Here is a 72,089-nt window from a genome sequence, read left to right on the forward strand (position 1 = left end):
AAAGATGCCAGGCTGGCACGAAACCTTAAGATAAGCATGTGAACGATCTCAGTGGAAAAGTACAGCTTCAAGCAGAAATACACGTTTTATTAGCACATTGGAAAAATACGAGCATCCAAATCGTGAGACAAGGCAACTAGGCCGAAGCCTACACTAAAGTTATGCTAAGCTAAAACATTTCAAACAAGCAAATCATAGCACACGTTTACGATTATGTCAGATTCGTACACTTCTAATACATCACGTTATATAAAGCACGCTTATAAATGTTGGCGAACTACTCTAAGGGCACATTTTGTCCCCGTACAATCTTTATTCGTTCGATTAAAGTCACACTTGATTATTGCAGCACTACGTTTAAGCGCTAATAAATGTAAAACCTTCATTTCTGCGTCATCAGAAGCTACAGAGATCCTGGGACCAGGAGGGTGCTGACTCCAGAAGACTTCTTGTTGGTAATTGTGATGAGAAGGACCAGGTCTGAGGAGTTCAAGAAATATTTGCTTCTGGCAGCACTGCCTTTGCCCTTGTGAATCAGCACTGATTGGAAAATCCCACCATTGAGTCATAATTGAATTGTGACCTCAGGAGAGAACCTCCGCCCGTTAGAGATTTCTTGTCATAGTGCCTCGAACATTTTAAGTTGATGTTTCTACTTGTGCAGTGAAGTGTCTCAACCCACACTGAAATTCACTGTCACCTCAAACAGTTGTGTTATGTTATGCTATAGTGTATTTATAGAGTGCACAGTCACCCAACGGCACTATGGCGCTATAATGTAACTGAGACAAGAGATGGGAAAAAACACTGGAATGTGAAGCTTTAGGAGTGCAACTCAAATGCTTTCTTGAAGAGCCAGTTTTCAAACCCCGCATGAAAGCTTTTAGCTCAGTAAGGGATCAATTATACAGTGGGAGGGGTTCCACACAGTGGTAGCTTGAACCAAGACTCTATGTCCTCCAACCCTTTATTTGCAAACCTTGGTACCACCAAAATAATTGTGCACCTTTGCACAGATTTACTGTGGCTTTACACAGTCACAAACTGATGCGAAGTGTTGCAAAGCAACATAACTGGATACATTGATATTTATTTTCCAATGCCCAAGGTATTTGTAGGTACAGATGTAGGTATTGTGCACTAGAATAGTGTCCTTTCCTTAGTGGATGCAAAAGGTGTTTTGTAATGCTTTACAATGATTTGCATCATGAGGGTGCTCCTAGGGAGTTACTTGCATGGATTAGTACAGGCAGCATGGGTGGACGCAAAGACTGATCAACTAAGGTAGCTAGGCCAGGCCTTGCATCAAAAGATAATGCCTCCTTGAAGTGAGTGTTAACATGGAGAAATGTGCTAATTCTAATAAAAAACACACACAAACTGCATTGGTGCTGAAGTGTACAGCACACATTCTCAGATTCTGCTAAGTTTGTGTACACATAGGAATTTGTCCTGAAAGTGTCTGCTTCCAGTACAGATGCTAACTGTACGATGTAAGACACTGTGCACTGATCTCTACAAAGTAATGGTACACACAATGCAATGTTATTAGACCAGCAGGGGATGTGCTGTGTCATTACCCTTGACAATGCAGTAGAGTAACTTTTGTTTCTGCACTTTGTTTAGTGAAAAAATACTATATCTGGTCTACCGATTTAGCCTTAAAACCTTCAGCCACTCTGACTACTTCCCATCAGATCCTTTCATTCCTTTGAACGTGAGATTGGGTTACTTTGAGTGCTTGCTCCCACCTAGAAACCTGGATCACCAAATTGTTGGACCTGGCCCGTTTTGCAGGGTCATGCCCAAACGTTTTGCCTCCTTCCTTCTATTTCTTTTTAGCTCTTGCTGTTGACTCTAGGACTCTGAGCACTTTATCACTGCTGACCTCCCTACTAAAGTTGGTATGATTGGCTTACACCTAATTGGCACATTTAATTTACCTGTAAAGCCCTTGTACAGTGGTTTCCCTATACCCAGGCCGGTAAGTTAAATGCTACTAGTGGGCCGACAGCGCTGCTTGCGCCACCCACAGAAGTAGCCTTTCAAACCTGTCTCAGGCCTGCTAGCACAAGGCCTGCATGCACAGTTTACTGCCACAGGGACCTGGCATCTTGGAATGCCCCTTTTACTACATGTAAATCACCCCTAAGGTAGGCCCTAGCTAGCCCTGTGGGCAGGGTGCTATGTATGTAGAAGGCAGGACATGTGCCTGGTTGTGTGGCCTGTCCTGGTAGTAAAAAACAGCCTATTTGGTTTTTCACTGCTGTGAGTGCTGCCTTGCTCATAGGATTGCATTGGAAATGCCCTGCCTTATGACTAGGGGGTATTGTCTGATTTATGAGGGGTAGCGTAGGCATGTTTGGTATGGTTGTAATGGTAGTGGGAAATGCTGCTTACTGGTGTAGGTGGATTTTTTATTACCATTAAAAAAAACGCCACTTCTAGAAAGTGAGAATTTCTCTGTGCTTCTGACTGGTGTTTTGCAGCTTGACTCCAGTCCACATCTGGGGCAGTGACAGCTGGGCTTTGTGCATACTTTTCAGACAGCCTGTACACAGGGAGGGTGGAGGTGTCACAGAGGTGCATCTGCATATTGAATGGTCTTCCTGGGCTGAGAGAAGGGAGAGGCGGGGCACACCTGCACTTGTAAAGGCTGTGCCCTGACCTCACACAAAGGGCTCGTTTACCCGCAACTGATGTCTAGAGCCTGTGCTGATGGAGAGAGGGGGCATTCTTGGAACCAGTTGTAACTGGTTGGAACCTCTTCTCCCCCTCTTTGAAAGTGTTGTGCAAAACTGAGTATAAGTACTGGGGATTTTCCCCATGAAAAAGAGACACTCTGGAACAACTGACATGGACACAGAAATCCTGCTGGAGGGACTCACCAGGAACCGCCTTGGACTGCTGCTGCTGTGCTGACCTGTGACCTGCTGGGTCACTGGGAGGAACTGCCACTGACTGCATACCCCCCTGTGCTGGCCTGCTTATTGGGCCCTACCACCCTGTGCTCCCCTAGGGTCCTCCAGGGGCCGGGTGCTGTGGCCTCTGCACCTACTTGCTTGTGAGCACAAATGAGTGCTTTGTCCTTCATTTCTTAGTGCCTTGGGATCGCTTTTTGTTTGCCCCCTTAGCGCCTTGAGAGCACTGGTCTCCTAATTTTGTAGCGCCTTGAGAGCACCTTTTATTGCCGAAGGATGAATCACCACAGCAACCCGGGCAACGTGGAACATCAGAGCCCGTCAGAAATGCACTCTTAGAAGTACCCCAGGGGCACAACATCTGTAGCGAGCGCGTTCCTAGCGACGCCCCTAAGGCGAGGCGTGTTAAGAGAAAGCCCCCCGGAGCATCAGCAAGCATCCATTTAGGAGTCTGGGACTGCTGCGGCTGAGCTGTGGAGGAGGAGGAAGCAGGCTCCCCATGCACAGACAGGAGCTGCTGACCGAATAGTCACAGTTGCAGCCCCAGGGGACAACTGTAGGAGAGGCCAGGAGGGACCTCTGGTGAGGGCATGGGCAGAGGGCCCCACCATTATGGATGTGGTTCCCAGGAAGATCCCAGGCTCAACGGCTGCACCGCATGGTCGCGGGCAGGTGCAGTAGAGCTGGGTGTTGGCCCAGGGAGGGAGACGCTGAGAAGTCTCCCTGGTGCAAGCCCAATCGCGCAGGTGTAGTGTGCTGGGAGGCCCCGGAGGGCTGCGGATACGCTGAGATTCCGGACAGAGGCTGCAGAGCATTGCCAGGTGCACGAGGGACCGAAAGGACGCCGCCCCGCAGAACCACACCGTTTGCCCCCTCCCCACCATGTAATTCGGACTACCCTTTTGGGGGACGGGTGCATTCCCCAGCTAATGTCTTGGCACACCGGGTGATGTATATTTCTCCCTTATCTATGACATGTGCCGGGTAAGAGCATTTCTCTGATGTGAACAGCTGTGTGGGTGATCTTCATGGCTTGCCATGTTGTCTGATGTTCCTGACAGGGGTAATGTGTTTACTATGCCCCATACATTTATGGTGATATGTTTTGATAACTTGCCATGTGTTCTCTGATGCCATGATGTTCCTTTTTGGGCAACTATGATGGTATGTTTACTAAGGCAAGTGCATTCTTAGTAACATGTTTACTGTGACCTTATGCCTTTCTGGTAATATGTGCTTTTACCCTGATATGTGCATTTTGGGAATATTTGCCTGACTACTGCTTATGTTGCAGGATAACCAGTAACCTGGTTGTTTGTACTACTGCTGGCTTTTGCAGAGCAATGGTACTGTGTAATTAATGTTCTGACAACTGCTTGGGTAGCAGGGTATTACTGACATGCTGTGTTTGGTCTACTGATGTTGTGTACAATACAGTTTATTTTTATATAACTGGGTGTAGTCTTTCCTTTGCGGTGGGAATAGTGCGTCACGTGTATTGTGTGTGTTGTGCAAACGCTTTACACATTGCCTCTGGTATAGGCCTGACTCCTGGTGTCAAGCTAACAAGGGGGTGAGCAGAGGTTATCTTGGGTGTGTAACTCCCTCGCCCTGACTACAGTAAGTGGGTTCTGCCTGGCTTAGGTGCATACCCAGCCAACCAGAAACCCCATTTCAAGGCGCACACACACCAACATTCAGTGCCACCTGGACAAGCACCACCTTGTGATTGAACCAATCCTTGCAAGACAGAAGAGTCGCAACTGCCTTTCGATGCCCTGGGGGGCTTCGCTGTCCCCTCATAAACTAGGACTTTTTTGCACCATTTGTTTTTACAGCTAGTTCCACATTTTTCTCTTGCGGGTTTTGTAGCCTTAGACAGTCTCCTCCAGACTTCATTTTGTATTATTTAATTATTACCTTTCTTGCTTTCAATTTGATGTCGACTTTACATTTCTACGGATCTGAGCTGTGTGGTTGGCTGCGCTGTTGGTTGTCATTCAGTTTCTCTGGGGATTGGCTTAGTGCTCTGACCTCGATACCAGCGGTGAGCCAAGATGTCCATAACTAACCTGTTTACTCCTCAGGCTTCGGATACAGCCCAGAAGGTTAGCTTCTCACACCCTCTCGATCAAGGCTGCAGGGGGCGGTGTGTAAATCAAGAAGTGACAATTCCTTAACACATCTTTAAAGTTAATACTTAGATTAGCACCTAGTTAACCTAGGGCGTAACACTAGAACCAATAACCTCTCACAACTCGGGTCTCTGCCAGTCCACTGAGCACAGCGGAATGCAGATCTTTTTTTCATTTTCACATTTAATATGCACTGAGTCATGTCAATTAAAAATTCAGTATTAAATTTAGAAACTTGCTGGACGCGTTTCCAGGACATATGCCAATGTGTTCATTTCTGGCACAAGGACCAGGCCTGGCTCCTTCTTTTGGGAGGCTCAGATGTGTCAGAAGCAGTCATTTGGGCATAGGGGCTTTTCCTCTGCCTTTTTATGGCCCTGTCCTCAGTGGAGGACATTAAAGCCTTTTGACACCTACACCCAAGTTTTTATTGTATGCAGTGAGTTCTAATTACGTTGTAATAACAGTTGTGGTAACGCTAACCACACCTGCACAATGTATTGGTTGGTGTCTTCTTCTCTCAAAAACATGCGATCCTTACTTTACAATGTACATTATGGTCTCTTTTCTTTCTGCTTTTTTCACTCTTTAATTTTTACCTCCCGCTCATTTTACTATTTGTTTTTCAAAAGTTTGCTTTTCATTTTTCGCCCTCAATTGAAACTGTCCTTCTATTTTTATGTCTTTGGGTTTTTAGTTTTTGTCGTTTCCTTTCTTCCCTTCTTTTTCTCTTTTTTCTTTCTTCTTTTCATTTCTACATTCCTTCGCTGCTTTCTTCTTTTCTTACTCTATTGTTTCCTTTTTCTTTCCTTTCTTTCTCGCTCCCCGGCTCACTTTCACCCTCCTTGCCTTCCTCCTCTTCCTCGCCTCCTCCTTTCTTGTTCTTTCTTCCCTCATACAGAGTATGCCAACTGTGAAGATTAGATGCAATGGAAATAGCGCCCGGAGCATTAAAGGTCCCGCACACACCCCCAGAGAGAGGTGAGGTTGACTCAGTACCAGCTGGGGTGTTAGTCACCTCTGTGGCCCGCTTCTGCTCCTCACAGGTTTCTGTTTGGGAAATACCGCAGTGTTTGTGGTTTGCTATAGTTACCTCCTGGACTCAGAGCTGGCAAAGTGCAGGATCTGGGAGCAACGGCCCAGGTAGAGGGCAGTTTCAGGGAGCGGGTGGAGTCCAGGTCCTAATTACTCAGGACGGGGCGGATAGTCAGGCCCACTGACCTCCACCCAGAATATTTAGGTGGATCACCGGCACCTCCACGCAGTCCTGCAAAGAGGAAGAGACGCGAGGAGCCCTGGATGAGGGCTTGTGCTGCACACTATGGCGCTCAGGTGGATGTGTCACCTTCTGCTACTTCTGTCAGCATCATGGACCACAGGTAACACTCTGAACTAAGGAGGGGAAATCAGTTGATACATTTGGATTAACAGGATAATGTATGGATTAGATACCTAGACTGGCTCTAGGGGTTCGCTTGTGCACCCACAAGGGGGAGGATAAGGATGGGACTTCCATCCATTCACAGTGTGGCCTTCACTGACCTGAAGCTACCTAAGAGATATGGTGCTCACAACCTACAAACGAGGACATAAAAATGAATGATAATTTAAGAATTTCTCTTCAAAGGGCAGGTATTTCATGATATCACAGCTAATCCATGATGATGTGTTGGTGGATCTTCAATGGCTTACAGACCAGTAGTGACATTCAACATATTCAACATGACCTTGAAGTGGAAAAGAGCTGGGATAACTTGGGAAATTGGTTGTTTTGTGGTGAAGCCACAAAGGCACAAGTGCTTTAGATTCAATCTTAAAAACAGGAGAATTTGCAGATATCGACAGCATGGGCTCTATTTCTTCTATATGTGTTTTGTAAAATGCACAATTTTTTAAAAGAAAATTAAATCAAGGAATTTTGAATTAACTTTGGAAATTGAGATTTCTGATTAAGACTTGGCACCAATAAAGGGTACCGCAAACCAGGGTTAAGTTATTAGGCAATCTTTTTTGCATGGATTCACACTCCCACCTAACCAGCTTGATTCTCCCCCCTTCTAACCTCATCATATCAGACAGCTTCATCGATCCACAGCCAGAAGGACATTTTTGTGACACATGAATATAGAGTGCATTATCACAATGACAACTAGATTCAATATAGAGTAGTGGAAGGCTTTCTTGGGATCAAGGGCTGGTGGGGACTTTTCTACCTAAGTACCTTGCAAGGTATATTTGTTTGCATTGGTATGACAGTAAGACACCAGTGAGATAACTACAAAATTACTTTGTGCTGACTTATGACTTCATGTAAAGTTGTGTGGGATTGTGATACATTTATAGGCTTTAAATTTTCTTTAAAAACTACTGTTACTTTGGTTTCTTGTGGAGTTCCACTTCAGGTGCTTTCTGGTTGCCTTGTGCCAGAAATAGTGACCTTGTGTGGTCGGTGTGTAGAGGTTGCTGATCAATCAGAGTCGTGAAGTTGGTGTGTGGGTTGATTTTTGGCGCAGAGATATTTATCTTGGGTGTATTCTAGAGTTGTGCTGTCCTACACCTTATAGTCATGCAAGATCATGAATTTTATCCAAGCTGTCCCAGTTGTCTTTGATTAGAGGGGGCAGACGGTCCTGTTAGCTTTTCGCAAGAGTGATGTAACTTCTCTTCCTTGGTTAGAGTTTAGGTTGGTGTGGTGGCTTTGCATTGAAAACTTTGGAAGATAGTGACCAGTTTAGATATTTCAGTAGTCAAACTTGATGCTGAACATGCCAAAATCAGTAATGGATAAGTAGGTTAATGACAATAACATCTGGATGGGCCATTGTTGCTAAACGCAGACAGACTACTTTTTATCAAAGCAAACATTTGTTAAAAGATCAGAAGACAGAGTGCTTAAATTGAGCTAGCGACAAAAGATGTTTGGCACATCACTTACCCTTGACTGATGTTACGAATAGACTTTAATTATTCATTGAAATAATGATGGGTGCATGGAACACCACATCTGCAATAGGATTAAGCAGATGAAGAGGAGGTAAGAACAATTGTCAATGTAATGCAGGGTCCAGAACAAATGAAATTGACCAAGCTATCCAGGTCTGTATTTCTTCATTGAAGAAATCTCCTGTAGGCTAATATGGGCCACATAAAGGGGAAACGTGTCTGCTATTGAGTCATCTTACGAACACACACATGAGAATAGTTAAGTAGCTGCAATAGGTAGTCGGCCCTCACAATCATTAAGTCCAAACCTCTGCAGTGGTGCATGATCCAATATTTACACGTCCAATAAGACATCCTGCATCCTACTGCCCCTCCATCCTCCCCGGCTGTGGGCTTTTATTTCTATACTAATGCGCTGTCTACTGTGATACTGCAATGCTCGAAGACTTCTAGTCATTGATAGGCAATTCAGATGTGAGGCAACGCAGGTCCCTCAACTAGTACCATTTCCCAGTACCTTAAAGGGGATTTGCATTTTTCAAGGGTTAAAGGATAAAATGTATTTGTGTCATTAAACCTGCCTTAATTCATACATTAAATCACTCCATGAATATTCTATGAATATTCTCAAGTGAGTCAGGGTTGTTTTACATTGTGGTGACCAGACATGAATACAATCTTCTGAACATGGTGCCACAAATTACCTGCAAAGTGAAATTCGTATCTTCTCATGCCTTCTTACTGACACTGAATCACACTGGCAGCTCTTTTACTTTACTCTCCATTCTCTCTCCCAATCTTTCTCTGCATTCATAAAATCCCCCTGCCTTCCCAACTTCCACTGATATTATAGATTGTTACATGCAGTATACATGCCTTTACATCAGTGTGATTTGTGTCTCCTACAGTTTGTACCAGCCTATGATGCTGGTCTGTTTGTAGTCTTCTCAATCTTCAGTGCTGTGTGTTCTTTACATTTTTCAACCAAAAGGCATAAAAAAAGTTATCCATTCTAGAGAATTTCTGAAAGTGCTAAATATCAGATTTATTGGTCACAATATTGATCCCAGGTGTGCCCCACTTACAAATTCTCATGATCCAAAGCACTTTCCACTTTAAATTAGCAAATGGTAGTTCTGTTCCATATAGGGATGACCATCGATTTGTGGTTGCTGCTGGATCATGTGCGGGATCCCAGTCCCTAGGAAATAGGACCATCCCTACTTAGATTTTCATCAGGAAAAATGTAATTGATCCATCCAGTACTCTGCCCCTTCCTCAGTCAGTCTTGCACTTGCTGATTTTCAGTCCAAAACCCTTGGCTTGCACAATATGGAAACCTTCATCAATAGCCTTCATCAATAGCCTTCATCAAATAGCCTTCGTGCCCACCACTTGCTAAAGTGATTAGATTTGTAACGTGTACCCATTTCCATCTCCTCAGACTATCAAGACTATCTCTCTCCTCCTTTTTCTGACATTGTGTATTAGTTAACTACCAAAATCAGATCCCACTGTAAATTACTAATGCTATTTTTTTCAGGTAACTCATGGTATATCTGCAGATTACAATGCTATGTCTCTCTCAGCCCCTGTGCATTGCAGCAATATTGAAGACCTTCAGCTTCCTGGAACTACCAGGCCATGAAGACCTTTCAGCAGGTCAAACCATCCCTCCCAACGTTCCCCACTGCCTACTTGGTTCATATCGTATGGTTTGAACCCTTGTTGTTAAGTTCACCTTCTGCCGCATCTGCTCAGCAACAACAGAGCTCCCTCAATACATTTTATTGCGAATGGAGGTGTGATACCCGATGATGCTGAAATACATGGAGGCTGATTCTTAAAACCATATAATAAGTATGGGAGTAGCGCTACAGGAAAATTCTTTTACATGCTCTTAAAACATCCAACTCCCTATAAGTAAAATTGCAAAGAGGTCAAAGTTCTTTCTAATTATAATCACTGTTAATTAATATTTTAAGAATAAGTATACTAGTAAGGTGATCTTATTTGCAGTATTCATAGCAAGTGCATTTAGTTGGAGCACAGCTAGCTTTGGAGAGGGGTGGATTTGGATGAGGAGGCACTTGGCTGCAGCATATGGCACTTGTAGGTGCTCCTACAGAGGCACCTACTGGTCGGCGTATGGCAATGGTAGCTACAACAGACAGGTCACGAGACATACCCTGCCGCTGCCTGCAGCAACACCTAGTGACCAGTAAAAGTATGTAATTTGTTTCCATTCTCTAGAGGAAATGCTATTTAATAGTCTGGTACATAGGGACACTGAGATAGTGTGTTCTCAGCAAAAGTCATGGGTTTACCTTACCGTTTGAGAGAACGTACACACCAATCACTACAGTTCAATCATTAAGACTGTTGAAAAACTTACCGCCTGCCATCTTTCTGAGATGATCAAATCCAACACCGTCTTGCAAACTAACAATCTAGATTCAAACGGTAATTGTGTACTGTGACAACCACTATGCAAGTGGCCAGGGACAAACGTTTTAGGGTCGAGCGCAAATCGCTCTGTCCATGGTGTAATCTCTCTATGGACTTGTAACCACGCCCATGTCAGTCCCATCACTTTGGTTGGTTTGTGGACTTGCCTTTTAAATTAGCTTCATTTCATTAGTGAAAGGCATGCATACCTCATGTCTTTTCTGGTGTTTAGCCCTCTTGGAGCCTACGACCAACTACTGAAAACATGCGAAGCTCCGTGTTTTCAGCGTGGTTTCTGGACTACTTTGTTACATGGATGTTTTCACTTTCCCTGGTTACATGGGTAATTGCATGTTTGCCGATATGTTTCGCTGCCAGCGAACGTCTGTTTTGTTTGGTCTATTTGCTTTGCGCTCATGACTGCCCTCGGCTCTCTCATGTGAAACTGTTTTACTTTTCAGTTTATGTGCCAAGAAATGTCCGGCCAGGAGTTTACAAAGCTAATAGCTTTAACTCGACTAAACGACCCCCAATCCTCCCCTATCGCTAAAGATAGGTAAACATAATATTATAATTATAATATTAACAATAATTATATACAGAAATCAACATATTGAAACGCAACGGTTTTATCTGATAATTTGTGTACGTTTTATCTGTTAGAATACATGAGCAGAGTGAAAATTACGTGTTAAGAGTTAACCAGGTTGACGCCGCCTTTTATACGACTTTTTTTTTTTTTTACATAACTATGATAGGTAGCAACTTCTTCCTACACTCGTCGGACAGACCTTACTCGGTAGCTTAAATTTATTTTGGCAACACCTCTGCAAAGCCGTGATTGTCTCTCGTAGTTTTAAAAGTATGGGAGTTTATGCTTCGAGAACCTCTTGGGGGAAGGAGTGTCTCCAGGCTTATGGAACAGACCGGGTCCAGTTGATGAATAACGATTACATTTTTATAGCGCTTGCTGCCGCATTTCGTGGATTTGTAGCGCTGTAATCTGCAGATTTCAGTACGGGGCGTTCAGTGATGACAGATAGCGATTATGGAACATTTGTTTCCCCGATATGGTGTTTTTTTCTTTGTTAAAAAATTGAGATAGCATCTTAAACATTACACAAACTGTATACATTATATTTATTACATTAATTACACAATGTCACATTATGAAAAATATAAAATACTGTAGAGTCCCGCGGGAAGTACATTCAACACACTTTGTCCAAAATAGTTAGTTCCTTGACGAAAATATAAATACAACAATATTCGTGGCGCTTCCTGCTTAAAGGCTGACCCACAGCGTTCACTGCGTAGTGAACAAACATTCCACCCCATATTCTTGAGTTAACCTGATTTTTGCTGTCATTCCCCAAGGATTAGCTGTCAGAGTTCAGCAAGTGGAGTGACACCGAGTGCCAGGACTGAGCTTGTCCCTCTGCATCCCAATTATGTGTTTCACTTTCTAGGAAATAGCAAATGGGGTCATTTTGTAGGGCTGAAATAGGGCACATTACGCTTTCGCTATGCTTCTGCCGTCCTTGTATGTCAGAAAGGGATTAACCCAATTATTATCTATCTACTATTTAGGGTCGAGCGCAAAGCACGCTGTCTCTGTTGTTTTCTCTCTACAGGCTTGTATCCACGCCCATGTCCGGCCCATCACTTTGGTTGGTTTGTGGGCTTGCCTTTTACAATTCATTTAATTTCATTAGTGAAAGGCATGCATAAGTCATGCCTTTTCTGGTGTTTAGCCCTCCTGGAGCGCACCGGCCAACTACTGAAAACATGCGAGGCTCCGTGTTTTCAGCATGGTTTCTGGACTACTTTGTTACATGGTGTTTGCACTTTTGCAGGTTACATGGATAATTGCACTTTTGCCGATACGTTTCACTGCAAGCAAATGTCTGTTTTCTTTTTTGTGTTTGCTTGGCACCCATTGGTGACGTCAGCTCGCTTATGTGAAACTGTTTTACTTTTCAGTTTATGTGGCAAGAAAAGTCCTGTTAGGAGTTTAGAAAGCTAATAGCTTTAACTTGAGTAAATGGGAGACCCATTGCATTGCAAATGCTAGTTATTTCTGGTAACGGGTCACTCCTGGTAGTCCACCACCCTCTCTACACTTCCTTTAGTCCTCTCTCCGCAGTGCAGCTACTTCCACCTGCATGACCACACTCTGCACATCTCGCCTGTGCAGCACTCCCTTGCTTGGTAATTGTAACTGTAAACTATATTTATAGAGCGCTTACTAGCCCCAACGAGGCATATCTAGGTTTGTGTGATGCAAATATCATGCATACACATATTTTGTTGATACTTAGACAGAGTGTGCTAGCTGGTTCAGTTCAGGTCTGTGACCTTAAGTGTGTCCTCTGTCTGGTGACCTCCTTTAGCTTTCCTCTGCTCTGGTCCCTCAATGCACTGATGCATCCACTCCTGTTTAACCCGGTGGTGATAGGGCTTCGAATCCCGGTGGATCCACTCAAAATGTCCTTCTTCTGCTGTTCATAAAATTATCATCTTTCAGTTAGATACAAAACGTGTTATGAATGCCAAAAAACTGCTCCTGTGGTGAAGGTATGATTAACTCACAGTAGAATTTCTTTTTTGAAATCAGTAAATGTAGAAATCTTAGTTTCACTATAGGCGAAGGCGCATATTTACAAGAAAGTGGCGCATCAGTGCTGATGCGCCAATTTTCTTGTGTCACTCTCGCCCACCTAACAACAACATGGGTGCGTCGAATTTACAATACAGTGCACCATGGTGCACATTAGGCCAATAGCATCAAAATGTTTGAGTCTATTGTGGCGCTTTGCTGCACTAGGGTGACAAATGTTAACGCTAGTGCAGCAAAGTGCAAGGAGGCTCATTGTTTAAAATGGGTGCGTCACTTTAACACCTGCTTTGAGCAGGCATTAAAAATGATGCCAAAAGGGGCGCACTGATCACTGCGCCATTTTTGCGGGCATCCTAGCGCCGGAAGGCCCCTTTGAATAAATTATGCATGACGCAGGCATAGTAGGGTGCAAGGGGTCGCAAAGTGGCGCAATGCAAGCATTGCACCACTTAGTAAATATGGTGAGGTGAAAATTGCCTCCGTGAGCCACATTAGCATTGAAAAAAAAATGACGCAAGCGTGGCGCAAGGAGGTGCAAGGGACTTGTAACTCTGGCCTTCAGTCTTTCACCGCCACCACTGCATCTAACTTCTAAATTGCACGAACTCCCTCGCCACAGGTGCGAACCTCAGCACAGCTACTACATCGAGTACCATATTCCGCACATCCGTTTCCTGTTGTTTTGCTTTAGAGAAGGCGGTCACAAAACCCTGCGGTGCACAGCTTCTGTGCTTGTGGTCGGTGGCTGGAGACCCAAGCTGTGATCTTTATTTATTATCACTGTTGTCAGCACACTTTCTCCTGCCCCCCAACCCTTAAATCATCACAACGCTGCACAAAATGAAAGAAACGATGAACAAGGTAACCAAACGTGAAATACCAGACCACTCACTGGTGTAACCTTTGCTAACTGGTGTGTTCCTCAAGCAAGGGACGTTTCCTCTTTTTGAACAGCTTGAGATATGCTCAATGAGCCTGGTTCTGCTTAGTAATATAAGAGTGAAAAAACAATATCCTTAGAAGTATTCCTTAGAAGTATTCTGCTCCTTTCTCTGTGCGAAAAAAAAAAAAGAAAGAATCAGTTGCAACAACACTACTGTTTTACGGACATCTGTAGTTTGTTTAACATGTTTTTCAACCGCCACTACAGAAGATTACCCTCCCCTATCAAACTTTCAGGCATTTTAGGAAGCATCTGGATGACATCACGCAGAAGGACTGACACAGAGAGCTCAAGTGAGGAGGCAGCGCAGAGCACATGTCCCAGCTGTACATACATTTTACAGGGCATTTCACTGTAATGTTGGCTGGAAGCTGTGTCAGACCAGGTAACAGAAGCGTAAAGAACTAGACCGCTAACACCTTCCAGCATTCACTTCCATTGCCATGGGGGATGGCAGGCAAGCAGAGTGCATGTGTGTTTGGCCGGAAGTCTCAGGATGGACAAACACACGTGCACTGAGCTGTCTCCATCCCGAGCTGTGTTGCCGGGTTCTAGCCAGAAGACACAGGCTCTCAGTCTGCCTGGGAGCGCAAAGCCAGGGTGCTCAGGCCAATCCAGATGCTGCTCTCATGCTACCAGCAGCATGAGAGCAGCATCACGATTGGCCGCAGGGGAAGCTGGGAGCCTGTGCCTGCCTGCAGTGCAGCGGAGACCTGAAGAGCGGTGGTGCAGTGATCTCAAGGTAAGTTTGTTTTTATTATCATTTTTTGGTTTTGTTCACCCCCGTGCCCCTGCCACTTTGCCCCGCCACCAGCCGTGACTGAACAGGGTTCTGGTTATCTGTTTGTTGTTCTGTTTATCCATCCACCAGCTGGAAATACTGACTCTCCTTGAATCCTTGGGTTTCATGCCTATATCCTGATTGGTGTAGGGCTGCCACTATGCACCACCCCTACGAGTTTGGTAAGAAATGTCCAATGTTGATTTGATGGTTTTATTACTTCCTTGTATTTACTTACCTATAAATTGTGTGCTTATTTTAAACCAAGCCCTGCATCTCTGCTGAGCCTGCAATTCCTTGTGAATCCAAAAAAGCAAACGAGTGGCAGCACTCTCTTTCTCTTTTTGCCCTCATACTCTCTGATTGATGTGTGTGGGGTGAGTCACCGAACCCTTCACACAGAGAGTGGTGGGACGGACAATCCCAACATAAGAGCAGTTTGCTCCAGCTTGCCGCAAGGTGGTAAAGGAAAATCTGTCAAATATAGAGCTCTCTGCGACGACAGTGGACATTTAACCACCAAAATGGCTTTATCTTTAGTGGGAACACTATGGGGGGGAATTCCACCATTGACTGAATCAGAATTTTGGAATTTACTCCATCACCTGTGGACACCGGATATTTACCCAAACTAGGAATACATTGACATTGGTAACATTTCTAGCCTCCCTATCACTCTGAAGGGATAGTTTAAAAAAAAAATCCAGCATATTAGGGCTGCGATGCTCAACTTTGCCTGAAAATCTGTAATCATTTTCCTGATGGTCTTTCACAAAGACAAATCCACCAGACATGGTAGCGGTCCCACTGTTAAAAACAATACCGTATAGCCTTTTGTGAATGTGATAATACTCTGAAGCAAGTAACTCCCTACTACCTTACTTAGTTCTCTAAATTCAGAGGCGAAGAGGTTCTTTTGAGGAATGTACCAGCAAACTGTGTTATTGTAGCAGGGATTTTATGTCAAAGAAAGTTCTACTAGTGGTAACACAGTTCTGGAGACGGTGCTACATTTGGGGCAGATTCCATTGATGAACTTTTCTAAATGACTAAAAATTGCAGAGAAAGAAATTCTACCTCCAGTGGAGATGGGTGGACCCATCGCCAAACACCAACTTCTTAAAACCACATAATCAGGATTTAAAGACATCCACAACAAGGAAACTGCCCTCATAGCAGCAATCGATGACATTCAGATGATCCTTAAAACAAGTGCCATCTAAACTGTCTCCCATCCCATGTCCTATGTCATCCCAAACTTACATATCCATGAAGCAGGCATCCAGGGACACTCTTGAATAGACCTGTTCCTTCCTCACCAGAGGAATTCAAACCATCACCATGCCCCCCTACTAATCTGCAGAGTCCCGGAGGGCTCCTCTCTTAACCCAACATCTTCATGACTTTTCTGGCCGGTGTCACAGAAGCCCACAACATAAACATCCTCACTTATGTAGACAACACAGAACTGACACAGGACCTATTCGACAAAACACCAACACCGGGAACAAGTTCACCACATCCATGACTGAAGTGGCCACCTGAATCAAAGTTGCCTCAAACTGACATAGGACAAGCCTGAAGAGGTGGCCTTCAGGAAAGAATTCGCTTTAGAACTTCACCTGGTAGCCCACAGACCTTGGACCCAACCCCGTGCCTTGCTTACACGCAAGAACCCTCTAAAACATCATAGACAACAAACCGGAAATGACCGCCCAAGTCAATGTAGTTGTGTCATTCGACTTCAACAGCCCAAGAATGCTGAAGAAAATGTTCAAGTGGCGACTGGACAACACTTAAAGAGTAAAAGAGTGTACATCAAAATATCCTTACGTGTACACAAATGTTGTGTCACACTGACGATCCGCTGGCGTCGTATGTTATACGCCGCTTCTGCCAGCAGAGGGCGTGTTTCCTGCGCCGTGGAATGTTCTGAGGGTGAAATCACTCAGTTTCCCATAAAGCTGTAGATGCCGCCCTGCCCAGGCTGGCTCAGGGAGTTAATACATACCTGCACCCTACCGATCTAGGCGGTGGGCAAAGGCTGTTACTGTAACCCCACCGCCTAAAAATGCAAGCGTCCAATCCCATCACTTCTGCCTCGTGCAGACGAAAACATAAAAAAAAAGATGTCAATGGGGCCTAACAGGGTGCCAGGGGTGCCAGTGGTGTGCCCAGCACATCCGAAGCAACAAGACAGGGGCCGTCCCCAACGCCCTGTGACTGGGAGGGGGGCCTCTCGCTCGTGCACAGAGGGAGACAAGGGGGAGGGCAGGCTGCAGGTGTGATACAGGTGAGAGAGATAGGACACAGAGAGAGAGGAAGATCTCGGGGCTAAATGCAGAAGAGCTAAAATAATGATTTAAAAAGAGCACAGCACATGACGAGGGAAGGCAAAGGGCGACCCAGAGCCTCCAAACATGCAGTCATGAAGTTCTACAATAGCTGCAATGCTGCTCGTGGTTTTATTCCGCAGGTATGGTGCATTCTGGGACATTGAGTTATGTTTTTACCTGCTAAACATGGACTCGAGAGTATTATAATTAAAAAATGTATAGCTTCCAAACTTCCCAGGATCATACGTGAGTACTAAAGTTAGTCACTTGTTTTTTTCTTCGGAATCTAGGGTTGGTAGTCTTAGTTCTCACAGTATACAATGACCAAAAGCCCACTATGTAACCCAATATAAAAACAGAAGCACAGTACTTCTACGGGAGCCCGTGTTGGGCCTAGGAAGGAACCCGGTAGCCCCAGGCGGCCTGTCACAGGTGTTGATGTCCTCACGTCGGCCTTCAGTCTCTTGTGTGCAGTGAAACAGCGGTCAGTCAGTGCCGAGGCGCCCGCGGCAGGCCCACGGGGAGTGCACACATCTCCAGACAGGGGCCGGTGGCCCAGGCAGTGGAGCGAGTGGGACATGTTATGGCGCATCCAGGACAAGGCATCCAGGACAAGGCGCCATCCTACAGGGATCCCCCCCCCCCCCTTGGCAGAGCCGAGCAGAGGGCAGCTGCCCAGCTGCAGCGGCTGCTTCTGCAGTCTCTTTACTGTGCCAAGAGTGGGACCAAACACTGCGTTGCGACTATGCCAATGACATAAAATATTACACCAATCGGTTCATTTTCAAACCTGAAAAATCTTTCCACTAATAGTCAAGGAATTTGGAAAGTAGAGTAGTGCGGCTCCAGCACGTGTTTTTTAAGAAATAAAACGCAAACAGGCCCGGTGGTTATATCCAGAGGAAATCCGTCCGTTTATGTTAGTTATGCTGCGGTAAAGTGAAGATAGTGAGAGAACCGAGCATCCTTGAAGGTGAGCCGCCCTCAAGGCGCCCTGACCTCCAGACATAGCAGCTTGGGCTGTTTGGGAGTGTGTTCCAGGTAGTATCGGAAACAGATGGTTCATCTTGACGGGGGCGCTCTCCGTGCCCCCGTCCCCCCCGGCGGGAGCAGGGATGATGCCTCGGGCTGCGGAGAGGGCGGGATGCTGGTGCTCGCTCGGCTCCACCCGGGTGCGCCCGGGCCGGCGGGACTCCGCCTGCAACCCCCGCTCCAGCGAGGCGCCAGCTTCCACTCTCACCGCAGGTCCCTCCCTCCTTCCCACCCGGCCCTGGGCTCCCCCCTCACGCTCCCTGCCGGGGGACCCGCCTGCAACCCCCGCTCCAGCAAGGCGCCAGCTTCCACTCTCACCGCAGGTCCCTCCCTCCTTCCCACCCGGCCCTGGGGTCCCCCCTCAGGCTCCCTGCCGGGGGACCCGCCTCCGGAGGCGGCTTCCTTCCACGCCGCGCCCGTGCAGTAGTTTCTCACGTTTACTGTGCGGGACCTTCATGTTCCCGTTTATATCAGGTCGGGCACTTTCTGCAATTACTTGGCATTCTGAATCTCAGTTCACCCAAAGCAGAGTGGAAATGACAGCACACGACATTTGACCTTTACGTTCTTTGGACACACATGCTCACACATCATCACGAATCTACACACTCTTGCCCAGAGACACTCACCTCCGAACAACATCATTTAAAACCTCTTTTACCTTACCTCAGCTGCCAGGGAGGGTCATCTTCCAATTAGTTGCACTCGATTTTTTTTTAAATTACACTAATTGTGAATAATGTATCATTCAATATTAGTTTAATAAAAATGACCAATAACAAGGAAATTCGAGCCTCAACCTGTCTATAACGAACCACCCCGTTTTTCTGGCACTGATTTTGCCACCTCTGTGGTGAGGGGTCGTAAATGCAGTGCCAGGGATCGCAAGGGGCGAGCCAGGGGTCGCAGCTGCGACCCCTTAATGACGTCCATGTTGAAATGGGGCTTCATACCATCCTGTATCTCATGGGACACCTGGGTTGTGATGTAAGCACCCTTCTGGGAGGGATATTCTGCAGATCAGTCTCGACTCATTAGTGTATGATTGCAGAGGCAGCGGGTAATTTATCTTAATGCAGTATATATTCATAGAGGAGATTTGGGGCCATATGTACGAACACTTTTTCCCATAGACACAGAATGGGTAAAAACCTTTGCTACATCTGGCCCTTGGTCACACAAAGGGTAATTGGCCAACAATGCCAACGATCAATTGCTCTGCAGAACAAAGGCTTAAAGAACTATTTGAGAAGGAAAAATATCCAGGCATCGGTCACAGATTGGAGATCACACGATCTTTATCAAACCCAGCTGGAGGGCAATCCCTGCCATGACCAACCTATCTAGATGACACCACCCCTCAAGAGTGTGATCTGGTGACCGCTCCATGACAGAGGAATCAAAAACATTTGAATCCATTCACCGGTGAAAACGCATCAGTTTACAAAAAAAAACCATACAAATAGTAAATCCACATGTGTATTTTTTTTTATATTTTCTTTCAACAGTGAGTATGGAACACATACCAGCTGATTTCAATAAACTTCTTATTCCAAGTTGAAATAGTTTAAAAAGCTCCTACATGGCCGCTAGAACACCTTTCATCTGAATATGGAGGAAGCGCTTGTCCTTCCAGTTACCTTCACAAACAACCAGTGCGCAAGGGGGCTTCTTAAGTGTGTCTTGCACACTCCACCACAATGCACCTTTCACGGCGTCCCTGACGGGCCTCGTAACAGCCTGTAACATACATGTGTAATTTCAGTCCTCACTGTGCAGACACTGGTGCCCTTCACACCTCCAGACTATGATATCTTGTCCACACTATGTGATACTGCTCCATTTATAAATCAAAATAAACTGGGGAGACCAGCCTGCATAAGGCACTATCCCATAGCGACTGGTAGTCTTGGCTACATTTCCAATGTAAAAATCTCTATAGATACAACCTGTAGAGGTTGTATTCCTCAAACACTCACACAGACCTATCCTGTGATCTTTTATTAAGAATTCTTTAACTCTAGATTTGAACTCTCTCCCCACACTGTTCAGCATCAGCGTCTACATATATAAAGACCTAGAAGCTTAGAAGTACCACAGCGATATTGAAATTAAGAGATACCATTTGATTTGGATCAACATACGCTGCTTCCCTGTATCAACAGCAGTCTGGGGTATGGTGGGTCCTCACGGATAGCTCTAGTATGAAAAGAGAGTGATGGAGAACATCTACTCTCAATAGCTTATGGTCTACTTCCCTCTGAATCCTCTCCAGTTGCTCCAGATAAACCCACAAACTTTATCCATGGGCACCCCTCCAACAAGGCCAGTGATCCCATTTCTATTCTGTGTTAAAACCCCATACAAGAACAGTGCATTTTTAACCTACTAGACCTCAAGCACGGACCTTCACAAATACCCATCACAGTTATCACCAGAACCTTTAATGGCAGAAGTGTATGGCATTGCGCTAAAACTTGTTTTCTTAAAATTAAGCTGCAACCTTAAATTCTGACTGAAAGTTAACCTCATGTATATAAACACAATAGCTATCTTATAATGATTTGCTCTATGTCTCCGAGGGTCCTTACACAACCAACGCACAAAGCACATGATTTGGATTTTTTAAGGTCAACACTTGTGTTTAAGGGTAAACATTATTGTAGCAGCAGTGTCAGACCCTGCTGTAGACCTCTGGGTGTGAGCTTTTTAATTACAGGACTATTTCTATAAACAAACCATACGTGGAGGAGGCCTGCTAATGTAGGAGGAAATAATCTGCTGTGTCAAATAGCTTCCTATCTCCTCTGGAACAAACTCTGTTTGTTTGGGCACTGTGCACCTTTGTGGTCTAAAACATGGCACACCTGGTCTGACCGGCCCTGTCCACAGTTGGGTGTGGGAGTCCCACCACCCACCATCTTCTTATCCAGGCCATCTATCCATCTGCCCTTCAGTTCAAGAACCCTAGGTGCTAAACCCTTTAAAGAGTGTTGGTGGTTTCTTTCTTTGCAATATTCACACCCACTAAAGCCCCGATTTGCTACATCAGATGCATCATACCTGCAACTGGGATGGACCTCAAACCTGCTATCCTGATGTCCCATTTCTAAGGCCTTTGAGTTCCCAACTCCATTGACTTAAGGTAACAGCATGAGATCTGTTCTCGAAATTGGGGGCTGATTCTCAAAGGTAAACTTCCACCTCATAATAGGTTTACTTATTTTTGGTATTAACAAACTAGGTGCTGCATTTTATGACTCTGTAATCCCTATAATTACGTGGGCAGGGTTCTTCACACCTAGAGACTCCCTAGTGAGGGTGGAGAACTTCACACAGAGAGTGCGGAGTCGTAAAACTCTGCAAATAGTTTGTGAACTGCATTTTGTAGTTCGTTTTGTACACGTGATGTTGGGAAAGGTTAAATTCATGCACGTTCAAATGTCGTGTGCAAGGAACAAAGCTATCTGTAGGAGTCAAAGTGGACGAAACCAGATTCATACTAAATTTATGCCGGGAGGACGTCACCCTAGAAAGGACCAATGCTTGGTCGGCTTGTTGTGGATCCTCTGTAGGTGGAATGTGTGTGGTACCTTTCAGAAGTTTGAAGTGATAGATTGCCAGGTATCTTATGGCGTTCTTGTGGGCATCTCGATTTGGGTTACTGTCTGGTGAAAAGCGGCGTCACTTGGCACTTCTTGGAGGTTCAGCGCCCACTTCTCAGCAGTGATGCTATTGAGGTCATGGATAAATGCCGCAGCTCAGTTTTCTTGAATCTTTGCAAGTATTCTTGTTTGCATCTACATATCACCCACTCGTTGGTAGGAGTATGGTGGTCAATGCATGTTTGAGCATGCCAGGGGTACCAGATCTAAATTAAAAAGAGGAAGGGTTATCACTGAGGCCTACAGGACACCAAGCTGAGTATCCTGGGGATTTGAGAAGTTATTGTTCATCGTGACTCTCTGGTGGGGCTCACCCAGGTTTGAATCACTGTTGCACTGTCCCACTGATACCAGAGGAGGAAGAAGGTGTCCTGAGCACACTCAGGATCTACGGTAACGAAAGCTGATGAGACAAAGATTACCAGAAGGTATGCTTGACCCCTGTTCACCATCTGGTAAGCACCATCAAAGATACTGAGATCAGCCACTTCCCCTCATCTGCAGTTGGGTTGGAAATGCTGGTCCAGCTTTGCTGTGGGAATGAACATGTAGGTAATCATTGCCTTCAGGAAACTACTGTGGCTGTAGTCATATGCCTGCTTGTATGGTTTTTCCATGACTTGCTTCAGGATGCCTTTCTACGGTATAGGCTCAAAGTGCCCTGTGACAGTGGTGATTGGCTGCACTGTGCATATGATTGCATGTCTTGGTGCAGCCATGTACATCCCCTATGGCTTTCTGTGTCCTTGAAGGTTGGTGTGATGTGCTGTGTCAGTATCTTACCATGTTTTTCACTAACGTATTTGACAAATATTTTTGTATTTTTAATATTTGAGTGTGCTTGATAGATGTCATCATGATCTTTGGTCCTTACCTGTCTGTTGGCTGCTAGTTCAAGCTGCATTCTAGTTGTCTTGGTTGTCGTGTGGCATGCCGACACGAGACTGTGTAGGTGTTAGAACAAGGTCCACACCTTTTCTCTGCTGGCTACAAAGTGTGACTGTGTTGCATACTATTCATTATGGCTTCAGGAGAGCACTGGAGTCCTGTGATGGCGCATGCGCCTTCCTGTTATTGCGTTGTAGTTCACCAATTGAATTTCGGTCAGTTTCAGAAGTTGTCATGTCTGTGCGCATATTACCATATATGGGCAAAGTGTGTCAGCTTGCAGTTCAGTAATGTATTCTCAAGGTTGCGTCTACCGGTAGGTCATTGGTCCTTAAACACTGAGACTTTGCAGAGTTATTACACCTGAATTTATTATCTTTGAATTTGTTTGAAAGGATTATTTTATCCTTGTGTTGTAGATTGGAGGAGTTCATCCTCCTTATTTTAAAATGGTCCTTAACTTCCTCCTCTAGCTTTAGTCAAGTAGCCCTATATATGTCACGACAACTTTAATTGGGGTTTCTTTGGAACAAATATATTCTTAGGAACAGGTGTGTCCCTTTAGTTCAGGTGACAGTAAATTCAAATAATTCTATCTACTAGCACACGGTGCTGAGGGGTGGATCGCTCTGTGTGTTTGAAGAAAGTGTCAGTAAAAGGAATCTAAAATTAAAATTGGAGATACATGTGTGTCTCCAATTGAACACCTGAGCATCGATCACTTCCACAACTGTCTACCTTGTCCTGTTGGTTCTCAGTAATGAACTAGTAGTACCTTCATAATGGTGCACTTAACTCATACACTCATCTGCTCTCACTTTATTCTGTTGGGAGTTGGGGTTTTCTTCCAGCTAGGCATGTTGTATTAAAGATGCTTGTAGGGGACTCACTGTATCTTACCATCTAGGCGGTGACCTGCAAACTCCCCAGGGCACTTTTTGTACTTCACAAAAGGAATCAATCAATACAATGTTGTTGGCAATTGACAAAACTAACTAGCTCTCTTAGAAGTACCCCATATACTCTTTTACCTACTTTACGAAAACGACTCTGTGGGGAGGATGGACTTCAGGTCAGGACCATTCACTGTTTACAATCCCAACAAAGATGTCGCGGGTCTCTCTCGGACAGAAAAAAAATAATAATTCTGGGTCAGTCTTCAAATCTCTCAAACTTTATTGCATTCTTGTCCTGCCAACAAAGTGAGGGCTGGAGCCCACTCTTCCTCTTAAGCTAGAGACCCCAGAAGCGACAAAAGCCGATGAAGGAAACGATGTGACACCTACACACACAGACTATCTCCACCTCATAGGAGTTGGCCAAACTTCCCTTCCTTGATCTCCCCAAGGTAAGGATGCTACTGACAGCAGAAGAGAAGGTGGCCACCTTGACTGTGTCTTTTTTGGAGTGACCTGGCATCTTGCTTCTGTCCATTGAACGTGGATATAATGATTAGAGACCTTGTTTACAATTTTAAGGGAACAAATAAAAAGCCTCTAATGTCTGAAAGAAACACTAAATAATATTCCCATGGCGTAGAAAATGTGGTAGGTGGATTGTGCTCAGGCATGGGCAGACTGTTGGGAAAACTAAATAAATTACTATTCATGCTTGCAAGCAGAGCCAAATATGTTTTAATTAAATCATAGTTTCAGTATATTTAACATAAATTAACGATACTGAAATACCTTTCTGAAAAATATAACAACTCCTTGAATAGCTCTGCAGGTACTTCCTAACTTGACTTATGGAAAAATTTACTTTATCAACAAATATATTTTTATCCGAGGAAAAGGATTGCACAGCCTAGGCAAGGAAAATAGTTTTGTTGCATTTCACCACAGGGATACACCAACTTAAATATTAGGCATTTGGCATGGTTCTATTATACATCAAGGCCTTGTGTGCTGGCAATGCAGGTAGCTAACTTCATGGGCGTAGGAAGTGTGGGGGACACGGGGATGTATCCCCCCCAGATTTTGGAGGGTGGGGGACACGGGGGACGAAGGTGGGGGGGGACAAGGGGACAAAATAATTTCCCCTTTTACATATATTATTCAGAGGGCCATTAGCGCACAAAAGCGCTACTTATAATAGCCCTGTACCGACCATCCTCCAATCTGATGGTAACAGTATGAAGGTGAGTCAGGAGGCCCCCTGCGCCCTCTGCCCTTTTGTTTGTCCTGTTTACAGCTGTGGGAATTAAGGGTGCTCATAAGAACAAAGGGCACAAGGAGAAGAGTTTTGGATGATTACTGTCTGCATCACCTGCTGCCGCCTTGAAGAGGAGCACTGCAGGAGGCCTTTAAGAGGAGCTGCAGGACAATGAGGAAGATCTAAAGAGGAAACAGAGTCCCACTCAGCCTGGTGCCTGCAGGCTAGAAAGGAGACTCTGTGAAACACAATATTTGTATTTGACTAAGATCACACCAGTTGGTGAAACAGTGAAGTCGAGATTGGGACCAGATTTTACCTTTTCACACAACAATTTAGCTATTAGAAGGGTATATTTTTCTAAGATTTATGTTTAATGTTTTGTTATCTAGGTAATGAAGGGCATGGCTAACAGGGAGAAGCCATATTTTATTTTGGGCCGTTATGCCTAGCATTATTATTTATGTTGTTGTTATTGTCACATACTTCAGCATATTGAAGTATATTATCTTTTCTCTATCTTTTCTTCACTGTACTCTGAAACAATCTACCCTATTCCACTGCACCCTACACCATATTTCTCCACTCTGTGCTACTCTACGCCACTGCAATCTATGCTGTACCACTCCACTCTACATCACTCTACTCTGCAGCACTCTACACTACGCCACTGCAATCTATACTATTCTACTCTAACCATTGTACACTACACCCCTGCACTCAAAACCAATGCACTCTATGCCACTGCACTCTATGCCAATCTACTCTGCTCCACAACACTCTATTCCACTGCTTTCAATGCCACTGTACTCTGCGCCACAGCACTCTAGGCGACTGCACTCTATGCCACTCTACAATACACCACTGTACTCTGCGACCCTCTAGTCTGCAACATTGCACTCTGCCACTGAACTCCACGCCACTCTACTCTGCACCACTGCATTCAATGCCACTGTACTCTGTCCCACTGCACTTTTTTCTGCACCACGGCACTCTAATCTACTCTACTCTACACCACTCCAATGTAGGCACTTCACTCTACTTTGAAATCATCTCCTCTATGCCACTGCAATCTACGCAACTCCACTCTATGCTATGCCAGCCTAATCTACCCTGCACCACTCCAATCTGCTCTGCACCGCTCTATGCTACTGCACTCTACATCACTATGCTCCACTCTGCAACAATCTACTCTTCACCACTATACTGTACTCTGCAGCAATCTACTCTATGCCACGGCACTCTATGCAGCTCTATTCTACTCTGCACCACTGTACTCTAAGCCACTCTTCTCTACTCTGCATCACTCTACATTACTGCACTCTACACCAATGCATTCTATGCCACTCTACTCTACACCACTGTCCTTTATGACACTCTACTCTGCAACACTGCACTCTGCCACTGAACTATACTCCTCTCTACTCTGCACCACGGCACTCTACTCTGCACCGCTCAACTATATGCCACTCTACTGCACTCTACACCAATGTACTATATGCCACTACACTCTATGCCACTCTACTCTGCATCACTGCACTCTACCACTGCGCTCTACACCAGTCTACTCTACCTTGCACCACTCCACTCTACCATGCACCGCATCACTCTATGACACATCACTCTGAACCACTGCAATCTATGCTGTGCCACTCCACTCTGCTCCCATCTACTCTTCACCACTCTACGCTACTGCACTGTACGCTAAACCAGTGCAGTCTTTGTCAATGCACTCTACACCACTTTACTCAAAACCAACGCAGTCTATACCACCACACTCTACACCATTCTACTTTGCACCACTGTACTCTATGCCACTTCACTCTAGACCACCCAACGCCACTCTATGACACTTCACTCTGCCATTATACTCCACGATACTAGACTCTGACACTCTATTCCATTAAACTCTAACACTGTCTCCACTCTGTAACTCCCTACACAACTCCCTATACGCCACTCCATTCCACTTTACTCCACTCTATGCCACTCCACACCACTCTATGCCACTTCAATCTATGATACTCTACTCAACACCACTGCACAACCCTCTATGCCACTCCACTATACAGCAATGTACTATGCTCAACAACAATCTACCCAACTTTCTCTATGCTAGTTCACATTACTTTACTTCACTCTACTCCAGTTCACTCTTATTTATGCCTTTGCACTCTACGACACTCTGCCACTCCACTCTCTGACACTCTATTACACTGTGACACTACTCCACTCTACTACTACTTTATGGCATTGGCGCTTGATTAGAGATTCAGATCTCCATTGATTGCCTTCTCACTCATATGAGACGTGAGTCAGATTTATCTTTGCCGTTTTGGTTACAAGCACTCTGTAACCCCCTTTAACTCAAGCTTAGCGAAGGCTTAGGATGATCCTGATATTTGTCTAGGGGATTGAAATATCGTCGGCCAAAGTACCTTGACTTGAATTTGTGATATTGTACATAAGTTGGCATAAGCATAGGTACTATGAGCTAATGACTTTTTGATTCACTATTTGAGTCATTCATGTAAAAGTGGGTGTATAAAAGCTTGTAAATCATTACTGTGGATGCTAACCTTGTAGGAAAGTAGCCTCTTTCTAGCTTGGTTACCCCCCACATTTGGTCTGTTTTCCAGTGTGTTTGAGTGGGTCTACTGGGATCCTGCTAATCAAGACCCCAGTAGTTATGCTCTCTCCCTTAAATTATGGTTGTTGCATACTGGTAACCCCGTATTTCACCCAAGATTGGCATACTGTTGCCCCCTTATAAGTCCCAATTTTATGGTACTTGGGTATCCAGAGCATTGGGGTTCCAGGAGATCCCTATAGGCTGCAGCATTTCTTTTGCCACCCATAGGGAGCCAATGCAAAGGCTTCTGCAGGACTGCCATTGCAGCCTGCGTGAAAAGGTGCATGCACCCTTTCACTGCCAGTTAAACTGCACCAGGTCACTTATAAGTCACCCCTATAGCAGGCCCTCCAGCCCTGAGGGCAGGGTGCAGAGTACCTGTGTGTGAGGGCACCCCTTCACTAGCAGAGGTGCCCCCACAACCTTCAGGACCATTTTCCCAGACTTCAGGAGTGCGGGATGCCATTTTACACGTGTACTGGAAATAGGTCACTCCCTATTTCCAGCTACATAATGGTAACTCCGAACATAGGTATGTTTGGTATCAAACATGTTGGAATCATACCCCAAGGCTTTTGCAAGCATTGGTTGTATGATTTCATGCACTCTGGGGGCTCCTTAGAGGACCCCCAGTATTGCCGTTCCAGCCTTCTGAGGTTTTCCAGGCAGCCCCAGCTGCTGCCACCTCTCAGACAGGTTTCTGCCCTCCTGTTGCTTGAGAAGCTCAAGCCCAGGAAGGCAGAAAAAAGGATTTCCTTTGTGGGAGGGGTGTTACACCCTCTCCCTTTGGAAATAGGTTTGGAAGGGTAGCTTCCTTCCCCAGGCCACTGGAAATGCTTTGAAGGGCACATTGGGTGCCCTCCTTACATAATCCAGTCTCCACCGGTTCAGATACCCCCAGTCCCTGCTCTAGCAAGAAACTGGACAAAGGAAAGGGGAGTGACCACTCCCCTGTCCATCACCACCCCAGGTGTGGTGCTCAGAGCCCCTCCAGAGGGTCCCTGGGTTTTGCCATCTTGGATTCCAAGTTGGCAACAAACTCTGGGAGCATCTGAGTGACCAGTACCAGCAGGTGGTGTCAGAGCCGTCCCCTGATAGGTGCTTACCTGTTTAGCTGACCAATCCCCCTTTCAGGGCTATTTAGGGTCTCTCCTTTGGGAGGTTCTTCAGATTCAGATTGCAAGACTCCAGCAGGAATCCTCTGCATCCTTTACTTCACCTTCTCACTGAAGAAACTGCATCTGGACCCTCCAGGAACTCCACAAACTGCAACAACGAAGCAAAGACGACTTCTGCAATATTGTAACTTCAGCTCCTGCCAGCAACTGCAGCTGTTTCCCGGTTGTGCATCCTCAGAGGACAGCCTGTCTTCAGTCTGCACCAGAAGACTGAACGAATCTCCCTTGGAGTGAAGGAGTCACTCTCCTGCTGCAGCAGGCACCTCTCTGCAACGATGACCATCTGCATGGGTCCCCTCTCCTGACGAGTTGCATGGATCCTGCATCACGGGTGGTAGACTGCAGTGGTCCCGATGGTCCTGACGTCCTACTGTCCAACTTTGGTGGAGGTAAGAGCTTGCCTTCTCACGCAAGACAGTACCCCGTGCACCACGTGTTTTTCAGTTGCCAAGGCGTGTGGCATCCTTCTATGAAATTCTTTGTGCACAATGTAGCTCCGGCCCCCAGCACTCCTTCCTGAGATGCACAGCTTCCTGAGTGGTTCTCTGGCGGCGTGGAATCCTTTGTTTTTGTGCTCTGTGGGCCTCCTTTTGCAAATCCTTTGTCCCCGTGCTGGGGGACTCCTGTGTGCGCTGGCTGGTATTCTGTGGGCTCTCTGAATTGCTGAGAGCCCCTTCTGACTCCTCCTCCTGGGTAGAGTCCACCAGGTCCCTCCTGGTCCCGGGCAGTGCCATTTTCCGCTAACCATGAGCTTTGCCTGTGCCAAGGCTTGTTGGTGGAATCCAGCGATGCAAACCAGACTGCAATCATCCATCCGGTGTGGGATATAATCTGCACCAACCACGAACCCGCATCCATCTTCTTGGGTGCAGTACTGACTGTTGTTCTTCACCAGTGGTTCTTCTTTTGCACCTTGATTCGGGTTAGCAGGGGCTCCTGTCCTCCCTGGACTCTTCTGTGCTTCTTGGACTTAGTCCCATTCTTCCACAGGTCTTTAGTTCCAGGAATCCACCCTTTGTGTCTTGAAGTATCATCTGGTTCTTGCATTTTCTTCTTTCTCGTGTTCTTGTGTGTTCTAGGAAAGTTACTGTGATTTACTCCTGCTTTCCTGGGCTCTGAGGTGGGTTTTTGTTACTTACCTTCGGTGTTTTCTAATACTCCCAGCGCCCCTCTACACACCACACTTGCCTAGGTGGGAAACTGACATTCGCATTCCACTTTCTTAGTACATAGTTTGTGTTTCCCCTAGGCCCATTTCTAACCATTGTGATTTTCACTAATTGCACTGTTTTCTAACTGTTTTTATTGCTATTGCTGCATACTAGTGTATATAATTGGTGTATTACTTACCTCCTAAGGGAGTATAGTCTCTATGGTATTTTTGGCATATGTGTCACTAAAATAAAGTACCTTTATTTTTGTAACACTGAGTATTTTCTTTCATGTGTGTGAGTACTGTGTGACTACAATGGTATTGCATGAGCTTTGCATGTCTCCTAGATAAGCCTTGGCTACAGCCACCCCTAGAGAGCCTGGCGTCTAGACACTGCCTACATTTCACTAATAAGGGATAACTGGACGTGGTATAAGGTGTAAGTACCATAGGTACCCACTACAAACCAGGCCAGCCTTCTCCAAACCACTGTACTATATAGGTTACTTTTTACATTTTTCTTGTAATTGGCGACATTGGGTCATCCAGATAACTTGTGTAATGCTTGAATACCAGTCTTTCTCTATTTCCCCTGTTGATGTTTTCCCACTACATTTGATCTTTTATATTTTGATTTAATAAATGCATAAAACATTCCATTTGCATACTACTTTAATATCATTGTTTATGGGAGTGGTGTTGCATTTTTTTCAACGGACCCCTGTTCCTTTAAAGTTAACATTGCTCCATTCTAGGATACTCTACTTACTCCATGATACTACGCCACATCCGATGACACATCATTCTCCTTTATGCCATTAACTTTGAGCCATGCTGAATAGTAGTCTCACTAGTGTACAGCATGGCTAAAACACATTGGCAAAGGCAATAGAACTTGCATAGGTGAGACCTATTGGCTTTGCCAATGCTTGTTTATAAGGTATGAACTTTAAGGTGACTTGCAATATCCTTATGTACACAGTGGGTATTTTACCCCATATAATACATGGTCACACCACCAACTTTCCCACAAACCACTTAAAACCTTAGTGCATAGCTTCTGTCATTCCAAGCTATTAAAGTAGAGCAGAAGAAAGAAAAGCAACATTCCATTTTTTGCTTTAAACTGCTGTATTAATTATGCTCTGTGACCTGATCTGCCTTTTACCTTGGCTGCGAGCTCTGGCAGAAGGCATTGTAATGTCAAAACTCTACTGTAATAACCCTATCATAGTCTTTTTCTGATGTCTTTTCTTTATAATCAGTGAATGTCTTTTCTTTACACGCTGTGACTTGCTGTGACTTGATGCATCACAAACAGCCGTTTCTAAAGAAATTAGTGACTGCAGTTTATACAGAGATGAGAGAATCCATGTTTATAGCCTGTAGCTCCAAGAGCTTCTTCAGTTGAAATGCTCCTAGTTATGACTGATTTGGAGCTGAGCTTCCAAAGATCACACACAGGAGTAGAAGTGTTATTAGAACTATGGTTGTGTATATTTATCGGAGCTTGCAGTTCGTAAACAACAAGCGATTTGTGTAGGGTTGATTGAAAGGCCCCAAGGCTGTCCCTGTCCCCCCCAGATATTTATGGTCTCCTACGCCCCTGGCTAACTTAGCTGATGCCTTCCATTGACAAGTATCTGCTGTACAGGTCCGGCTTTAGCGCTGATGGCGCCCTGTGTGACAATATTTTTGGCAGCTCCTCACCCCATGACCACCTCCTCAGATTCCCTCAGTACCACCCGGCAAAATTGCCCTTCATCTCTCCGTAGCCCCCCTCCCTCGTACATTTAATTTGTTTTAAAGCGCTGGTGAAGGCTGGTTCTACGAATCCACTGAGCTTTCCACATTAAGTACAGATCTGTTCTCTGCAGCAGGCACATTAACCCTCTGTGCGACTTTATGGCGAGTCAAAGCTGCTGCTAGACTAAACTCTGATCTCTGTAGCAGGAACTTTCATCACAAGACGCACCTTGACATTTCTATTGCTTCCTGAAGGCTGGAAGCACAAGGAATTCTGCAGCAGGTGCTTTTAAATCGCACCTTTCGCGAATTATTACTAAACATAGCGCCCCCTGAGGTCAGCGCCCCCCTCTCCCCGAATCCAGAGCAGCATCCGGTGCGGCCACACCAGTCGCACCGCCCTAAAGCCGGCCCTGCTGCAGTAGCTTTGCTCACAGCAGTTCCCAGCTACAGTGGAAGGCCTGAAGCCATGCTCGCAAAGTCACTGATGTGGATGGTGTACAGAGATGCTCACACGTAACATATAACTTTAATGCCACTGATGCTGCCCTATTTCCATGTCCTTCTACTGGGGTCTTAAAAGAACGTTAGACCGTTACCACAATGCGGACTTACCAACTCACATGGTACCAACGTGTGTCAAACGATATCGGCTCCCTTCGCACAATCACACGGCGACGAGCGATATCACACGGTGGCAGGGAGCTACAGTGGCAGAGAAAAAAGCCACAAACCTCTGCAAAAAGTGGATTTTCAGCTCATCTTTTGAGGCTGCAAGTAGCAGATGTGCATTATACACCAGGACATCTGCAGCAGCCGCAGCAACATGTTGTATTATTTATGTATTTATTTTTGTGGAGGGGAAGGAGGTCGATGAGGCCAGGGCATGGAGGCAGATAAGCCTCTCAGGCAGTTCTCGGCATAAACCCCACCCCTCCAAGACCACGCCCCCTTCTCGCGTGGCAAATTGTATTTGCAAGTTAGCAGGTCTGCTTGTTAGGTGTCGAGGCACGTGCAGTGGGCACAGGTAGAAGCTTAATAGTGCACAGAGTCAAAGCTACAATACAACCATTCAGAAAAATTGCAGCAACATGGTGGTGAAGTAGTTTTCACAGTTCCCTGGAAACTGCAGGCTTTTGCTGCGTCCCGCCCAAGTCTGGTTAAGTGCCCGGGAGCGGGGCTATTTAGCCACATGTTGGCAGAAGAAGGTCCTCCCCATTTAAGCACTGCTGCCACCTTGGTGTGGACTCCCCCCCCCAAGGCGGCTCATGCCTGCACGGTGGGAATGGTTCCAGGAGCCAGACGTCTGTGACAACAATTGCACCTTGTGTATTTGCAGTCTAAACATTTAGCAACTGGAAATTGACCACAAAAGGAGAGGCGCATTTACAATTGCCCACATTACAGATGTGCGACGAGTGTGTCCCAACAATCTGTACCACCTTCCATGCCGGAGTTCCATTGTGTTACACAAACATGCCAGGGCTGAAAAGAGTGGTGGACTGACTTGCTTAAACAGCATGGGGGGACTTGGGCCATTTGTTGCAGCACCACAGTCATAGTCTTATCAGGTGGCATCACCCAGAATGCCAGAATGCTCGCATTGCACATTACCTGCCACCTTTACCAGCCACCTGTAAATAAGGCACCAGGTGTGCTTCTGAGATGAGCAAGGTAAGGCAGCGACTGAGTAGAGTTTGCGCTAGAGGGAAAATATTTTTAAAAACAAAATGCATGATTGAATCATTACCTAAACTTGTTAGTTAGGTAAGGAGGGTAGAGGCCTGTGACTGAAACCCTGTGTGATTTCTAGAAAACAGAATACACCTGGAACAGGGGAAGAATTGTGCCTATTCACCAAGATGAATGATTTGAATGGTAACAGAAAATGCTTCAATGTCTGTGAGGAATGCTAAAAGGGAATGGAAGTCCACCCAGTGGCTCTCAACCACCATATTGTGCTAATGGTGGAGAAAATTCCACGGATGGATTAAGGTGACCATCTCCTTTCAAGTAATTACTAACACTATTCCCAATCTTGAACTTTTGTTCACTTATTGCATTCTGGATGTTGTAGTTGCTTCCACTGAACTAATTTGACTAATACACCTGAAAACAATGATTTGTAGGTGAAAAGTTCAGGACTGGAGGCAGTATCTGGAATGATCTGGAGTTAGGGGTTGAGCCTGAGGTGGATTATTTTTTAGCTTTATCATTTCTCTCAGAAGTCGGACAACTTTGCACTAATACCCAACTCTCAACCAGGCTCTTTGTTGTGACTTATCATCCATGTTTTTGGAGCCTGCGTTCCAAAAGCACACACGGACATTGTTTGACATGATAGAGCATGTGTGCCATTAGATGCTGCCTAGAATGGTTTCAATGACATGGTAGAGTGCAACCGTTCTGATTATGCATCTGTTCTCTCTTCCAGTAAACAGCCTGGAGTGCTATGGTTGTGAGGGAGATGGGGAGTGCAGTCAGTCGCCGATAAGCTGCCATGGACCTGACGCCTACTGCCAGACATCTGTCCTGACAGCCTCTGTCTGTAAGTGACACTATTTCACTTGTTGTTCTACAGCAATGTATTGTCATTTAATGATGTTAGGCTCTTGGTATTTAACAAAGTTTCAAATTCAGGTGTGCCTGTGAGTGTGGGTATGGCTCTTTGGCAATTCATGAAATTGTCCCAGAAAATAAGCCACAGAAATCAAATAATTACTTTTGATCAATTCACTGCATTGACTTTCAGTTAAACTTTTTCCATACTTGTTGGTCATCAAAAAAATTCAACTCGATTCACTATTTGCTCCATGGATAAGCCCATCCTATTAGGAAGAGGGAAATAATCTCTACTAACAATAGGATGCCCTTCTGTACTGAACTGGGAATGGCTAGAACTAATCAGGATACATTTTCTGTTCCCCACTATGTACAATATGTTCTTGTAACTATTATGATGACCTAAAAAGTTTCAAAAGATAAGCCTGATTATGTAGCAGCACGTGTAAGCATATGGATACCGAATGTACCACTATTCACAAACATATGTATACTGTATGTACCACTACTCATAAGCACATGGTGTAAACAGCACCTACATCTTCTGGCATCTAGATACTTGTGATGGAAAGAGAGGATGTGTTAGAAAAGCAGGCCCTGGTGGACTGATCTACAGAGCTATGGAAACACCTGAAGGCCAGTATCACTAGGGTACAACCAGTCACATGCCAGGTGTTCCTAACGTGTGACTGGCTCTGCCCAGACAGTACTCGCCTTTCAAAGTCTGTAGCCTGTAACAGCCTTCGTTCCAATATCAGGCTTCTGGGAGCTACTATCACTAACCTGTCATCTGGAAGTTATTACCACTAAACAGGCTTCTGGGAGCACTCACCACTACCCTGATGGGGCATCAAACATTTGATAACATTGCTCTTGTTCCTCTGTCCTTCTGCAGTTTTCCTCAATGCCCTGAACATAAAGAAGACATGTGCCTATGGGGAAAGGCCAGATAAGGTGACACAGCTCAATGCAAAGCAGAAGGTCAGATTGTCGCTCCAGGAGAAGTACTGCAACACCAACTTCTGCAATAACGAGACAAACTTTGGTAAGCAACTTCCACTTTTCAACACAACTTCCAACTGAGATCACTTTCAAGGAAGAGGAACTTGGCTGTTACACCAAGGAAAGGTTGTACTTCCACATCTACAGTTCCAGTGCTCTATGTTGTCACTTAGTCCTACTGCAGATGTTCCATATGGTCAGGGGGGCTACTTAATGCTACAAAGAATGGTCAGGTCAAGCCCTGTGTCCTGGCTGTATATTATTATACAGAAAAAACAATTCATAGAATTTCAGTTATTAGAAACCGTTTTACCTACACTGTTGAATCTAAATTTTTAGAGGATGAATGGCATTCATTATTTAATACTATCTAATTCAGACAAATTCTATTTTTCATAATTAAGCTTTCCTTTCCACTCATGGAGCAGTGAATGAGCCTCTGTTCAGCTCTGAGGGTGGCAAAATCAGCAAGTTTCACTTTCACAAAATTCACACACAATTGTCACTCATCCCTTTTACAATGCAATTCCCTTACCAAGATTTACTATTTGCCCGCATTTTCTTTTCTTTTAAAACTTTGTCTGTTTTTTACCAAATAATATTTTTTTGCTTTTTTTTAAAGTTTCTTGAGTAAATTACATTTATATCACATTGTTTTTCACTCAATCTGTTTTCTATCATTTTAGGTCTCAGATAATGGTTTCTATTATTTTGTTTTTTGATGACTTTGCATACTGTTGATCTTTCACAGCTGCACTCAGACCGTTCTTACAGCTCTAATTCTCTTGAGGGTTTAACAAAGCTCCATTCTCCCCAGTGACTGCACTAACAAATTGAGAGGTTAAGGCCATACATTTAAAAGTGATCATGGACATATTGACTATGATTTCTGGATCCCACCTTTGAGTAACAGCAGATATCACCACCCACATATGTGTTCTCAGCCACTTAATTTACCAAAATGCATATGTTGGTTTTGTGTACCCTCTGATCAAACATTATTCCACTGAAGGAGGAACAGAATGAAGGTATTGGCTCATACAGAAGAAGCACCAAACAGGGAGACAGAAAAAGTAGATACAGAGTCTAGGAGGCAAAATTGTGCAGTAGAGCTCAGGAGACCAGAACACATCAAGGCATTATGGAAAGATGGAGCTGGGTAAGACATGGGTGTATGCACTATAGAAACGAAACATGGAACTGGGAAAGGGTAAAAAGTGATGAGTGAAGAGAAGGTCATTGGATCAAAATAAAAGTTATAGTGAAATTATCGTCGCACTTTCTTGAGCCTCCTGATAATATAACATAAAATGGAAATATATGACCATCATGAGTAAGCAAGAGATGTTACAGGTTCTGTATCTTTCCTCTTTCTTTCAGAGCTTGCACCGGCAGAACCCAACAACCTGCACTGCTATGGGGCCCTCTGCCAAGGTCAGCATTGTGCCAGCTCCACCGCCATGGACAACCTGATGTGTCGTGGCAACCAAACCAAGTGTGTAGAATTGGCCATCTCAGGAAAGATGGGTAAGTGAGTTGCTTCTGGGAGGTTGGTGTCACTCACATTCCACTGATATAAGGAAGAAAAAACAAACTTTAATGAACATTCACTCAAGTCCTGCATGGAGCCAGGAGCCCCACAGCAACCAGTGACCCTTGGCTTGAGTTGCCTAATATTACAAGAAGATGTGCCACAATGAGAAACGTCCTCGTCTCTAACTGGGCTTTCTGTACTGCTACACAAGTAGTTCCTAAGTCTACATGCTCACAAGTCTTTCCCTTCACTTTTAGCTTTATAATTCTTTAAAGTTCATGGAACAATTGTTTCTTTATTGAGCACACACCCGCCCTCACAAGCTGAAGCATAGTTATCTTCTTCATTAGGAATCTTCTTTGCATGGTACTATTGCAAGAAAGGAGTTCATCTGGTGGCACACAGTACTGAGGAAGATGACTTAAGTCTACATTCAAATGGAGTTTTATACGAGACCAACAGAAAATGCAAAAGCCATTTGAGTGGGCGTAAAAAAATTCTAGTTGTGTTAGACTCATGCTTATGGTTCACCTTATTGGGAAAACCACTGGCTAATAAATTATGGGTTGATAGGAAATTGTTGTGCACAAATGTCAATCCTGATGACCAAAGAGTTCTCCAAATATGTTTGGTTGGGTATTTAAGGGAAGAAATGAAGTACAGAGAACAAACAGGGGCAAAGGGAATCTCATTCTTCACTAGCCTAATCAGGAGGAAATGGGGATAAGACTGGACTCAAGATCCTCTCCCTTACCTGAGTGCATGGGGTACACGGAGAAAGAGAGGAATATCAATTGATAAAGGAAATTTGAGACAGTATTTAAGGATAATTTGGAAACATTTGTAAGCATCAAACAACAAAACATTTTAAAAGATAATATTGTTCCAATTAATCATTGTGTATGAAGTCTGCTTAGCTACAGAATGAAACTTAAGGAGATGTTAGATGATGTTTACCAAGGGCAGAGTTAACCTAATTAAAGATCCTCCGTGGGTTTCACCAGTTGAACTAAGATTATGTATTGATCTGTGCAGTTTGAGTAATAAGTTTCGGATTGGCATGCATCTGAATCTCCATAAAAGATTTAGACTCTGGCTTTTGGAGCTGTCTTCTCAACACTAGACGTAGACATGTGTATCATTAGATTGAACAAGAGGAAGGATCTAAACATTTAAGAGTCTTTGTGATATTAGAGACTATTTTTCAATGCCCCTGACTACTGTTCGAACTTTTAAGCACGTTTCAGGATGTAATCTTGGTATTTGGAAAAAATTATAAAAAAACCTAATATTATTTTGAGTTATATTTTTGGAACAAAAATGTTAAAAGAGTGTAAATTTAGTTGTGCAGAAGTGAAATACTTAAGACACAGAATTGCAAAGGATGAGATTAGACCTGTAACGCACTCACCTGGTTTCAACCGCGGAGACAACACTGGAGCCAATGCTGGGCCTCCACTCCCTCTCTGGATGCCACAGGATCCAGGGATGGTGCTCCTATACTCTGCGGCTTCCAGAGGGGGAAGGAAGGGCCAGACAAAATAAGAAAAGAGAAACTATGGAACTACTCTGCTTATTAGGATGCATCACTCCTGGGACTTTCTGGTTATGTAAAGGTAGATATTTACGGGACCTGTACCTCTGGTTTCGTGAAGACACAATTCATTGGGAACAACAAACAGAGACTATAATCATCAATACACTAGCACACTTTTACACAATTTATAATGCACTGCTTTGATTACCAACACTTACAGGTTCCTGCAAAATAACTCATAAGAGCAGAATAACCAAGGTCCTGGATAAGGAGCTCCTGATACTTTCAAGGAAGATCTTGAAATACAGATTGGAGCCTCTGACACTACTGGGGTAAACTCAGAACAGAGATTGGAGTTACTTACACTCCAAGGTTTCACTTGATAAATTTATTGAAGTTAGGGACACTCCCAAGGTATACTCTCGAAACATAGATAGGACACTCCCAAGGTTACACTTAATACATGGATTGGATCTAGGAAACCTCCACAGATATATTAGAAACAAGGTTACACTTGGTACAAGGTTGGAGTTACTGACACTCCTGAGGTTTTACTCGAAAACATGGATTGGAGTTATTTATATCCCAAGGTTACACTTGATACATGGATTGGCATTAGTGACACTCCCAAGGCATACTAGAAACAAGGTTACACTTGGTACAAAGTTGGAGTTACTGATACTCAATAGGGTGTACTTGAAACATGGTTACACTCAAAACAATGTTCTACGCGAAACAAGGTTATACTCAGAACAAGGTTGGAGTTATTGACACTCCCAAGTTATGCTAGAAACACAGAGTGGAGGTTACATGGTTCACACAAACATCAATCATTTCAAAAAGAACATTCGTCATGACCCTTCTGTTCAATGGAGTAACACAGAATTAAATCTCTGTTCCATGAGAAAACAGAAGATCCAGGTGACTCAGGAACTGAGCGCAGGGATGGGTATGAGGCCAAGCGCCGATGCAGGTTCAGAGGGGGTATTTATACCGGAAGAAAAGAGTGTTCTAGAAAGCCACATGTTCCACATGGAAGCATTGAATGTTTCAGTCAACCTGGGGAAAATCACGTGTCACATACAACTGATATGGGACATTGCAAGTAGCAATTGTAATTGGCAACAATAAACAAGTACAACGGAACCCCAAGTGCATGATGGTACAACTCAATGGTTCACAATGAAAATGTAACTACTCCAAATAGACGTGATATCTTCAGGTGCACAATAGACCAAACTTGCATAGCAACAGAACAGGAGTGTCAGTGATTGAAGTTTCCTGGGAGGGAAGTAATAGAAGGCTTGTGACTAGAAGGCACCCGAGCAGAAACGACTTGAAATGCTCGGGGCAGGGAGACGCCACGAAGGGCACGAGATGGAGCCGTGACAAGACCAAATCCATGTTGAATCAATCCTTGAGGCACCCATCACAAAAACTAAGAAGAATTTTTTTTTGTGACTGACAAAGTTCTTCTCGAAGTTTATAAACAGCTGATCCAGTAAAGTTGATCATTTAAGAATAGTAAAAGTTTGAGTGGGGTTCTGAGCAAGCGATTGTGTTTAAGATTGTGAAATGAGAGACTGTACAAGGATTTAAAATTATTTTTAATAGGGATAGAGTGGTGTGAGGCAGGGATGATTCAGACCCATCCAAACAACTGATATAACTTCATCCCAATAGCATGCCCAAATGTACTATACTGTACACTTAATTACATCTGTTACTATTAATACGCTGCATACACAGACCCCAGCTGTATCAAAAGTTTCTCAACCCTCCATAACACTGACTCGCAAATCTCCATCTAAACTTAAGTGTTGTGATATTAATGCTAGATCAATCAATAAGTCTAAATTTAAAATGTTTGATTGTATTACAAACTTTTAACTTGGACACTTTATTCATTACTGAAAGGTGGACTCATTAGGCCTCTGCTCCGATTTAGGATTTTCCTCTTCTTTTGAGTTTAAAGCTTTCCACTTGCCATACTTGGGCAAGAAACTGGGAGGGATTGCCTCTAAACTGTTTTAACTATGCCCCTTTTTACTCAGTTTTAACCTCAAAGCAGCCTTATCTACTAGGAGCACTACTACATTGCATATGATTTATTGTACCACTGGGAAAACCTCAGAATATAATGAATAACTTTCAGACTTCCTAACAACTATAGTTCTCTGCTTGTATCTGTCTAGAAATTTTAACATTTGGGCAAATCAGCCTTTGTTACCCAACTACAAATCTCTATTAGAAACTTTTGAATTTGCTGATATGACTCAACTAATTGTTACACCTTCACACAGAGTAGTCCATACTTTGGATTTTGTCTTTGCTCAGTCTGACCTGACCATCTCATATAATATGTTTCCTCATGGCCAAGCATGGAATTTGCCAACTTCCCTGGAAGTTTTAAAATACCTCTTTCACCACCATCAAATGACCCTGGCATAATGTTTTCAACAGCAACCTGAATGTGGCACTTGCCATTAATGTCCCATCTGGCTCTTTCTTGAACAGTGTGACAGAAAATTATAACACAGAGTTAGTATCTGCTATTGACCAAATTGCTTCCACCAACCCTAGCCATTGTCATTGAGCTAGGCCACCAGCCCCTTGGTTCACAAAAGCACTCAGAGAGGCTACAAAACATGCAAGAAGGCAGAAAAAGACTGGATTTATCAAAAAAACGTTGAGGAACTAGAAAAGACAAGTTAGAACTGCTAAAGTAAACTACTTTGCCCTTCAAGTAGATCAAGCAAATAACTCCATCTTTATATAAATAGTTTCCATTCTTCTTAATCCAGAATTGTATTGCAATTCTATCCTTCATTCTCGAACACTATGTGACAACCTATCTCTTTTTCACCATAATTAAATTAGGGGTATTTCGGAGACAACTGAAACCAGCATGTTACCCTCTTTCATGTTCAATCTTCACTCACTGCTAAATCTAGGTCACCGCAGGACCAATACCCAAAACATATCTTTCACCAGATAATTGACGCTATTTCCCCTTCTTTAAACAATCTCTGCAATCATGTACATGCCAAAGGCATGGTTCCAGACTCCTGCAAATGGGCTTTACCTCTTGAAAAAACAAAAGCCTCAGCCACTGATTCCATCCTCAGCAACTAAAAGCCTATAACCCAGCTATCAATCCCCAATAGGGTACTAGGAAAGGAAGGAAATGTTTCAGAAATTAGTGAAAGGAGTGTAGCAGGGCTCATCCCATAGTTTGTAATGCATATGTCAATCCATTAGCCAGGCTAATTTGCTCTTTTGCCATTTATTTCTCAACCTGTCCAGACAGAACGCTCCTTTGGATTTTCAACAATGTCTTCTAGCAGTAGCAAATTGGATGAACAAGATGCTTAAAATCAATGCAGACAAGAGTGAGATTCTTCTGGTGGGCAACAGAGACTACCGGAGATTCACTGGTGGCCTAAGACTTGTGGCACCTGACTCACTCCAATCAGGAATTTGGCCTTCTGGTGTGATCAGGACCACTCATTTTCCTAGCAAATCAGCAAGGTTTCGGCAATTTGCCTTTATCACTAGGGACTCTGTGCAAAGTTTCCACTTTCTTACCTGAATTCACCAGACGCCTTGTAATTCAAGCCCTAATTTTATCCGAGCTTCTTTACTGCAACTCACTGTGCTTGGGACTCCCCAGTAGATGTCTTGCACAATTACAATCAATTCAAAATATGTCAGTCCATTTTATTTTTAATGTCCCAGAGGACTACCATATCTCTTCTTTCAGAGCCTCTGCTACCTTCTACCCATTTCAAAACAATTTAAATTCAAGACCATTTGTCTGACCCATTGTATGATTTATTGTTCTGGAAACGTTTAGTTTCATAAAAAGTTGTTCCCATTCAGCCTGAGCACTCTCATATGTTTCTCACTTCCTTTACTTCAGGTAAGCAGGATGTATCACTTAAGAGAAGGAAGATAGATTATCCTTCATCTCCTTGACTCCTAAAAACTGGACAGTTCTACCTCTCCTTCTGTGTTTGATTTCTGGCCATCTTGCCTTCTAGAAAGTCTTGAAGACCTGACTCTTTTCATTGGACATGTGAACTTATCAATCTGTATTCCTCAGCATCCCCACATCACACAGGTACCATTCAGAACAATTGATGCACTCTATAAATGACACTAGAATAGAATAGAAGAGAATCGAATAGTTGTGAATGCCAGCAAATGAGGGATTAGTGTATTGGTGATTCAGCAATTCAGTAAGACAAAGGACGTGAGTAGATTTGGTCTTATGTTTCCAGGACACTGAGATAGGCAGAACAAAACTGTTCTGTGATAAGGAAGAAATTAGATTTGGACCATTAAAGGATGTTCACAGTAACAAATGTGTTTAAGAACTAACTACAAGCTTCTAGTAAACATACTACCACCAAGTGTGAGAAGGACATTAGCTGTGCCATTGGAAATATGGGCTGCCAAATTACAAGCGTATCTTTATTAGTGCTAAATGCAACCATTAAAGTGCCTCCAATCAATCCAAAATCAAGAAGCTACAATTATCACTTCATCCTCTCACTTTTCATATGCAACATCCATTCTAACCCAGTTGCACTGGCTTCTAAGCAGGGTGTAAGTTCATTTTAAACTCCTCTTCTCGGTCCCAGATGCCTGTTTGGAAGCACCCAGCTTTCTTTCATCAAAAATTAACAGATACCTCCTCAACGACTGTGATCTGCTTCTCAAATTCTAAAGGTCCACAACTTCTATAAAACACCCTTTGGTGGTAAAGCCTTTTCAATATTGGCTCTAAACCTCTGAAACTCTCTACCCTCGAACATCACCTTGCATTCCTTCTTCTACTTCAGGATGAAGCCGAAGACTCTGCTCTTACTGAAATAGTTGTCCGGCTCCCTTAAATAGTAGTGTGCTTTAAAAACATTAACATGGTGAAAGCTTTTGTTGAGTCTGCAAGAGTTGAACAAGGAAAGAGATGGAACTCAGTCTCAGTATATAAGGAGAGTGAAGTTGTGGGGGAAAAATCATGATGGTCACTATATCATTTTCATAGACCTAGCAGAAGATGATCTTGGAAGTGCTACTGTATGGTGTTCAAGGGAACGTGGTGAGGAGTTTTGTTGGACTTGATGCTTCCTAACTTTAGCCTGAATAAGCATCTGAGGTTTGTTCTCATGAAGTTTAATGGTTTTGTTCTTGGATAACTCCTTCATGTTGTATGTTTTTATGAAAAAAAAAAATATATATATATATAAATATATTTATTACCTACTGGTGGTCGCCAGTAAGTAGTTACAGTTAGGAACTAGTTCCCATAGGAAAAGCGCTTGGCTATTTCTTTGGCACCATTGACGAACCTTCATAAATTTTTTCAAAAGAAGTGTCCTCTAGGGGCTTGTTGTGCATGGAAAGTTTCAGGGTGATCCGCCAAGCGGCAGCAGAGAGAAAGGTAGGGTTAACAAAAGTGTGTTTTCTACGTTATTTCCCATAGAGATTTTAGACACAACTACAGCCCGAGTCACTGGACGGAATTAAACTAAATTTAGCAGAAAGGTAGCTCTTGGTCCAGAACACACCCTTTTTGTTATTTGGTGTAAGTCTGTTCAGTAGTTTTCAAGAAATTAAAGGAAATCCAAGTTTGTACATCTAAGATCGCAACATTTTTGTGAATCCTCCCGATCTCATACAGAGATCTGATTGGCTGCCAGATTTCATGTTCTCCCTTTTAAAAAATACAACTATGTAAAATGGACTAGAAGCCCCATCCAATTTGTCCAGTCCCCTATACATTAGTTGTTTGCAACGTCTTCCTGCCCTTTTCTGAGGATTGTGGACAGCTTCCCAAAAGGACCCCAAGTGCGTTTCCCATCGATTTTGGAGACGCATTGTTGATTCAGAGGAATATGAATATATCTCCACCAAAGAAGCACTTACTTCTGTAAAGTACATATCATCCAAGTGTGTTTTCTCTGCAGTTCAACCTTGAAAAGATATCTGATGAAGACGTTTGAGGAACAATCACATTGGCAAAGATACAGAAACACAAGATCACTGGAGACATTACTTCAGAGTCCTTTATGCAGCTATAGTGTACAAGATGCACTATACATATACCCAATGAGGTAGCACTTACCAATTAGCCTGTTGAAAGTATTCCAGTTGGGTAGACATTCAGCACAAAATGGTGGCCTCTTCTTGGATCAATATGCAGGACAGCTCACAGACATCAAAAATTAAAAAACCAAAGGTTACTGTGATGTTACAGTTAGGCTCACATTTTAAACATACAAAACCATAAAATTGACCTGTTCTAGCTAGAGTTATCTCAAGTAACTATAACTCGTGCCCAATGGTAACTATAACTTGCGCCTTTGTCATGCATTGCTAGTTACCCCGCAAATTACGGCACTCATTACATATTTGCTAACTTCATTGATAATATCAATGTAATACTTGCAGTAAAATGTTCAAAGACATTAAAACTCAACAGGAAGCATTTACAGACATAAACAAAGCAGGTGTCCAAGTTGAAGCTCCATTTCTATAAGGTACTAATCATTCTAATTTCTTGTGCATGGTCAAGGAAAAGAAAGTGTTTTTTCTCTTTGCTTCCATCTTGAAAAGTTATTTGTACTCCTTGATGGAGGTGTTTGCATCCTTGCTTTTTTTGAGCGCTGTATCTAATGTAGTGTCTGTGACCCGTGGTTTCTTTTTTGACATGTGCTGTTGAGACCAGAAATTGTGTTCTCCCTTTCAAAAACGACATGCTCGTAAAATTGCCTAGACGACCCACCCTTTTGGCTCTACCCTATTTACATAAGTGGTATGCAAGGTCTTCCCACCATTTTCCCATGATGATGGACAGCTTACTAAAAGGTCCCCCTGAGTGTGCTTCCCACCGGTTTTGGAGACGTGTTCTTGATGGACAGGAATATCCTTCACCAAACAAAGAAGCACTTCATGAGTGACATGGGGTTGGCGGAAATTGGGGTAGCCACAGGGTCTGGTAGCAGCCCAGGGCCTGCATCCAGGCGGCACCTGCGCTGCGTATGGCCAAAGGCCTTGCATGGCATGGGGTTGGGGTGGTTATAGGGGGTTGGCTGCAGGGCCTGTCCGCAGCCCAGTACATGCGGCCAAACTCCGCTGGGCACATCCAAAGTCAGTGCATGGAGATGGTTGGATTAACATAAATAAATTAAAGTTACATAACATTAAAAAAAACAGAGAAATTCACTGAAAAAACAAAGGCCGTGCATGGCACAGTGTTGGGTGGTTACAAGGGGTGGGCCACAGGGCCATTAACAGTCATGGTTAGATTAACGTATAGTAAATCAAATTACTTAATGTTTGAAAAATCATAGAAACTCACTGAAAAAAACAAAAGTTACAGTGACGTGATAGTTAGGAAATAGAATTTGAAAAAACAAAGAAATCCACTTAAAAATCCAAAGGTTACAGTGATGTTATAGTGAGGCTCACATTTTAAACATACAAAACCATTGAAATTCACCTGTTATAATTAGAGTTATCTCAAATAACTATAACTCGTGCCCTATGGTAACTATAACTTGCACCCTCGCCATGCACTGATAATTACCCCACAAAGTACGGCACTCATGACATATTTAATAACTTAATTGATAATATCAATGTAATATTTGCAGTAAAACGTTTGACGAAAAAAACGTGCATGGCGGGGGCACAATATCTTTATATATATATATATATATATATATATATATATATATATATATATATATATATATATATATATATATTTTAGAGTAGTTTTGACATTCTAGTTGTTGAAAATGCACATTTGTAGAATTTGAGTGGCTCATCGAAGAATAGAATACTATGTAGAGTATGAGTCTATTGTGAGGTTGGGTGGAATGTGAGATGGTTGTTGTTGATGCAGATGTGGGCACAGACAATTCTGTGCTACTTTACTGTGTAACTACCTATGAAAATAAAAAAGTACTTGTGATTTAAGCTGAGTGACTGTATAGGTTGTTAGAACAAGATCCTCTTGGTAGCATTCCTTTCTTAAATTTTACTTAAAATATGGTTGCCTCTGTCAGTGCCCCCTCTTTGCTTTTGTGTCTATGCAGATGACGCCAAACTATATTCAGACTAAATTAAGATTTGGCATCCACACAGTTGCTCCAGCTATCATTGTGATTGAAGCCAGGATTTGATGTGAACAAAATGACATAACAATAGTGGTTAGCATCATTAGAAACACATTGATGTGCTGAGGTCCACAGGTCAAGGAAACCTACCTGGTGGGGTTCCTCTTTACTCACCTCAGCTCTACAATCAATGTGTATTCTCTTTCTTGTATAGATTTTAATTATTTGTTCTGCAGGAGATTGCAGTGGCCAGGTCCTACTGTTTTAAATTCAGAACTCTGCAAACAGCCCTTGCATGCTTCCCTATCCCCTGTAAGTACTAGGTCTTTGGAGCTGGACTACAGAAACATCTAGGCCCATATTTATACTTTCCTTTGCACCTCATTTGCGTCACTCTTAGATGCAAAAGCAGCGCAAACTTACAAAATACGATTTTGCGCCGCTTTTGCATAAAAATGACATAAATGCGGCGCAAAAAAAGTGTAAATATGGGCCCTAGTACTCACATATGCCCCTCTGCCTATTGTGAAGACTTAAGGTGTGCAGATGTATTTATAAACACAAACCTAACTACAAAGCAATTCGGTGCTGTATTGAGGCATTGGAGGCCCAAACAATCCATTGGCTGAATCTCAAGCTGGTTGAGGGATGAAAGATGGTCATTCTTGATTGGACTAGACTGCTGAATTATTAGTTTACAATGGGCATTCTGTAAGGTGAAGTTAGATGGCTTGAGAAATGCATGCACATTAGAGGTTTTAAGCATGAAAACAGGCACAACCCTGTTGACAAAGTCTCCAGTTTGCCTATAGAATAGTTTGCTTCTAGTCCCAGAAAAAGCACTCACCCAAGCTATGATGTCAGATACTTTCAGTGCCTTTTGCCAATGCTCATACGCAATGCAGGCCTGGAGTGGGTACTTCAAGAAGGGGCAGCTTTAAGAAATGCTGATATGGAGGATTAAGGGGTGGCACCTCTTTTAATCGCTTTTATATTCTTTCGCAGGACTCACGTCGGATGTCTCCATGAAAGGATGCGCTGAGGTTCCAGAGTGTGAGGAAGATATGGGATTTAGGAGTACACATTCTTCCTTCCACTTGCAATGCTGTGACTCAGATTTTTGCAACGGAGGCACAGGTAAGGGGTTAGTGGGACTTACTCAAACTGGGGCACATGGGTAAGCCAGCGTGCAAAGCATGAGCCAGTGGAAGCACAGGCAGGACAGTGCATGTGGCACAAACCAATGGGAAAGCAGGTAGGTGGAGCACAAACAAAAAAGTAGTTGTGACACCAGAGACCTGCAGAGATACAGTTGAGTGGACAACCATTTAGAATGGCGAAGACATACAACCCCCAGTACCTCAGGCAAGATTGCCATCAAGACACAACCCCACTGGGGGCACGTATTGAAGAGCCTCCACTGCACAGTCCAGTAAAGACCCAAGCAGGACTGTGTGAATAGCACACATCAACGTGCAGACATTGATAAGCTGTCCTGCAAGGCTCATACCTAGTGGTATGCAGGTAAAATGTTCTCTGATGGACATAAATAAATGGGCAAGAGCCACAAGTGACACAAGAAGGACAGCCTAAATCTATGTCACACAAGCCAGTGTGTTAGTTGGTAGGACTGTTGTCAGGCAAAAATCTAGTACTAGTAGGAGGGCAAAGACACAAACCAACAGACACAGGTCCTTGAAGAGTAAAGATGGGCACACGTAAGACACAAACCAATGAACACGGGTATGTGAAGAGTAAAGATGGGCACACGTAAGACAAACCAATATACAAGGGTATGTCAACAGTAAAGATGGGGACATGTAAGACACAAACCAATAAAAACGGGTATGTGAACAGTAAAGATGGGCGCACGTAAGACACAAACCAATAAACTAAGGTCTGTGAAGGGTAAAGATGGGCACACATAAGACACAAACCAATAAACCTGGGTATGGGAAGAGTAAAGATGGGTATACAAAAGACACAAACCAATAGACACGGGTACCAGAAGAGTAAAGATGGGCACATGTTTGACAATCTGCAGGGTACAAGCCAACAGGAACACAGAGAGGGCTGACTACTGGCCACATGCCAATAAAAACATAGCAAAAAGTGCATGAATAGCATGAACCAGCAAAGGCACAAGGAGTGTGTCTGAGGGTGAGCCTGGAGGGAGCAGTCAATCAGACACATGTAGTGCAACCTGTAATCATAAAAATGACAAATCATGGAGTTGCCATTGCATAAACTAAGGGTGACACGTGGGAAAGGGATCATACCAGCCAGATGCCAACATAGGGGCAGGAATGAGGGTCTGCAGGCATCAATAACATTAACATGGGTAGGAGAGTAAGTGTGTAAAGTCCACTCATCAATAGTTAAAACAACAAAAACCAAAGCAGCTTAGTTCATGGAGCGCACTCTGTGGTATTCTGTGTAACTTAAGTGGTTAGGGAGGAAAGTCAGGTTTATGCCCAGCACATTTGTTAGAGCTGCCTTGGAGGTGGTGCTCTCTTCAACATCTAATGAAGATTTTCAGAAGTTCCTTCTGGTTTGATTGCATCTAACAGTGCAGGTTGATGATTGCTCCATTCTATTTCCTGTATCCTGTCAGGTCTCTGGGGCTATCCACAGATCTGTCAGTGCAGTTTGATGCTTACTGTAATCTGTCTCTTATATCCTTGCAGGAGTTTGAAAGTATCCACAGACCTGACAGAGCAGGTTGATGCTTGCTCCATTCTAGCTCATGTATGCTTGCAGGGTTCTGAGAGAATCCACAGATCAGACAGAGCAGGTTGATGCTTGCTCTAATCTCTCTCCTGTATCCTTGCAGAGCTATGGAGGTATCACAGATCTGACAGCACAGGTTGATGCTTGCTCCATTCTAGCTCCTGTGTCCTTGCAGGGCTGGGGGTATCCACAGATCTGACAGAGCAGGTTGATGCTTGCTCCATTCCAACTCCCACCTCCTTGAAGGGCTCTTGGGGTATCCACAGATCTGACAGCAAAGGTTTATGTTTGCTCCGTAATATCTCCTGTTTCCTTGCAGGAGTCTGAGGGTATCCACAGATCTGACAGAGCAGGTTGATGCTTACTCCATTCTATCAGCTGTATCCTTGCAGGGCTCTGAGAGTATCTACATATCTGACAGAGCAGGTTGATGCTTGCTCCATTCTGTCCCTTGTATCCTTTTAGGGCTACAGGGGTACACACAGATCTGACAGAGCAGGTGGTACTTGCTCCTTTCTATCTTCTGTATACCTGCAGAACTCTGGAGGTATCCACAGATCTGATGGAGCAGGTTGATGCTTTTTCTAATCTGTCTTCTGTATCCTTAGATGGCTCTGCGGTATCCACAGATCTGACAGAGCAGGTTGATGTTTTCTCCATTAAATGTCCTGTATCCTTGCAGGGCTCTAGGGGTCTCTATAGCTCTGACAGGGCAGGCTGATGCTTGATCTGTTCTATCTTGTGTATCCTTGCAGAGCTCTGGGGGTATCCACAGATCTGACAAAGCAGGTAGATGCTTGGTCCATTGCATCTCCTGTGGGTCTTTGGGGCATGACAGGTCTCTGATACCACCAGTATAAACCGTTGTCTGCTCAGAAGTATCTAGTGACGGTATCCGGGTGTCAGCTACTTTGCTTTACCACTTATATACTCAGTTCCTTGCATGTGGTAGCCGTTCATTTCCAGCTGATTCATTATCTGCGATTACATTGATTTCCTTTACCTTATATCCAGTTAGACATCTGTGCTCCTATGTCACTCACAGTCACATTTTGTTTGTGGCAACCATTAATTCACTGCCAGCTGCCTGTTTGTGCTGCTCACTTTGTCACTTTTTCTTGTTTCATTTCAGTTCCAAATGAGGATGACCTGATGCCCAATGGCGTTGTGTGTTACAGCTGCAACGAAGGCGATGAGAAGATCGGATGTCCTCTCGAAAAAGCAACCATGGTCAACTGCACAGGATCCATGACCTCCTGCTTGGAGGCATCGGGTGTGACCAGAGAAAGTAAGGGACTATCATTCCTCAATTCACTTTCATTTACCCTGCTACTAGACCTCTGTGCTCCACTTTTTCCCCTTGGCTTACTTCCCACCTACAAAGACCACTCTCACCTAGGTCATTCATCCTGCTACTAGACCTCTGTGCGCCACTGTTTCCCCTTGGCCTACTTCTCACCTACAAAGGCCCCTCTCACCTAGGTCACCACCTGACTCTTTCTTCTATCTTTCATCTACATGAATTCCTTCTCCATCCCTCGTCCATAGTTAAACCTTGACTTCACAAGTCTTCCCTAATCTCCCATTCCCTTCTCCTTTCTGCTCTCCTACTACTTTTTTTTTTTAACCCTTTCGACCTTTCCTTGGCGGTGTCCTCCCTTAGTGTTACTGTCCAGTCACTTGCTTCATTGCTTTTATTTGTTTTACATAGAAAGAGTCAATTGTGTCTTACTCTTAGACAGAAAAGTAACCACAGATGAGTTTCAGTGCTAATAATAATAATAATAATAATAATAATAATATAATGCTATGTTACTGCTACTGATGATAATAATTATACTACCAATAACAAATAATAATAACAATCATAATAATGATAATAATAGCATGCTATATCACTACTTCTGATGAATAATACTAATAATGATAATAATAATAACATTGATAATAACAACAATATTAAGAAGAATAGAAGTATTATTATTACTAGAATTGATAATAAAATAATAGTAATTTTATGTTAATAATTATTATCATTATTGCTATTATTCATTACTCTAATTAGTAGTACCAATGGTAGTCTTGATATAATTAAGAATAAGAATAAGAAAAGGATAAGAAGAATAGCAATAGTTATGACAATCAGTAAAATTCTAAGTAGTAGTGAAATTAATATTGTTAATAGTAGTAACAGTAGTACAATCATTGTTAAAATTATATTTATTTTTAACACTAACATTGTTGTCAATATTATTTAAACTAATATAAGTACAAGAATAAGCAATATTTTTTGGAATATAATCATTACTATTTTGGTAACGTTGATAAATGATAGCAGGTTTAGAAGTGCAGCAAGCTTGTTATATTCTTATTCCTAAATATATCAAGACTATCATTGCTACTACTAATTACAATAATGAATAATAGTAATAATAATAATAATTACATTTTTATTATTTTACTATCAATGATAGTAATAATTATACTTCTTTTCTTCTTATTGTTATTATCAATGTTATTATTATTATCATTATTATTATTCAGTAGTAGTAATATAGCATGCTATTATTATGATTATTATTAATATTTGTGTTTATTGATAGAATCATTATTATCAGTAGTAGTAATATAGTATGATATTATTATTATCATAATCATCAATATTATTACTCTCCTAGAGAGCCGTTAGTGTAACTATCTGTATTTTAAATCCAGTAATATACTGCTGTGACTTAGCTCAAGTGGCTAACAGAACTTCATAAAGGAAATCCAGGCTTCTTTGACATGGCTTTCTGAGAGCAGTGCTAGAGAGCAGGGAGAAGCGCTTCTGAGTGGAGAGGCCCCTTTATGTATAGCCCCTCCATTACTCCTCTGCATATCAGTTAAAAGCAGAGGCAGGTGATTTTGGGAGCTATACATATCATACATAGATGCCTCTTGTTGTCTGCGTGAAGTTGCTTAGAACCCCTAAGAGAAACACATCCCTGTTATTCACTGTTACCCATCTATAATTTTATATATTACTATTGTTCCTATAGTTATACATCTACTACTGCTAATGATAACTATAAAAAACATCTCTTACTACCCAGAGTTACTGCAACAGTGACCTGTGATCTATAACCAGTGCATGGGTCCCATTTTTGCTTCAGACTTCACTTGTTTCTTTTTTGTTAATTGCTTCTCTTTTATCCACTCTTGTACTCATAGGTGTGTAGGTGATGTCATATGTGATCATGTTGCTTTACCCACTTTTGTACTCGTAGGTGATGTTGTCTCCAGCAGAGTTATCCGCGGGTGTGCAACACCAAAGACATGCAATGGGTCATTTTTGTCACTTATCCAGCAGTTTCAAGAGCCTCAAGTGTTTTGCTGCAGTGGAAATTTATGCAACAGCCGTTCATTTGTCGGAGTGCAGAACGCAAGTCATGCAGTTTCCAACAAACCTTCCTCTGGTGGACTCTTTCAGCACTCTAGCCATGTTCCATCCAACACTGACATCTTCAGTGATGACAATAAAGCAAATGCAAGTGTTATAGCCACCACAAGTATGCAGGAGAATTCAAATTTGACCCTTTCAGACAATGAGAACATCATGAACTCACAGAGCGAAATGTCTATCTTGAGCTACTTTGGAGACAGTACTGCACAGCTGGAAACTGGCAACAACTCAGATCTTATGCAATCACAATATCAGCAATACAGTGATTATGATTCTCAACAGCAAACTGGCATCCAAACAATTGATGACTTAATTTTATCCCACGTGGGCAATCCTTTAGATTACCTTGACCTTAATGTTTTAGATTCCAATATGTCCTCTGATCTTTACCAGAATGATGTTGATAAGGGGAGTTACTCCACTGATGGTCCTGGCAGTGTCTTCCAGTTTCCAAAGCCATCAGGAAGCAACAACTCTGTTTTCAGTAATTCCTCAACAGCTTTCCTCAGTGGCCCACATAATATTGCTATCACCAATGACAATGGCAGTGCTTCCATTTCAGGAGGAAACAAGAATAACTCAGTTTCCAATAGTTCAGCAATTTACCACCCTGGGGCTAATGACACAGGACTCTCCAGTAATGATTCCAACTTTGCTGTTAATTCAGGAATGGCCTTGGGGGGCAGCAATCACTTAAATTACAAAAACCTTTCAACAGTGTCTCCTATTGCCTCTTCAACAGCTTCACCTGTTGCCCCAACCTTTAGTACTATTGTCAGTGGTCACATCTCAGAAATATTGTCAAGAGGCACAAATGGCTCAGCAGCCTCTAATTCTTCATTGGATTACAATGGCAGCTCTAACCATGTAGGTCTTAATGGTAGCACTTTCCCCTCGGTCATACCCTCAGGAGCTCTCAATATTACAATTTCCCCAAGTTCCACAACACTTTATAGTGGCTTGGATCACACTGATATCAGCACAGGTAATCAAAGCGTCTACAATACCTCCTCAGTTGGACATGATGTCAATACCCATATTTCTACCTCATCTGCAGGTGACAATAGCAGTGCACACCCAGCAGGGATCCACAGTGTCTCAATTTCCAGTAGTATCTCAACAGTATATCACAATGTCTCTGAACACACTACTCCCTCCCCTGGCAATCACAGCACTGTTTCCTTCTCAGCAATACCTGAGGAGAGTCACAATGTCTCAGTTTCCAATAATTACTCAGTAAATTACCATAATGGCTCAGGCCCAAGTGATAATGACACAAGTAGCCACAGTAGTACCTCCCATTCAGGAGACATAGCAGGAGGTAATCTGTTAGTCTCCAATAACTCTACCCCAGTTACTCCTATGAACACAGTCTTTAGTACCATGCTCAGTGGTAACCAAACTGGTTTATCTAACTTGGGAATATCAGGGGTAAGGAATGGCTCAGCGGTATTTAATTCATCAATGGTTTACCATAGTAACTCTAACCACACAGGCCATGAGAATGATACTACCCACCTACTAATGTTATCAGGAGGTCACAGTGACTTGATTCACAATGCTTCAGCAACACATTACTATAGCGGCTCCAATATCAATATAGGTAATGGCAGCAGTGCCTCCGGTTCAGGAAGTAACTCTACTACCACCAACTATGGTAAATCTGTCCAAACTACTATCCCTCCCTCAGATCATTTTATTGACATAACAGTGCCTGAACCTGTTCTCTCATATCCCCATAGCTCACATGGTGAGGTTGTCAACACCAGTCCCCCTACTGGTATTGAAAGCAGTACGTCCCACTTAGGAATGAGCGTAGGTGGAACAAATGACTTAACTTACAATACCTCTTCTGGTGACTACAATGACTCAGTTTTAGTTATGCCTCCGGGAGGTCACAATGTCACAATTTCGAATATATCTTCAACCATTTTCCACAGTGACTCGCAGCCTGTGGGGCTCTCCCATGGTGACTTTAAAAATGACTCTCACTCAGGAATGCCGCCAGAAGGCCACAATAGCTCTCTTTCTAATATTTCTACAATCATTTACCACAGTGGCTCAGAGCATCCCGGTCTTCACTCAGGAGACCACAGTAATGGTTCCCCCACAGAAATGCCCTCAGTTGGCCACAATTATATGACTTCTAATACATCCACAATTATTTACCACAGCAACTCAGAACACACTGGTCTCTCCTATAAAAATGACTCTGTCTTAGGAATGCCATTAGAAGGCCACAATGATTTGCTTTCTAATGCATCCTCGCCAATGAACCACAGTGGGTCAGAACACATTGGTCTCTCCACTGTAGACCACAGCAATGACTCTTTCCCAGAAATGCCTCATGGAGGTGGCAATGACTCAGTTTCTGAATCGTCCTCAGCCATTTACCACAGTGGCTTGAATCACACTGGTGTCTCAACTGTTGGCCATAGTAATGAGTCTCTCTCAGGAATGACCACAGGAGGCCACAATAACTCAGTTTCTAATATTTCTTCAAACATTTACCACAGTGACTCAGAACACACTGGTATGACCACTGTTGACCACAACAATAGCTCTACCTTAGAAATTTCCCCAGGGGGCCATAATGAGTCGCTTTTAAATATATCCTCGGCTGTCTACCACAGTGGTTCAGAGCACACCTATAGCTCTCTCTCAGGAATGCCTCCAGGCAGCCACAATGACTCACTTTCTAATAATTCCTCAACAGTTTACCACACTGGCTCAGAATACAATGGACTCTCTACTGTTCACCACAATAATGACTCTCTCTCAGGAATAATATCCGGCGGCCACAATGACTCACTCAGTAATATTTCTTCAAGCATTTACTACAGTGGCTCAGAGCATGCCGGTAACTACACAGGGGACCACAGTAATAGTTCCCCCACAGAAGTTCCCTCAGGTGGCCACAATGATACAATATCTAATACATCCTCAATTATTCACCACAGCGACTTTGAGCACACTGGTATTTCCACTCCTGACCACAGCAATGGCTCGCTCCCAGGAATGCCCTCAGAAGGCCATAATAACTCAGTTTCAAACAGTTCAGTACTTTATAACAATAGTTCTGACCACTTCAATTTCTCCATCAATGGCCTTGATAGTGCCCTCCTCACTGGAACATTCTCTGGGAACAGTAATTCAAGTTCAAATGGTTCTTTACCTGTTTCCCATGTTAATCCTAACCACACCAATATGGAAAATGGTAATAGCAGTGTACCCCACTCAGATATAACTTCAACAAGCAACAATGGTTCCCTACTGGGTCACCACATTGGTGCCAACCACACAGATATCTCCCCCTGGGGAAATGAAAGTAGTAGCGTCAACATGAGTGTGTCTTCATTAGGAGCCAGCAGTCACAGTTTCCTGAATGGGAACTCCTCAACAATGAACACCAGTGACACCCACCATGCATCCTCATCTGGGATATCCTCAACAGATGACCATGGCAATGTCTCCATGCACAACTCTTCTGATGAAACTGTCTCATCTTCCTTCTTCGACAGTGCAGTCAATTCTGATCTTATCTACAGGGACAATCGGAACAACACCACAGGCCTCACTATGGCTCTCACCACAACTATGAAGGGAGAAACTGGGAACAACGTAGATACTACAAATGGCCATCCTGGAAGAATAGTTAACACATACATCTTCTCAGCTGTGTTCATAATGGGACTGATGTACTGAATACATCTCCACAGCATATTGTGTACCATACTTATGGGCGTTCTTTAGTACTTTTGAGATTGAGAACTTGAAAACACCAAATTGAAAATTATGCTTTGGTGAGAAATTTAAAAATCATATCTGATCACCTGACTGTGTTTTAAAGGGCTGCCCTTTTCTGATGTCAGTTAGAAAGCGATTCCAAATAGTGGAGGTCACAACAAATAAAGATGTCTCCCCAGCCTTGTATTTTCTAAATATTGGCTGTATATTCTTGGCAAAGGGACTTTAAGAGACGGTAGGGGTTCAGCATGTCTATAATGATGAAAGGGTCCATCAACCTGGTGAACACTTAGGTGGGCGATCCAGAGATTCTTCGAAAGCATAGCCTTCTGCACCAATAACCAGGGAAAACTCTGCTGTGTGATTGAAGCGTGATCATTCAGGTCGGTCATTCACAGTTAATATAAAAAACGTAAGGTATATTTTGCTGATGTTTTTGCCCAGTTGTCCTTTGACGAATTTGCTGAGCTGAAAGAATGGCATGCCTGGTGCCAATAGTGTATTGGAACTTTCTTACACCATTGATCTTAGACCATAGGGAGCATCACATTTGAAAGGTGATGGTCTCCACTCTGGGCGGTGACAGCTGTTGAAAATTTCACTTCTGGAGCTGCCAACTTCAGTTGAATACCACAATTCTAGAAGTGTCTTCTGCTGTAATGTTTAGTTCTCTAATGTTCTTAGGAAATAGTTGCAAGATCTCTGTAAGCACCGAGTTTTGGAACCTGAATACATCTGCAGTTAAACACAAACAAAAAAAGTAATTTGTCTGCTCTAAAATCAACATGGATATGGATTCTGGTGAAATTTGGTATAACACCAGCATATACTGGGATGTTAACCTCAATGGGAAATCCAGGATATTCGTGTGAATTTTAAGCTCACCATATTTAGGGTCAACTAAGAACTACGTCATTTTGGTACTTCCTGTCTTGCCACTCGGTTAGTTCTTTCAGTAGGACTGTCTGGTTGCAAATGCTCTAAACAGATGTTGATGTGTGTTCCGCTGGTTTAATGTAGTGCCAGTTCAAGATGTGTTTATGTTTCCTCTTTGCTCTGTAAGATAATGTAACTGTGGTTTGTGTTCCTGAAGGCAAGTCACACTGCATTGTTAGCACTGTTCTGTGCTAACTCATCATGTATCCTGTGGATGTATTATACCCGAAACAGCTTTTATAAAAACTGATTTTCAAACAGTCTATGCAATGTGATTGTACACTCTTTGATTGAATGCAATATTATATGTTAATATTGTGCTTCTAGAGCAGGGGTCTTCAAACTGGGGGGCCTCAAGTGATTCCAGGGGAGGGTGCTAGGCTCAGGCCAAAAGAAGTATTATGCAGATAAATGTGCTTTGTTGTAAGCAGAAAACAATTTCTTGCATTTTTTAAATTAACATAACTTAACTGCAATGTTTAAATAAGTCGAGGCATGTTTATACATTGCCATCTTAATAGAATAATTGTGAAAAATTCTCAGGGGGGGCCAGATTTTTTTTTTTTTTTCACTGGGGGGGCAGGGGTGCGCGCCATTAAAAAGCTGGAAAATAATTGCTCTGGAGTATGAAACAATAGTGCACAAACAAAATAACAAGTCTGTGTTTTATTCAGGAGGGATTCGCCAGGGTGACTACCTTGTTATTAAGACATTTGTTGATGGAAAGATCATAGGCCAGATGTATGAATGGATTTAGCATTTCTTAATGGACTAAATCGCAATTTCCATCCATTAGGAAATGCTTAATTGCCTTTTCAGATGTACAAAGGCGAATAGGGAATTGCAAAATGCGATTTATACCCAGTTCAAAATGCATTTTTCAAAGTGCCATGTAACATGCATATGCCACTAGGGCATTTGTGCGCTTTACATGTGCACCACTTTTTTTGGGGGGTGCATCAAGGAGGTCGTAGGCCCCTAAACACCCTTGGGTTTGCATTTACTAATTTGCAATATCCTATTAGGAAATTGCAAATTTGGAAATGCAAAACATTTGTACCATTGGGCCTTTAGGCCCATAGGAATGAATTGTGTAGCATTTCATAAATAGTGATTTCCTAATAGCGATTCCTAGTCTGTAAGAATCCCTATTAGAAAATCTATATTTTTGTACATTTCATTTTTCATTTCCTAAATAGCGATTCGCTAAATAAGAATTTTGCAAATCTGGCCCCATGAATCTTTCCCAATTACCTGTCATGTCAACTGGATGATCACTGAGTGGATTGAGGATTGCTTCATTGATGATTAGAGGTATTAAATGCAGGGTGTATGAATGGAGATATGGTCAATAAAATTGAAGTCTGTTGGTGGAGCCATCCAGTGAAGGATCTCTGCAACCTCAAAGATGAGGCTGGATTGAGAAGACCTATTCACTCTCCATGAAGCACAGCTCAGCCATCATTAGTATTTCGTCCTCCTCCCAGCACATTTCATGCATTTTGCACATTTGAGGGAAATGAAGTCCAAACATGGGGCACATGACTACGAAACTACTACAGTAAACTTATGGGTGTCTTAAGCTAATCTGATGGGCTAAAATGGAGGCTGTATTATTGCTTTGATACCAACGCACAATCTTATTGTTCTTATGCTGACTAATGAGATTGGTTAAAATGCCAATTTCTTTCAAACAAGTTACCCTCAAACCAATCAGAAGTGTCTGAGTTGGTGGGGTCAGAGACCCTGTTTGTATACCCCAAAATGCCTTTGAAGTGGGGCAGACTTCAAATAGCGGTTTTGAAGTGCACAAGTTCCCCTTTTAGCCCAGTCCTGTCTGCCAGGGTCCCAGTGGGGGGTTATCAGTCCATTGTGTGAGGGCATGCCACTGGCCTTTGAAATGTAAGTGTCAGGCCTTCCACCCTTCCAGCCCAGGAATACCCATTCAGTATGTAGATGAATGCAGATGTGACTGAGTGTCCTGTGTTTGTGGTTGTCTGAGTGAAATGCACAAGGGAGCTGTCAAACAGCACAGACCAGACACTGATTGGAGAAAGGCTGTAACACACAGATGGTTTTAAGTGCAGAGAAATGCTCACTTTCTAAAAGTGGCATTTCTAAAATAGTAATATTAAATCCAACCTCATCAATAAGCAGGATTTTCTATTATCATTCTGGCCATACTAAATATGACCTTGTTACCCCTTTCAGATCAGAATCCACCACTCAAAAAGTATATGAGGGCAGTCCTAATGCTAGTCATGAAAGGAGCTGGCCTCACAGTAGTGGAACACGAATTTAGAGGTTTTTCACTACCAGGATGTATAGATCACATATGTACATGCCCTGCCTTTTACCTACATAGCACCCTGCCCTATGGGTTACCTAGGACCTACCTGAGGGGTGACTCATAAGTAGAAAAAGGGGAGTTTAAGGCTTGGCAAATTCTTTTAAATGCCAAGTTGAAGTGGCAGTGAAACTGCACACATGGGTCTTGCAATGCTAGGCCTGAAACATGGTAAAGGGGCTACTTATGTGGGTGGCACAATCAGTGCTGCAGGCCCAATAGTAGCATTTAATTTACAGGCCCTGGGCACATCTAGTGCACTTTACTATGGACTTATAAGTAAATCAAAAATGCCAATTGGGGATGAACCAATTTTACCATGTTTAATGGAGAGAGCACATGCACTTTAGCACTGGGTAGCAGTGGTACAGTGCACAGAATCCTGAAACCAGCAAAAACTGTGTTAGAAAGGTGGAGGGAGGCAGGCAAAAAGTTGAGGGATGACCACCCTAAGGCTGTCAGGTCTAACACAGCTTTACAAACCTTTTAGGAATATTAAGGTAGCATTGAAATACGTTGGACATGCGTTCTTTTTCTATTTGTTGTTTTAAGTTTATGTTTTAAGAGGGTTAAACCTATCAGATTTTAATGTTTTCCCACATTATTTGACCTATTTTGTTATTGAAATACTGGGCAGGCTGGTAAAATAATAGCCAGGTGTCAACCCAAACTGTAACATCCACCATGGAACTGGCCCAGGGTCGTTTTTAGCAACTAACGGCTTTGCATCGGGCACCTGATAGTCCTCTTTCTAGTTCAGAGCTATCACATTCTGGGGGTGTAAGCTCTTGTCTTGAGTAGGTGGAAGCCCTGATCGTCACTCTCATGAAATCAAATGCTTATGTAGAACCCCCTAAACTTTTGACTAGCAATAGAGATGTGGATACTCCCAAAAGCTGACATAGCTAAACACATCACAGGTCTTTTTAGTTCAGAGCACACTGTCCAGGCCTGACACCGAAACCGAACATCCATGGTTGGCAGTACAACCAACACCTTTCCTCATCCATGTTTCTGTAACACTGGGTTACTTACCTGCTCAACCAGCAGCTAAAGAGAGCACTTTAGGGCCCGAAGGTAAGGTAGGAAAGAAGTGCTAAAGTCCACTGCAATACGGCATGAGGTGTAGGAAGGAGCTCTCAATAATGATCTCACTGGCCCAGTAGCCCTCACAATTCATTGCTCCTGTCCTCCTTGGCCCAGTTTCATACAGGTACAGTAGGGGACTATCTGTTTATTCACAGAACATCTGCAGCCTATTCATCAAGGTGTTTTAAACATCAAATTAATAAGAGGGTATAATAATAAGGTTCAAAATTTGAAACAATCTATTTTACCACCTTCAGTGTTTTGTCCCAACCCAGCTTCACCGGATTCTGAGTGGGAACAGTGGAAGGAAGCATTCGAAGCATATTTAGATGCGCTAGAAGGTGAAAATTTGACACACAAAAGGAAATTTTCGATATTAAGACATTGTTTGGGAACCAAACGTCAGAAAATACTTAAATACATATCCAAATAATTGGTATTAGTAATCGAAGGTGAAGGAGATGGAGTTGAAGATGAATATGAGACTGCAATTAAGTCTTTGGATTCCAGACTTAAAAAGTGCAAAAATGTCACGTTAGAGAGACCTATTCTATAGGCGAGTGCAAGTAGAATGTGAATCAGCATCTAGCTATGTAGGCGCATTAACGTTTTTAGCTGTTTCCGTGAATATAAGGAGTTTGAAGAGGAGATGATAAGAGAAGACGAATAATAAGAAAGTGAAAGAAGCTTTATTATCTACACCCAATTTAACATTATAGAAGATGATAAAAGTGGACACTAGAATTAAAAGTACTACGTCATTCATGGAACAAATGGCGTTTACAGAGAATAAAACACAATCTCAACTACAATGTGTACTTGCTGTTAAAAGTACAAATAAAAAGACTACAAAGAGGGAAAATCAAAGACAGAATACAAGTAGTAAACCAGAAAGGAGGTATTCAAGCAGACCGATAGAGTACTACAGATTGGTAGTATGTCTCATATTGGTAATGCCAAGATATGTCCTGCTATTGATAAAACTTGTGCCAAATGTTTTAAAAAAGGACACTTTGCCAGGGTGTGTAAGTCAAGTCAACCAAATTCGAACAAAGTGAATGGTATAGATTTGAATAATGAACCACCATCCAGTTAAGAAGATTAAATATGTGTCATTAGTGATGCTAAGTCACTAGTATATGAATTGACTGTACAAGGACCAAGAAGAGCTTTTTGCCATTAATGGAATAAAAGTTAGAGTTAATTCAGGATCTCCATTTACATTCTTGAGTGAAACAAAATGGAACAAGTTATTCAGAAATCAGGGATCTCCGTTAAGACATTCCAATATACAACTAGTGGGATAGGGTGAAAAGACAATTGAAATTGTAGGCGAATTTGATGCCGAAATGAAATTCAAAAGTAGTATGTCACAAGGAACCGTATTTGTAGCCAAGGATGAGGCATGTCTTCTTGGATGGCTCAACCAGGGGAATCCAGAAGTATTGTCAGATCCAAACAATCCTGAACAAAGTTATACTGAAACAAGAGTACGTGCATGTGTCGACCATTAAGGATAATAAACGGGAACACCAATATCCAGAAACATTTAAAAGTGAAGTGAGTTTCTTTAAGGGTTTTGTCCCTAAAATAAAAGTCAGTAAAAATGCTCAACCAAAGGTACATAAAGTACGTAAAGTGCCTTTAACTTTGAGGGAAGATCTTAAAAAAGAATTGGAAAAGTTGTGGGAGGACAATATCATTGAGCCTATTGAATCGCTAGACTGGGTGGCACCAGTAGTTTTATCCCAGAAAGCCAACGGATCATTACAGATGTGTGTGGACTTACATGACTTGAACAAACAAATATGGGTAGATCAATATCCTTTACCCAACATGTCTGAAATGTTGTCATCTATCAAAGGTGGAAAAATATTTTCTTTATTTGATATGACGTCGGCATATTATCAGATTAATTTACATCCCAGCTCAAGGCACTACACAGCATTTATAACTCCTTTTTGGTTATTTCAATTTGAACGCATGCCTTTTGGGTTGGGATCGGCTTCTGCTGTTTTCGAAAGAACTGTTGAAAGTATGTTCAAAAATATGCAGATTGTAAAAGCCTTTCAGGATGATATTTTAATTTATGGTAAAGATACATGTGAGCATGTTGAGAGATTGGGTTGTGCTTTGGATTTTTTGAAGGGAATAACACTCAGTCCAAATAAATGTTGCTTTGGTGTGACATTCATAAATTATTTAGGATCTGAACTAGCCGAAGTGGGCATTAAACCCAAGATTAGATTAGTCTAGTGAAGGCGATTGAGGTCTCAATAAATTAAACCCAACTCAACCCTTGGTAGCTTGACAACGAGTGTCAAGGCTTAATTTAGGAGAAAAATGTGTAAAGCATTTAAAAATCACAAAACAGTAAATAAGTAAAACACAAAACACAATAAAAATCCAACACCAGTTTATAAAAATATATTAATTTTTTATCTTTAAAATGACACCAAAACGAATAAAATCAGATAAGGGGAACTGGAGATATGAGTTTTTAAGGAATTAGGTGGTCATTACAACCTCGGCGGGCGGAACGAAGAAGCGGCGGATGACCATGGCGGTAACCGCCATGGTCATAATACTAAAAAAAAGACCGCCAGCCTGTTGGCGGTCTTACCGCCGCTTTAACACCGTCCGCCAGGGTTGTAATGACCCCCTTAGTGTTTTTTAGCGCATAGAAACGAATAGCGCCAATCTGGTCGCACCTTGACCGGGGCAAAGCCAAAGTTTATGGCCGACAGTGATGGAGCCCTGCTCTGCTACAGCAAGCGGGAAGCCTCGGTCAAAAGCTTATCTTCGGACTTAGTCATTTTCTTGAAGATTTTCTCCAGCGGGATGAAATTGCCAGTCCGATCCAACCTTCCTGGAGTCCTTCCTCAGATACATTTCATGGGAGTCCTTGGTGAAGATTTCTAAGTTCGGACATAGCTGATTTTTCAAGATGAAAATCCTTCGACCGGGCCGAACCTGAATCTTGATCCATCATTCCTTGAGCCCTCTTCGGATACACTGCTCAGGAGGTCCTGGTCAACTTTCTACATTTGGGCTTAGTCACTTTTTCAGAGATTTTCTTCAGCGGGACGAACCTGCAAGTCAGGCCAGGTCGCGGTTGAGGCAAACCGGTTAGAGTTGCAGTGGCGGGTCAGTCCCTCCATGGAGCTTTTTCCAAAAAAGTTCTCCAATCTTCTTCAAACTTCTGGCTCTTCATCCAGAAGGGTCTTTTAAGGGCAGGCTCCTTCCCCCTGTGATGACCACTTACTGGGAAGTGTGGCAAAAATTAATCCCTTGGAGCAACATTCTTCAAAAATCCTTCATGGCTGAAACAGATTTTTGGAGGTTACATCTGGCTGAGCCCACCCACTGGTGCGGCTAAAAATCCTAAACACACCCCTCTCCTACCCTCTCCTAATCTAATCAAGGTGGGACTTAATTGTCTGGGTTTGCAGGATGTGAAGGAGGTGCTGGGTTGCTCCAGATGTCCTTCCCTTCCTCTGAAGACCAGTTTGGCAACACCCCCTCCTGCTTCCCTATCTGCTGAGGTAGTTCTCCTCCCCTAGGCGCATCCTTTGTGTTCAGCCCAGGCCACTTCACACCTCATCAAGTTCTATGCAGGTCAACGCCCATCACAAGAAAGGGATATGGAGAGCTAGGTGCAGACCCTAGGGGTCCACAGCCAGCAGAGTGTCCACTGTCGCAAGAGGTGGGAGGACCTGAGACGCTGGGCCCAGAAGATTGTGAAGGCCAAGCTGGCGTAGTCTTCCCAGCGTGGGCGTGGCACCCATCGAACAATTACCCCCTAATGGCCTGCATTCTGGCGGTGTATGTGTATGTAGACATCTGCCACCCAGAAGCTAGTTATCTTCAGTGTATGATGGGTGCTGGTGCCTCACCTCAGTCTGTGATGTGTAGGTGTCCATCATACATGTGACATGGCTAACATGGCTAACTGTTTGCAACTGTAGCAAACTACTTTCCCTTGGTAAGTTGGGAATGTCTATTGACATGAATGCCATCACTGTTGTCAACATTTCTTGTACCTACATGTCAGTATGTGCCCCTTTTTCCTAAGTAGACATTTGTAGGCTGCAGTTCTATGCATGGTCTACCTCCATTGATGGGATGATGTCTGTATTCCCTCTCATATATGTGCATGGCAAACTGTTTGTGGAGTAGTACATTTATAATGGGATACATATCATGCTGTGCCACAGACAGGAGTGTGTCACTATTGTCAATTGTCTGACAGATACCTTCATGCATCATTGTATGTCATTTGGCATGTAGAACTGCAGTAGCAATGAGGGACATGACAGGTAGGCCCAGAGTGTGGGACCACTTTCTGTTTATCTATGGCCTTGATGTGTAATCATGTAGAAAAGTGCACTGCACATGTGTAATGGTTAAGTATTGTGTCCTGGCTGTTGGCATGCATCATGGAGTGACTTGCAGAGATGTTGACATTACATGTGTGGGTACAGGCATTCATCCACAGACAGACACCAAGGTTGGCATGTCCAATATGTGGATAGTTATGTTGCTTCTCATTGGGCAACTGGCTGAGGGCCTTCTATTAGTCCTTGCAGGTTCTGTGTCTCTCCAATATGCAAAGGACAGATGGATTCTATGGAAACACTCAGAGAATGTCATTGTTATGGGTGTCAGACATTAGTGGTGATTATCCTGTGGCTTGCTGATTCAAAGTTTTGTGTATTTCAGGGACATCTCTCACTGACCTATTGGACATGACATAAACAGTGTTCCTTTCAATGCCCATGTGAGGCCTATCTGAGTAACATTGATACTACCTCCTATTGAGACAGATGTCACTTGATGAAGTTTACATTGTTGATATGTTTCAAGTGTGTCATGGGTATTTCCATGTCACCTACTCCAGGATATTGTACTTTTGTAAGCAACATAGCAGGATTTCAGGGCATCATTTCTCATTGTTAGTTCATTATGTATGTGCCAAATAGATGTGTGCATGACCTTGTGCGGGATATGTGGAAATGGGGTAATTGTCATCAATACTTGTCACCTGGGACTAATTTAGACAGAGCTAAATGCCAATCGGTTTCAGAGCTCTGTAAGATGGTTATATGTCAAAACCACGAATGCATCAAGCACCCATTTCTCAACAACAAGTTCGGAACAACAAACTCGTTGGTATCACTGATGCCTTGACCACGAATGCCTTTACAACGATTTTTCGTTGTAAAGGCATTCCTGGTAAAGGGATTAGTGATCAGCATGCACAGTTCCAGCATGCTTCCCCCCTAGCCCCACTCCTAAAAATTACCATGACCCCCCCACCCCCACAACCACCCCAACCCCCCCAAAATTACCCCAACCCCCTCCCCTAAAACCTAAAGCACCCCAACCCACACCAAAACCTAAACCCTGACCCCTCTCCCCCAAACCCTAATCACCCCAAGCCCCCCCACCCCACCCCCAAAAACTAAAATACCCCAAGTCCCCACCCGCCCCTAAAACCTAAAGCACTCCAACCCCCAACCCACCCCTAAAACCTAAACCCTGACACTTTCTAAAATGCAATTTAATTAAACAGATTCATTTAAACAATAGTGCTGGATTCACACATTGATCGAAAGAAGTTTGTTTTTATCTAGATGAACACAATATCATACAATCTAGGTGTGAGAAGGTGAATCATTAGTGTAGACGGCCCAGTGCTCACATATAACCCCATAAAAGTACAACCGAACACACAATACACTGTACACTTCCCAATAGTCCCAGATAGATAATCACAATGAGAGGTAGCCTGTAACTCAGGGCTCCACCTACATATCAAATGAAGTTCTTAAACAATATGGGAAAGATATGTCGACGTTTCTTCCTCCTAGAATTTATGAGGTCTCTTCAGGACATCGGCGTCCACCGTTGACACCTAAAAAAGGTTCAAATAGACCATAAAAAAGACTTGATCCAGCACTATTCCAAACAATTAATCATTCAGTGAGTCCATGCGAACCCGATACCAAATGAGGGGGCCGTGGTATGCCATTTAAAACCTGTAACCAGTGTCCTAGAGTCTCAACTCACTCAACTTGTAAGAACCAATTCCTCCACACAGTGCCAACAAACCCAGTGGGTACGTATCTCAATGTGTGAAACCATCATCACCAAGTGAGTCCAATATAAGTTGCTACATAGGTATGCCAGCCATCAATACCTTGAACATTCCAAAATGGTCATAATAAAGGTCCTCGTCAACACTTAAACAAAACATAGGACCAATGAGCTGCAGGAAAAGCATAAATAGCAGAATGGTCAACCCACACAATCCTGAACATGTGAGTGTAATCAAAGTGAAAAGAAAGAGTTATTTATTTCCTACCAACTCGACTCTCCAGCGCCAATCATTTTCATCACTAAAAACGGGGGGGAAGAGTATCCATCAATCTCATATAAATCTCTATAATTACATGCTCATAGCTTCAAAGACAATGCTCAACCTTAGCCTTACGTACAAAATTCACAAAGCAAGGGATCCGCTCCTCCGTATTAAGCAAAGTACAGGTCAAGCAAGATATTCGGCTCCCACAGAGCGCTGGCTGCTACTGTTTTGCATATTCAGAAACGTACCAAAGACACAGCAGATGTGTGCCCATAATCAGTCAGATGGAGACAATGAAGCTAGACCGCCAACCTGTGGTCACCATCTTGGGCTGAATCCAATTGAGTGTCACCTAGGAGTCAATGATAATGGCATCCAAACATGAGAACACAACTCATAATTAGAGAGCCCTTAACTTTAAACCCTCAGTGAATTTGGGCATGCAACTAACCGTGTAAGAGAATGTACAGATACATCAAAACACAGACCAAGCCCATTTTAGGGGAGCTTATCAAAATATATGGGCATACAATTCGCGTGTGAGAGACTGTACCAATGTGTGCCATTGAATGTGTCAGGTCATCACAGGTCCAAACATAGGTGGGATACCCTAGACACATAGCATTATGCTACAATAGTAATGGCCACGTGATTGCCCAACATACAAAGAGATCTAACTGAACCATTCATTTCCCAGCTGTAATACTATAGTTGACAGTCACCCCACACAATAGTTAATGTTATTTACCAGTTGTTCAAAAAAGAGAACAACCTCAGTCACCAGAGGACAATGAGTGACCGAAGTGGACAAATTGCACAATTGACCGTCTATTTAGATCAGTCACATCATTCAAACCCTTAGTGGTGCTGTTCAAAATGTCCATCCATATACATTCCTTGATGTTCATTAGATTCCCCAGATTGTCTCCTCTCCTGGGTACGGTAACTACCTCCAACACTTGCCAATAGATGTCATCTTCAGAATGGCACTGTTCTTTGAAATGTTTCACTAGTGGAGCTCCTTCTGTCCCACGCCTTATGCGACTTCTGTGTCGGGTTATTCCTTGTTCAGACATCTGAGTTGTCTGTCTGACATAGTTCAACATACATGACGTTGAATCACATAAATGGCATTGCATGTGTTAAAATTAGAACATGGATTTAAGGTGAAGACTCTATTTCTCACTTTCCATTCCTTCATATCACCATTATACTCACAAACAGAACAGTGGCCACATCTACAGTGTCCAATCACTGCAGGAAGGCCCCACGGAGTGCCAATTTCAGCCTTTCTCGTTTCGTCTCTACGGGCCCTTACTACATAATCCTTTATGTTCTTATTCTTTTTTAAGGCAAATAAGGGAGGTTCAGTACATGTTTTAGGCAACATAGACCAAAGACTCTAAATGATCTTTTTGATATCATTACTGACGGGAGAGAAGGCACTCACCATGACTACTCTAGTCTGTCCTTCGTTCCTCGATTTAGGTTTAAGTAATTCTTCCCTAGGACAAAACCAAGCCATTTTCACTACTGTTGCGATTATTTTTTTGGGGTAGCCTTTCTCCAATAATTTCTGTTTCAGTATCTCGGCCTCCTTAAAGTAATGTTCCTTCTGCGTCGAGCTCCTTCGAATGCGGAGGAAGATGGCTTTATGGTAAATGGTCCCTCAGTGCCCTGGGGTAGTAGTTGTTATACTGTAGTAATGAATTAGTATCAGTGGGTTTCCTATATGAGGTAGTGTATAAGTGCCCATCAGCATGCCTGACTAATAAATCCAAAAAATGAATTTCCTGTTTGCTGTACTACACAATGAAATACAGTTCCTGACTGTAATTATTGAGACACAGGCAAAAATCTCTCAGTTCAGTTTCATTTCTATTCCAAATAAATAAAGACATAATCGATGTATCTTTTCCAATTCATAATATGAATGAAATAGGGGTTGTTATGGGTGCAGAAAGTGTTTTCTTCAGATTCACTTAGAAAGAGATTTGCTAAATTTGGGGCACAGCTAGACCCCATCACAACTACTTTCTTTTGCATGTAAAAATCCTTTTTGATCAAAAAGTAATTCCTTTTAAGTGCAATCTCTGCCAACATAACTAGTAGGTCCATCCTGGTCTCCTCCGCGGCAGTCTGTCTTAATGCACCTATCACACCTATCGCCTCTTCCTGAGGGATGTCAGTGTATAATGATTCCACATCCATAGTCACCGGCGAGGCACGTATTTGGATCAAGCACCAATCCATCCACCAAACTGATGAACTCTATACTGTCTCAAATAACTGCTTGTCTTTTGGGGACCTCCAGTTTGATATACTGGTCAATGAACTTGCACAAAGTCTCCAGTACTGAACCACATCCTGACACTATAGGTTGACTAGCAGGTTCTGACATATTTTTGTGAATTTTAGGTAATGTATATATCACTGGTGTTCTGGGATGTGGTTGATTAAGGTAGGTATATTTTTTGTTTGAGATTATTCCTTGATCTCGAGCCTCCCATTAGTACATTTCATTTCTTCCTTATGAATTTTAAGGGATCAGAAGATATTTACTCATAATGCCTTTGGTCTCGCAATTGTCTGAGGATTTATTTTTTCATAGCACCCAGTATCCTGAATAACAATGGCTCCACCCTTATCTGCTGGTTTAATGGTGATGCTAGTGTTTTTGGAGACGTCTACAAGGTTATTCCTCTCATATTTTGTAATATTATGGGGAATTCATCCTTTCCTCTCTTCTACTTGTTTAACTTATTTTAAAACCAAATTTTCAAAAACAATAATTTCAGCACTCATCAGGATCAAGGGGGGGATCAAATTGTGAGGGTAACTGTACTCCTCTAGTTTCCGTCTGAATCATTTCAACTTTTTCGTAGAAAAAATGTTGAAACCTGATTGTTCTAAAGAATCTATATAATTTACCTCTTAGTCTGAAGAAATCAGGTCGATCAGTCAAAACAAAACCCAGGCCTGTATTCAATATTCTTTTCTCCTGGGGCGAGAGATTATACCCTGAGAGATTAATGATAGAGGATTTGGGTTCCGTAGAAGTATCTAGCAGCTGTAAAATTGATTCCTTGTTTTATATTTCCCAGCACTGCCTCTCTTACCAGGAAGAACATGTAATAACTCCAATTCGAAATGCTCTGCAATCTGCTCCTTTTAAGCTACTTAAGTGTTTGCATATTCGCCCTGTGTGGCACTAGAAATGCTTATCCAATGTGATGCAAGAGTGACTCAAACCAAAAGTGAGATTTATGAGGCCCAAGTAATGTAATGCAGCAAATTGCTCCTTACATTACTGTTGGAAAGGGGGTATTTGGTTGTCAGTCAGGTTACCCCCTGTCCAAGCCAGGACCCTCACTCTAGTCAGCGTAAAGGAGAATCACCCTCAGCTAACCCCCGCTCAACCTCTTGGTAGCTTGGCACGAGCAGGCAGGCTTAACTTCAGAAGCATAAAGTATTTGTACCAACACACAGAGTAACTCAGTGAAAACACTACAAAATGACACACCACAGGTTTAGAAAAATAGCCAATATTTATCTAAACAAAACAAGACCAAAATGACAAAAATCCAACATACACAAGTCAAGTTATGAATTTAAAAAGCAAAAGAGTCTTAAATCCTTTAGAAAACAGTGAGAACGTTGTTAGTGTACAAAAGTACCTGGCTAGTGTCAAAATAACACTGCACGGATGAGTGTGCATCGGAAAAGGCCAGCGATGTGCCAATTCCTCACTTGTAAAAATTACCGCGACCCCACCAGGCATTGTCCCTCCTCCGGTTCGGTTGGCGTGTGTCGGTTCTTCTCTCCGCAGGAGAGCGATACGTCGATCCAGACAACCACCTCAGGTCCGAGCAGGCTTTGTGTCATTTTTCTGCACCCAGCGATGTTGCGTCAAAAATCCACCAGCACAGTATCAGAAAATTGCGCTGTGTGTGTGGCCACATTATCAGCCTCCGTCAGCGGGTGTTGCACGTTGTTTCTCCAGCCACACTGCGTCAATATTCCAGCCGCGATGCAGGTGGAGCGTATATTTGAGCTGCAAAGCCGGTGGCGCGTCGTTTCTCAGGCGCGTCTCGGAAGATGCGTCGAAAAGTTCCGCGCACAGTGGTATGTGCGTGGATTTTCAGTCTTGGGCTGCCAGCTTCACCTTTCAGGGGCCCAGGAACTGGATAGAGCACCACTTGGCAGGGCAGGAGTCTCAGCAGAGAGTCCAGGTGCTGACAGGGGAAGTCTTTGATTGCCCTGAGACTTCAACAACAGGAGGCAAGCTCAATTCAAGCCCTTGGAGATTCCTTCACAAGCAGGAATGCACAACAAAGTCCAGTCTTTGTCCCCTTTTACAGGCAGAAGCAGCAACTACAGGATAGCTCCACAAAGCACAGTCACAGGCAGGGCAGCACTTCTCCACAGGTCTTCAGCTCTTCTCCTTGGCAGAGGTTCCTCTTGATTTCCAGAAGTGATCTAATTTTCAGAGGTTTGGTGCTCTTCTTACACTGATTTCTGCCTTTGAAGTAGGCCTACTTCAAAGGAAAGTCTCTCTTGTTTGTGAAATACTGCCTTGCCCAGGCCAGGCCCCAGACACACACCAAGGGGTTGGAGACTGCATTGTGTGAGGGCAGGCACCGCCCTTTCAGGTGTGAGTGACCACTCCTCCCCTCCCTCCTAGCACTGATGGCTCATCAGGATATGCAGGCTACACCCCAGCTCTCTTTGGGTCACTCTCTAGAGAGAGGTGCAAACAGCCCAACTGTCAAACTAACCCAGACAGGGAATCCACAAACAGGCAAAGTCACAGAATGGGTTAAGCAAGAAAATGCCTACTTTCTAAAAGTGGCATTTCAAACACACAATCTCAAAACCAACTTCACTAAAAGATGTACTTTTAAATTGTGACTTCAGAGACCTCAAACTCCACGTCTATCTGCTACCAAAAGAAATCTACGCTTTAATCATATTTAAAGGCAGCCCCCATGCTAACCTATGAGAGAGATAGGCCTTGCAACAGTGAAAACCGAATTTGGCAGTATTTCACTGTCAGGGCATATAAAACACATTAGTATATGTCCTACCTTAA

General features: G+C 43.1%; 1 protein-coding gene across 1 annotated transcript; it reads left to right on the forward strand.

Moving 5' to 3' along the window:
* The first annotated feature begins 6,262 nt into the window (after nt 1-6,262).
* On the forward strand, nt 6,263-57,457 carry LOC138246587 (serine-rich adhesin for platelets-like). The gene is made up of 7 exons (XM_069201278.1): nt 6,263-6,435; nt 34,010-34,123; nt 35,033-35,182; nt 36,520-36,666; nt 47,345-47,476; nt 50,202-50,357; nt 52,336-57,457. Exons 1-7 carry the CDS (start codon nt 6,378-6,380, stop codon nt 56,214-56,216), a joined length of 4,638 nt encoding a protein of 1,545 aa, XP_069057379.1. The 5' UTR covers nt 6,263-6,377; the 3' UTR covers nt 56,217-57,457.
* The last annotated feature ends 14,632 nt before the right edge of the window (nt 57,458-72,089 follow it).

Source organism: Pleurodeles waltl, chromosome 7, assembly GCF_031143425.1.
Source record: "Pleurodeles waltl isolate 20211129_DDA chromosome 7, aPleWal1.hap1.20221129, whole genome shotgun sequence".
Taxonomy (NCBI): Eukaryota; Metazoa; Chordata; class Amphibia; order Caudata; family Salamandridae; genus Pleurodeles; species Pleurodeles waltl.

Coding starts and splice junctions, on each gene's coding strand:
- LOC138246587 (XM_069201278.1), top strand. CDS start 6,378: ATGGCGCTCAGGTGGATGTGTCACCTTCTGCTACTTCTGTCAGCATCA. Junction 6,436..34,009: donor GTCAGCATCATGGACCACAG/GTAACACTCTGA, acceptor TCTCTCTTCCAG/TAAACAGCCTGGAGTGCTAT. Junction 36,667..47,344: donor GGCCATCTCAGGAAAGATGG/GTAAGTGAGTTG, acceptor ATTCTTTCGCAG/GACTCACGTCGGATGTCTCC.